The 72089-nt window shown below is 37.7% G+C and overlaps 4 protein-coding genes across 4 annotated transcripts; 2 read left to right on the forward strand and 2 right to left on the reverse strand.

Moving 5' to 3' along the window:
• Positions 1-5082: 5082 nt before the first annotated feature.
• Positions 5083-7922, reverse strand: LOC146451100 (uncharacterized). The gene is made up of 2 exons (XM_085099581.1): positions 7318-7922; positions 5083-6923 (listed from the first exon to the last, which is right to left on the reverse strand). The coding sequence occupies exons 1-2, from the start codon at positions 7722-7724 to the stop codon at positions 5957-5959; spliced, it is 1374 nt and encodes a 457-aa protein (XP_084955707.1). The 5' UTR covers positions 7725-7922; the 3' UTR covers positions 5083-5956.
• Positions 7923-19662: 11740 nt separating this feature from the next.
• LOC146451101 (uncharacterized) lies at positions 19663-20514 on the forward strand. The gene has a single exon (XM_085099572.1). The coding sequence runs from the start codon at positions 19663-19665 to the stop codon at positions 20512-20514; it is 852 nt and encodes a 283-aa protein (XP_084955698.1).
• A 1036-nt stretch (positions 20515-21550) lies between these two features.
• Positions 21551-55245, forward strand: LOC146451102 (uncharacterized). The gene is made up of 24 exons (XM_085099579.1): positions 21551-21684; positions 25489-25906; positions 26534-26647; positions 31053-31186; positions 33142-33258; positions 38400-38516; positions 38720-38833; positions 39078-39191; positions 39701-39814; positions 40129-40242; positions 40484-40597; positions 41407-41520; positions 41959-42072; positions 42620-42733; positions 43982-44095; positions 44748-44861; positions 47861-47968; positions 48363-48478; positions 49339-49394; positions 50933-51084; positions 51805-51846; positions 52171-52271; positions 52757-52797; positions 53222-55245. Exons 4-22 carry the CDS (start codon positions 31111-31113, stop codon positions 52269-52271), a joined length of 2025 nt encoding a protein of 674 aa, XP_084955705.1. The 5' UTR covers positions 21551-21684; positions 25489-25906; positions 26534-26647; positions 31053-31110; the 3' UTR covers positions 52757-52797; positions 53222-55245.
• A 6909-nt stretch (positions 55246-62154) lies between these two features.
• LOC146451103 (uncharacterized) lies at positions 62155-63051 on the reverse strand. The gene has a single exon (XM_085099585.1). It carries the CDS (start codon positions 62925-62927, stop codon positions 62250-62252), a length of 678 nt encoding a protein of 225 aa, XP_084955711.1. The 5' UTR covers positions 62928-63051; the 3' UTR covers positions 62155-62249.
• Between the last annotated feature and the right edge of the window lie 9038 nt (positions 63052-72089).

Raw genomic sequence — 72089 nt, forward strand, 5'->3', positions numbered from 1 at the left:
CGTTTGATCTCTCGTTTGATTGTTAGGTTCACAAATTTCCACAGGTCATGGAAGATTGACCGGCAAGAATGATGCCATATAGCTAACCACAGAGACGAAAATATATTATTTAGCGCTAAAAAATGCAAATCATGCTGATTCATTGTTTTCTTTGTTCAGTGAGGAGTGAGAAATACAAAAGCTATGGTAATTTTATTCGAAAACTACAGATAGCATTCATTTGGTAACACACGCTCTGTGTTCCAGCATGACTTCTGTTTTCTTGCTTTTGATATCAGCAGTTGCTTTGGTTGGAATTTTCTCTAACATACGAATGCTGATTTTTGGCTGCCTTAACATAAAGGCGAATCACACAACCCTTCGAAAACTCAGACCGTTCGTTGTTTGCCAATTTATTTATCAAGTCACAGTTCTTGTAATTACCACCATTCAGGCCGCGTGGAGAGTATTGGGCTATGTTGAACTCGAAGAATCGTACATGTATGTCTTCAATACGCTGGTGATGTCTTTGTTGATACTTCTTGGTTGCAACGTGATGGTAATTTATGTGATCATCTTATCACCTGACCAGCCAGAGGCGAGTAATCACCGACAGTTCCTTTCGAGGCTGTTATTACTAGCAGCACTATTGTTAGGATTCACTGCATCAGTTGTTTTAATATGGCACGGTCACGAATTTCGACTTCAGGAAATCATCATCGCCATTTTGGTAGTACTACTTTTGATAACATTGTTTGCACAGTTTTCTGATTCAAGTATTCGTGCCCGGCTGGAGGAAATCAAAGGACCACTGGAATCAACTTCGCCTTGCAACGAGATAAAAGAAAATAAGGAAATAATTTTGATTGCATCTTTGGCAATGTTGAGTTGTGGAGGGATGATAGCTCTCGTTTCTCTACCTAGTATATTTAATGAAATATTGGGCAAAGAAAATGTCTTTTACCTCTATGTTTTAGTAATTAACTCATTCAATGGGTGGATTATGCCTCTTGGATTAATGTACTTCTCGAAATCAAGGTTAGAGGAAAGAAGTATAATGAAAGAGGCAGGCATAAGAGTTTGAGTTGCTTGATTTTTGGAAAATAGCTTCATTGTTAGCGAAACGTTTGGTTGAATACAACAGACCCATTCGGCTAACGCAATGTTGTACCCAATTCAGATCCCCCGGGGTAAAGATTCTTTGTTTATTGCATTTGCATTATAATGTAGCATTCACATTTAAATGATATGGAAATACTTAGAACAAAACATTTCATGCCCAAAGGAACTCGTCACCACGAAACGACATCGCCACCAACAAACTCGCCACTTAAACTAGAGTAAATTAGAATTTAGGCCCGTTTTAACGGTTTCAACATTTGCTTCAAGATGCTTTTAATATTTTGTTGAACCAAATGTCGGGGGCAGTTGAACAGCAGGGGCACCCAATGGGAGTTTTCTCTCAGATCCTTTGAAACGCTATTTTAGGCTATCTGGAGTGCCTTTAAAGCTCTGTAGATTCATTTAAAGCTGCGCTATAATATTTTTATCTGTTCGGTCATTCTAGGGGAACTTGAGTCTTTTCGAAATTACTAGGGCATTTTTGTCCATTTCCCAAAAAACTTAGGTCTTATTTCCTTTCCGAAAATCTTAGCTGACCTTTTTTCGGAACCCGAAACGACATTTTTATCAATCCGAAAACACCAGGCCTTAAATTTCCCACATCACGAAAGTTGGAGGCGAAAATTATTTTTAGAAAATTGTAGGGGATTAAGGGCCTTCCGAAGAGACAATTTACCGAAACGATCCGTTGGGTGCCCCTGGAACAGGTCGTTCGATTTTGAAAGTGTAAAAAATGTTGAAAGCGTGTTGAATCAAATTGAAATTGGTTTAAACTTTTATCCAACATCCATACAACTTTGTTCTCGAAAATGTTGAATGGTGTTGAAGCCGTTTGAAAATTTGTGGTTGCCGAAATGTAGCAAAATTCGATAAAATATATTTTGGTTTAATAAAATATATTTTCATTCGATAAAAAAATATATAGTTACGCAGTAACTTTAGGCCTGGCATTGCGACAGATGAAGTTGCCTAGATTGACGCCAAGTGGAGTCTCCACGTGCTATAAAGGCGTCTGATGTTCACCTGTATATTACCAGATATACTTCAAATTGTAATTTCCACCTACCAAATGTGAGAGCAAATTATGGAAAACATACAATTAAGTTTGCAATTGCCAAACTTTTGGAGGAGATTGCTACTGACTTCAAACCTATCAGCTATTTCCAATTGAATAAACAATACAAAAACTTGTTGTAAGCTCTCAGAAGTAGGGCACATACATCAAATATTTCCGCATATCTAGTACTTAATTCTTTTTAATCTTTAAGGCCCGGTTCATACGTCGAACTTTACATGAGCCGAACCTAATACCTATTAAGGTCGACCCAAATAATTAAGATCGGCAGTTGATTCAGACGTCGAACCTAACCAAGTCGAACCTAATTGAAGCTCAAGTGAGAAAGTAGATTTTCGTGGTCAGCGTTTGTTGTTTTTATGAAATCCCTGCTGATCAAGATTCAAAATGGCGGGAAATATGAATTCTCACATGGAAGAGCTTGGTTTACTGGCGAATGCGATCAGAGAGACTAGAAGAAGGCGTCTCAACATGCAGCTATTGTTGGGAAACCTTGTTGCACGGAGAAGGCAAGTTTTGAATGTTGTTTGGCTTCTACTCCTTTTAATTTCTCAACGAAACAACATCACAGTTCCTCGATCGATTCGTTCTTGTCGTCGGTTGAACAGAAATACTGGCTGGTGGGACAAGGCATGGAATACGTATTCAGAGGCAAGGTTTAAGAAAACCTTTCGAGTCTCCCGGTCGACTTTCAATTTTATATTGAATCGTATTGAGCCCTTCATCACCAAAAAAACTGTAACTGAAGAGCCTATCTCGGCAGAACTGAGGCTTGCTCTTTGTTTGTATAGATTAGGCAGAGGCGATTATCTATACACCATTGCAGAAATGTCAGGGCTGGGTGTCTCAACTGTTTGCTCCATCGTACACGAAGTTTGTCAAGTCCTTGTGAACCATTTGTGGGATGAAATTGTCTCAAGTCACATGCCCAAAACACAAGAGGATTTTAAGAAAAAAAATTCTCGATATGGAGGAGTTTTGGCAATTTCCCTGCTGCTGGGCAGCAATAGATGGGTGTCACATTCCACTGAAATGCCCTCCAGGCGGTCTTGAGGCGTGCAAGGAGTACCACAATTTCAAGAATTTTTATTCCATTGTATTAATGGGAATGGTAGACTCCCATTACAAATTTGTATGGGGCAGCTGTGGGTACCCCGGAAATTCTCACGACGCGGTAATCTTTAGATCCACTGACCTCTGGAGCTCCATTCAAGATGGTTTCATTCCATTAATTGGAAAAACTGTGGGAGACGCTACCGTCCCACCCCTTATAGTGGGAGACTCTGCATTCCCCCTACGAACATGGCTTATGAAACCATTCACAAATACTGTTTTAACACCCCAGCAGCACTACTTCAATTACCGTCTGAGCAGAGCTCGCATGGTTACAGAGGGTACCTATGTCCAACTAAAGAGTAGGTGGAGGTTGCTCCTCCGGAAGAGTGAAAGTGACCGAGACCATGTCCGCACCGCTACACTGGCATGCATGGTGCTCCATAATTTATGCATTATACAAGGTGACACAATTTCCAAGAAACTAGACATGAGCATAGATTCAAATGGCCAGAAGAGAAACCGAGACGAAATAAGAAAGCTGCTAGAGATGAGGGATTGTGCAAGCATTAGGGAGGTATCACTAGAGGCAAAGAAAGTGAGAAATGCACTCTGTGAAAAACTATGGCTAGAGAAGGAAACCGGGATAGTCTGTTAAGTACCATACATCTTCAGGGCTGTCATTTAGTTGCTTTGTGAAAAACTTATAATGGTCAACAAGAGGCCAAATTCAGTGGTAAAATCCAAGTCCCACAAAGCAAACTCACCCATAACAGGTGACAGCCCTAATGTTGGTGACTTTAAGCGTCAGTGGATAATTTACAATAATTTGTAATCATCTCCCAGGTCTGTCTTCCTCCTTCCTTTTGACCAGGGATTAAGTAAGGAAACAAACTATAAATTTGAGGTTAAGTTGTTGTGTTTGTACAAAATTTGCTATCTTCGATGACACATTTTTTCCAGGAAGCTGTTGGTCATTCATGTATTGTATTTGGACAAGATATGACATCACAATGCACTATGGTAAAGATCAATTAAAAGGTTTAATCATCTTCATGAATACAGTAAATCAAAAGATAATGAAAAAGAAGTGTATTTAAAGTCAAAATAAATAAATTGAAACTAATCCAAAATAAAACAACAGATAATATAAGGGATTGCTGAATTTCGTTATTGTTTACATATGAATATCTTTTTTTTATTTTCCATTACTCTGCCATGATTTATCTCAAACCAAGGATCACTAATATCTTGTTCTGCTAGGGAGCATTCATGTTTTAGAAAGGGGGTAGGCCGGAGGAATATAGGGAAGGGTTATTAAGGTTTTAGCCAACCAAAAAGGAAGGCTCACCATAATTTTGACACAGCATAGATTTACCTACTCCACTGGGGAGAATCACATCTTTTAACAAAACATAAAGGGAGGGCCAGGATATTTTACATTCATGCTCATAGGGATTTCTCTGGTGCACTCCCTCCCCCCTTCTAAAAAAGAAATGCTCCTTTAGTAATTTGTAATAATTACTGACATGAATAAAATTTTAAATATCTCTGTTTTCATTTCTTTATAGGTCATAATTTTTTCAATCTTGTATTTTAGACATGTTCTCCACATGTAAACTGTAACAAATAAAATAATTGAAATACTTTAGAATCACTCAAATATAGATATGTATATTTTATATATTACTAGTCAAATGTTCCCCAAAATCAAATTATATCATAGGTGTTACTTTGACAATACTTAGTTTGCAACAAAACAAAATTTCCATTTTGGTACTATGGAAATGTTCTAATAATAATAAGCCTTTGCTTTCATTTCTTTATAGGTCATAATTTTTTTCAATCTTGTATTTTAGACATGTTCTCTACATGTAAACTGTAACAAATAAAATAATTGAAATACTTTAGAGTCACTCTAATACAGATCTGTACAATTTATATATTACTAGTCAAATGTTCCCCAAAATCAAATTATATCATAGGTGTTACTTTGACAATACATGTAGTTTGTAACAAAACAAAATTTCCATTTTGGTACTATGGTAAGATGTCCCAATAATAAAGCCTTTTGTTTTGTTTTCACTTGTCTTTATGACTGATTTTGGCATAATATAATGCTCCAGAAATAGATAATGACGTGTGTTTACATAACCTCATGAGATCACTTGAAGGAGTTTCAAAATAATTTAACTACTTCTGTTTACCCTCACCAATAATTGTAGCCTGTGAGCTTCCAAAATACTATTGTATGTCTGTATGAGGTTACAGTAAACACAAGCCATTTTCTAAAGATGATGGTAGGTACCCAAATAATAAGCACCTCAGTGTTAGGCCTAAGGATACTGGACCCTGGACTGATGTGTGGTGTTTGATTGACTTATTATTGTGACCAGAGGTCACTACTAGCAGTCAAATTTAAAAACAATTTGCAGTGATCAGAGGTAAATTAATAATTTGAGGGGGTTGACATTATATATCTTTTTTAAGGAGAGGGTTATACCTGAAACATTCTCTGAAAAGTCACAGGTACAAGATTGGCCTTTCCAGGCTGTCTTAACACTTGTTAAGTGCAATGCTCATTCTTCTTATCAAGAAAATCAACAATGTTATTAATTTTTTATGATGATGGCATACAAGAAAAGTTTCACTTAACCAAAAAAAAAACGGGTTGATGCATGATCCAGAATGCAAACTCTTACACAAATAATAAGTTATATTGATGTCTTACAGTGGTCTGTATTTCCCGGAATCATATCGGAAAGGGGTCCCATAAGAACCCTCTGGCATACTTGGCTGATTTGTTTGGGTTGGTGCAAATCCCCCAATCCATGTTGGGTACAATCCTGTGTCATTATATGCCAAGTTGTGAGATGAAGCCATACCTTGGAGGGAGTGATCATAACCTGTATTGGCTCTGTGACTAAACATGAGTTGAAATAATTTCATCTCGTGTTGGCGGGACTTCTCCATCTCCTCCCTCATAAAGGCAATGAGGTCTTTGGTTGGGTCAGTACTCACAGCCTCTTTGACCATTTCCATGACCTCAAATGTAGCACTGTCAAGTTTTTCCTTGCCAGATTGCCTTTTCTTGACATTCTTTTTGGGCACAAATAGTTCTCCATGTTCTGGGCTGTCATCTGCACCATCAATTGATTTGTCTAAGTTAGAACCCGAAGATGACGGTTCCAATGCCTGATCCGGCTGGCAGGAATCTCTAGTCTTGACCACCTCAAACAACACACTAAACCATTTACCAAAACCAAGATCTTCCTGAAATCTCTTTATTCCTGTCGCAGTTTTTTGGGTTAGGGCTGCCTGTTTACAGTGACCGACACACTTCTTGAACTTTGACCGTAACTGGGTAACTGTCAGTGTGCAGTCATCCCCCCTAGCACTTGCTCTGGTCTTCAACTGGTCTAAGATTTTTTCATAAATTGGGCCATTTCTCTGATTTTTAGTATTAGTGAAAATCAATTTCATCTTGTAAGTGTCATTAGTAACTACAATGTCAATAAAATCTTCCAAAGCTTTTGAACACCACTGAGGCTTTCGTCCAGGTTTCTTGCATTTCTTTCCCTTTCCTTTCTTCACAAAATACTGTACAGCTTCCTGCTCCTCTGAGTCTTCATCATTGTCGTCATCATCTTCATTTAGCTCATCCAAGTTGGTCTGCAGATCATCAACCCTTTTTCTGTATGAAATAAACATGTCCATGGTAAGTGCTGAGTGAACAGTGATCTTATAATATTGTTGACTAAACACTAGCAGCTACATGTATTTGCTAGCAAAAATGTTATCCTGCCATTGGTACTGATACAGGTCTGACTAGATGGCCAGGCTTACTGGTTGTTATGACTAGTGTTATGAAAGGTAAAATGAAAATTTTCAGGTGACATGAATAGGGTGAAATGTACATTTGAACTAAATTAAAATTATGGAAGTGACTAGGCAATACAAAACCAGGACTACACTCAGCTAACCCTCAAAAATTGCCGTTATAAGTACGGGGAGTGTAAAATAGAAGCTTCATGGGGAAGGCTATTTATATGGTTTGGAACAAATTCACTACAGTTATGAATGCATACCTTTTCACAGTATCACGGCTATTCAATTGATTTCTCTGCTCCCGGTTTTCCCGGTCATTTTTCTGCTTTGGAGAAAAAGAGACATTTGCTTCGATGCGCCCGGTTTTATCGTCGTTCATTTCTCTTTCCATCTTTTCTCGAAAGCACGGTTCGCAGTACGCCACTGTACTCCCAACTTTCCAACCCGCCACCGTTTCATCCTCTTCGAATACCGAGCACCGCATACAAAAGTACTCGCGGCATCTCAGACAAGTATATTTCGTTCTTTGCAAACAAGAGGAACAAGAATTTTCTTCTTTTTCCGCCATCTTGTTCAGAATGAAGTCCTTTTGCGCATGCCAAGTCGATGGAACGCGCGGACCTCTGGGATAGATATAATTTATATAATTTATACGTAACGTATGCATTTGGTTCGGCACATGTAAAGTTCGACGTCTGAATCGAAGTCGATCTTTTGCCGTTCTATTCGACTGGCGCAGTCGAACAGAACGGCGGGTCGACCCAAATACAAATCTGTCGATCCTAACTGATTCATACGTCGATCTTTACATGCGCCGAACCTAATGATTAGGTTCGGCTCATGTAAAGTTCGACGTATGAACCGGGCCTAAATCCATGTATTTGGTGGTTAGCTTGAAAGCTATGTTTCTCTAACTACAGCACACTTCCCCCCCAAAGCCATTTATTTCCGTCTGTCTTCTCTCTTGTTTTACTAGTGAAGAATGTACTTTTTAAATTTAACAAAGTATCGAGATGTGAATCAAATGAACTGAACTGAACTGTTAAGTCGGCGATGCGTTTACAATGACTTTATTCGTCATCCGTTTAACGTCCTTCTCTCGGCCTCAACCCACACCTCAACCCAAGCCACTTCTACAAAGCATTTATTTTGGGATTTTCAAGTGCCTGAACGTACTGAATGGACCTCATCCTCCAAGCTCTTGAGCAAGTCGACCCAGGTGCGACTTTAACGATTCAAATTATCATCTACGTCCGTTAGTACAATTAGTGACACAAGTGGTTATGATCAAATTTGGAGTTCCGGAGCGATCAAGTTTTATTGCATTCGATCATTATTTGACAGAATTCAAGAACGTCTGCTTGCCTCTAGTCCTGAAAACAAACGAGCTGTCTTTTATTATGTTATTTATGCTCAATTTTATTTTTATTTTTTTTGTTCATTGTCTCTTATGGCAGCTTGTAGTGCTCAGTGAAACCATGAATTTCCCACTAAGCGTCAGCCCAGGTAAGGAAATGGGAGATAGCACGAGGCAAAGAAAAAAATCTCCGACCTTGGCGGTAATCCCCCGCGGGGGGGGGGGGGGGGGGTTACTCCCATAAATTTGGGATAGGTGTGTGCCGCCCAGGTTCTTAAGCCCTGACCCTGTTTAAGGATGAGACAAACGAAAATTGATACCCTACATAAGGCCCAAACTCGAACAATGACACCATATTCAAGGGAAAAACAAAAACTACGAATTTAATTTTGTGAACGCCTTTATTTCGTTCCTGTAACATTGGAAGTTAAGCATTAAGCATGGAATACTAGAGTAAGCCTAGTTTAATAACATGCCGTCATAACCATGGAACATCTTTCGGAGAAGTTTGTTCATTACTGACAGTGTCATGCTGATACAACTTAGATACCCTATCTAAGGATCACACCGGGAACACAATGCGAAAACGTGCAAAAATGATACCCTACTTAAGGATCGACACTCTCTAAAACCATACCCTATCGGAAGGCACATACCTATCTAGCCCATAAATGGAAGTACCCCCACCCCCCTGTAGGTGATTATGGTGGTAACTGCGGGCAATGTGAATGTTGGGTCGGTAGCACTACACAAATGATGGCTCAGAAAATTAACTCGGCAGTGTTAGTAGTGAACACAGTCTACCGTTTCCTTACCAGTGCCAATGCTCAGCAGTTATAAGGAAGCGAAAACAATTGAAGAAAGAATTGGCCAGGGGTACTCCATAAAAACTTTTAAACAACAAAAATAAACTGATTCTTCCAGTATTCCCAGACCGTTTTATGGCTTTTTTTGAACACAAATTTGTTTGAAATAATCCACTTGGATATATTCGAATTGTTAGCTGAAAACTAAAATCGCAGAAAGAAATAGGAAGGGAATCTTATTCCACGAATTTTCGAGCTCAAACGAGGTATGTTCAGATGCTCTATCAGTAACAAACTCTCCATCTTTAATGAACTGTGCTCCCGAGAACCGATAAACAACTGAATGATTGCTGTAAATCAGTTGGTCGTCGTGATGTCCTTGGTGTCCATGTTGATTTTACTTTCATTGTTGCAGGAATTAGCAAAGGCGAGTAATGTGACACCGTGGACGTCAAAGGACTTAACATGCCTAGCGCTATACGCCTGAAGAGAATACACTTAGAAAAATTGAACTCGTTGTAAGATAAATGGAAGTTTCATTGTTTATTGTAATGGTTGTGCTTCACGTAGTTATTCTTCGTTGTGCTTCACTGGCTGCCCCTCCATTTGCAGATGACTGAATTCAAACGGGTGGAATATCTTCAAAGTTAATTAGTTAGTACGCTTCAATGAAATCCAATCAGTAACTTTAACGTAGTCGCTTTCACCTTTAACTTAATTCCGTCAATGAAACCCCATGAGCGGCTGTGCGCTATGAAGGCGCTGGCCGCCCTAAATTGTCTTCTCGCAAAGAATAACAGGGTCCTTAATTGAAAACGAAACTGGGCAATGCGAAGGGTATATCATTCCGCTTTCTTTCCTGGTGCCCCCAACCTTTGCCAGCCTTTTCCATTAAGTGGGCACAATTCGTGTTGCCTGCAAGGTTACCTGGATTCCCTTTTGACCATGTAGTATACCCCCTCGTCTACTGGAGTGCCGTCAATCTAGTACAGCTTATCATCTGCCTGACGCAGATTCCAATCCACGCACCACCCCATGTGATTATGTCCTGTTGGCACCATGCTGGCGATGAATTCGTTTTGCTCTGCTGATATGATTGTTGGAAGGTCTACACCCCGACTTTTGCAAGCTTCTCGAGCATAACTCCAACCTTTAGTTGGAGTATCATCGATGTAATGACATGATTTACAATGTATATCCCAGCCAACTGGACCACCTGAACAAGTGAAAAATGAAAACAAATACAGTCGAACCATTCCCTGTGCGACCACGTCTCGTAAGCGACCATGTTTCCAGCATACCAATTTTTTTTTTCAGTCAAATTACAATACCTGGAACCTCTCGTAAGTGACCACCTCTTGTAAGTCTTGTAAGCGACCATTTTGGGTGGTCGCTTACGAGATGTGCTTGTGCTTGTGTTTTGTTTTTAGTCAAGATATGCCTGTCTACATAGTCCGAAAATACCTAAGTTATGAATTTTCATAGATTGATATGTTAATACGTAAATCTTGCATAATTTAAGCTAAAGTTAAACCTCCCTGTGCGACCATCTCTCGTAAAAGGCTACCTCTCGTAAGCGACCACTTAAGCTTGACATTTTGGGTGGTCGATTACGAGAGGTTTTGGAAACGATCCGTAAAAGTTCAAAATTAACTAAGCAATTGGGCTTTATCTCCACTTTAGACGACATATACGACGTTTAATGCTCTTGCCCGGCAATACCAATTGGCCCTTTTCAGGTTTTCCTGTTTTTTAGATCCAAACCGCATATCGAACTTAGCTTCCAAGTAATTTGATTTGCACCCCTTATATGAAAGGAAAAAACGGTAAAAGAATAATTAAAGAATGCGTGACGTTTATAACTTTTTTGGTGTTGGTGAAGCAACCCTTAAACTTCGTGATAGTCGTGTAAGCCAGTGGAGTGGAAAAGGGACTCTGTCCACGCCGACCTTATAACGTTTATATCTTTTATATCAAACGCGACCAAACAATTAATAAAGAAATTTATCTGAAGACAATTTGGTGTAACAGATCAGTGCTATCCGGCTTTGACGTTACCATGGTAATCAACTTTGGACATGAATTTTAAAGAAAAAACTTTCTGATAGGAAAGATCATTTTATTCATATTCTGTTGGTTTTGATTACTTTATTTATTTTATTAATTTTTTTTTTTTTTTAATACTTAGCTTATTTTATTAATTTATTTTATTGATTACTTTATTTTTGTATCAACATTGGTAGTTCCGTTACGTTTTGGGGATATCAGGGAGTCTGAGATAACCGAGCAAAGATGGCCAACAATTTCCCTGTGCTTCAAAACCCCCGCCTCTTTACATAATTAAGACAGTTTGTTTGTAGAACTGACACAAATACTGGGCACTTCTCGGATGAGTGGGGGTGACCATGTTCTAAATATTAAAAAATATATATCAGCATTTTTGAAACACGACTATTAAAACTTTGTTGCTCCGGAAACGTCACATGTCATAAGGAAACTTATAACGATGGAAGTCAAATATATGAAATGGATATATTTCAACTGCTCATAAAAGAATAAATCAATTCACCTAGAGCCACTGGTATAGTCGAAAAAAGTAGCAAATGGATCGCGATTTTTAAAAAGATTACGGTAATTTTTAAGTTGCAAAACCGAAACATGTTTTGCAAATTAAAAAGTATCGTGTTTGGATTCAATTGATAGCTCAGCCAAATGAAAGTTCTTTGGGTTTACCTTGTTAACATGTATGGAGCATTCCCTTCTATTTCGAAGAAGACAAAAATAAAACCCCAATTACCTTTGCTGCTGTTGTGTCTTTCTCTCGAGTTGAAGACACTTCTGAATAAATTAGGCGCGGTTGACTAACGCGGTTGACTAACGGTTGAGAACGCGTTTCATCAAAAACCATGTAATAAATGTAATAAATTACCCTCGGCGTCTTAAAATAAAAACTCCCATTGACGACTGTACATGAATCATTCAAAGTGGCGAGCGCTAAAAAAATTATTTGAGTAAAAATCAAATGCAACTGTTTTTTTTTGTGTGTGGTTTACTCCTAAAAAGATGTGAGGGTTTCATGTGTTCAAGCAACAGTCAAAAATAAAAAGTGTCAAAAACCTGTTTTAACAACAGAGATTTCTAATTTTTATTGCCCACTTGGCTGGCACTCAATGGCCAAGAAATCAATAGTAAACAAACCTCTGTATAGCTGACAAACACCACTACAGTCAAAACAAGAACAATGGAAATATTCATTTTTTCTTTCTTTTCAAAGCAACAATCTAGCACAAATGATACAAAACTCTTGAGCAACAGAATTATTTACTGTTTATTGCCGTTTCGGTTCGTATGGTCCAGAGAATCAACTTCTGACAGGACTTGACTTATGCCTTAAGAGCAGCTGCCTGTAAGAATCGAGAACTGCATTTCAGCGACCACTTGGTAGAATTTCTGATATTTCGTCTGAAAATACACTTGGATTAACTATTTTCGAAAATCATATTTTAAAGTTCCAAGGTATTTTATTTTTTGACAAAATTGCAAGAGTTTGAAATGCGGCCTAGGTGCGGTCACGGGCCGATGAAAACCGCGAAAATTTAGGTCAAAGGACGAAGCCCCGTTCATGGTGTAAAACAACCCAATGAACTTGAAACTTTACACAAACCTAGACCAACCATCTCACAAGAGAATTAATACAACAAACATTCCAAACTCGCTGGCTGCTTTCTAAAGCATGCAGATTTGTGTACGCTACTCAAAATGGCCGTGAAACCAATGCCTATTTTCATTGAAATAAAAGTGTTTCTGGAATGTAATTTTCTCTAAATTAAATCTCATAGCTCGAAAGACGAAGGAAAGAACTTTATTTGTGCCAAGTTTCAAGCTCTGATTCAAACCCTTTCCCACTCAAGGAAGATCGAATATGCGTGTAATACTTGCGGCTCGCAATTCACGTCACGAATTATGAGATCAGAACCGATTAACAAACACTTGACATCTGGTGCCCGTGAATGTTTCCAAACATCACATATTGGGCTCTAAAACTAATCAGACGGACTCAAGACAGCCATTCAATGTTTTTCGATCCCAGATTTCTTTCCTACTCTGCAATAAAATAATATAGTTATTCCGGTCAATTAGCCTACGAAACATTTCTTTAAAACCATTTCGATGTCGAAGGAAAAAAATAGTGCAAATCATACTTTACAGCTCCTTTATCTTCTTAAATGAAGTAGTCGATCAGTAAAATGGAGAAAAACGTGTGACTTTGTTCCTGTCGTGTTGTTTTGAGTGTTTGTGTTTGGCAGCGACGGCTCAAATCAATAAGCCAATGTGGCACTGAACAACTGTAACTCGATATTCACTTCGCTGATGTGGGTAACACACACGTGATCCTGGCCAGGCACTTGCGCGTTCAGGGCGCTTTTAGAAAAGTACTGCTTGTGGGCCAAGCTGCGACTACCCTGGTGGTGATAATGACCTTGTCACTGTTCAAGGGATCTGAGAGCCCACCTTTCCAGCCTTTGTTTTTTCCGAGAAAAAAATCGACGTTCAAGTATTAGTGTCAGTTTTTGGTTTTTTGACTTACAGTAATGCTGATCCTGGAACGTGGACTTTTTGCGAAAAAAAGCTATCAATAACCACCATCCCCTTAATTAAAAATATAAAATTTGTAACTTTGAGGGTATCAGAGTAGTGAATTCCCCACGGACCAACCCAGCCTCCCCCACCTCCATCCCCCCTTGCGTTAAATGTCAATTGTGATTATTGTTTACTTTCCTAAACCGGTTTTCTCGTTGTTCCTGCCAGTTTCTTTCATTTTTCGAGTAGGTAGGAATCTTGCCAAACCTGGTCTGTCTGATGATGGCCACGAAAACTAACTTATTGCTAGTGCGAGCAGGTGAGGGCCGTAACTACCTTATTACTAGAACGTTTGGGTGAGGGCCGTATTTCGCCTATTCATTTTCCAAATTTAGATTTCATGTTATTATTTTTTTTTCAAAGTGTTGAAAGAAACTGGTAGGAACAGCGACAGAACAGTCTAGGAAAGTAAACAATAACCAGAATACTATTGAAGCTTATAGCTAGGGGGGGAGGGGGGAAGTCGGGTTGGTGGTCGGTGGGGAACACTACTTTGCGCTCAAATATACCGCTTTCATATTTTTAATGGTGACGATGGCGGTTATGAATGTTTCTTTCTTTCTTTTCTTTTTTTTTTTTTTTTCGCGTTCCAGGGCATGCATCATTGAAGTTAAAAAAACGAAATGACACTAATACTTGAATTTTTTTTCCCGGAAAAAAAATCAAAGCTGGCAAGATGGGCTCGTATCTGTTGTACAGTCTTTTAGCTTGACAAGTTTTTCATCACCAGGATAGTCGTAGCTTGGCCCACAAGTAGTACTTTTCATTATTTACAGTTTCTAAAAGCGCCCTAGCCTGTACGCGCAGGATTCCATACCGAACTACCTGGCCAGGATCACGTGCGCGTTACCCACATCAGCGAAGTGAATATCGAGTTACAGTTGTTCAGTGCCACATTGGCTTATTGATTTGAGCCGTCGCTGCCAAAAACGAACACTCAAAACAACACGACAGGCACAAAGTCACACGTTTTTCTCCATTTTACTGATCAACTACCTCATTTAAGAAGATAAAGGAGCGGTATGGTATGATTTGCACTATTTTTTCCTGCGACATCGAAATGGTATGCAAATTTGTTCCACATGTTTCGTAGGCTAGGCTAATTGACGGGAATAACCATATTATTTTAGAGCAGAGTAGGAAAGAAACCTGGGATCGAAAAACATTGAATGGCTGTCTTGAGTCCGTCTGATTAGTTTTAGAGCCCAATATGTGATGTTTGGAAACATTCACGGGCACCAGATGTCAAGTGTTTGTTAATCGGTTCTGATCTCATAATTCGTGACGTGAATTGCGAGCCGCAAGTATTACACGCACATTCGATCTTCCTTGAGTGGGAAAGAGTTTGAATCAGAGCTTGAAACTTGGCACAAATAAAGTTCTTTCCTTCGTCTTTCGAGCTATGAGATTTAATTTAGAGAAAATTACATACCAGAAACACTTTTATTTCAATGAAAATAGGCATTGGTTTCACGGCCATTTTGAGTAGCGTACACAAATCTGCATGCTTTAGAAAGCAGCCAGCGAGCTTGGAATGTTTGTTGTATTAATTCTCTTGTGAGATGGTTGGTCTAGGTTTGTGTAAAGTTTCAAGTTCAGTGGGTTGTTTTACACCGTGAACAGGGCTTCGTCCTTTGACCTAAATTTTCGCGGTTTTCATCGGCCCGTGACCGCACTTAGGCCTCATTTCAAACTCTTGCAATTTTGTCAAAAAATAAAATACCTTGGAACTTTAAAATATGATTTTCGAAAATAGTTAATCCAAGTGTATTTTCAGACGAAATATCAGAAATTCGACCAAGTGGTCGCTGAAATGCAGTTCTTGATTCTTACAGGCAGCCGCTCTTTATCAATGAGTTATTGTAGTATTTAGGGCGTGCGCAAATATATTCCAATAATGAAGAGTTTGAATGTTTTCATGACCATGAAATACAAGCTTACAATATTGAAAATGCCGTGTTTTAATAGAGCTTATTTCAAACTAGCTACCATTTTAAAATTATTTTGTTCTTATTCAAGTTGGCATTTCTTACCTCGTTCTAAAGTCAAACAATCATAACAATATTGGGTCTTTCTGCAGATACCGGAGAGTAATGTATTTCAAAACGCTCTTAATTCATGCCCAGTTCAACTAAGATCTGGGAATAATATTGCTCTGCTGTCTATGCCAAGATGAAAAAGCTTGGCTTAGAGTAGCACTATTGCATCAACCACGCGATTTTATTATTATTATTAATATCATTATTATTATTATTATTATTATTATTATTATTATTATTATTATTATTATTATTATTATAATCATTATAATTATTATAATTATTATAATTATTATTATTATTATTATTATTATTATTATTATTATTATTATTATTATTATTATTATTATTATTATTTTCTTAACAGGGTGGGTGGGCAGTTCCCTGTTCACTGCTCCGCTGGCTGAAACTAAGCAAGAAAGAAGTGTACTAAACCAACTTGGTATTTATAGCGGCCTGCTATACCCTCGTGCCTGCGTGCTGAGTCATCAAGAATATATTATTTTTGCGAGTTTTACTTTCGCATATCATAACGAGTGTTATGAATAATATTATAATGGAAGCCATTTTGGAAAAAGGTTTATGGTTTTCGTTATAGCAAGCTTCTATCTTGCTAAAGTACAAATGATGCTGTATTGACTGGCTTCTAGGTTAACTCTGTCAAAGTTGTTTACATATAGCAAGGTAATTTCTGACTACTCAGAGTGATTGATCGGTTACCATATTTACTTACCCATGGTGTTCCCTCGGTGCCCGGGGCTCCGCTAGTATACCAAGGGAGTCCAAAAAGGTCACACGCAGCCCGCAAATACCAACAAGAACAGTAAACTTCTCACGATCTCAGTACTTATTTAAGAGATGGTTGTCTTCTTTGAGGCACAAAGTTTAAAAATAAACAAGCTTACAATTGTATTACAATTGCACTCAAATGTTTTGCAGATGCTCGCCTAGCAAGCTGCATCAAGTGAACTGATTTGCATCCTTTCGCACCCTATAATGTAAGCAAGTTAATGCGTAATTAATCTCCAGAAACAAAATAAGATATTTAAAAGATGAACCGTCGCAGCTTACAAAACCATGCGGTCTGCAAAACCAAGTGAAAGAAGTCGAGAAGTTCATAAACTCAGTCCACGGAAAGGATTAACAGAATTGTAAGTAAGATTACAATCAACGATTTGTAAAACCAGTAACGGACCTTCGTGCTAATTATAGTATTTTTTCCCCAGTTTGACTATAGTAGAACTTTCAAAGAAAAGTTGAGTACCGGAATTAAAATCCGTAGATTTCCGTTGAGTTGAGGGCTCTGAGGTGAACCTCATTCAAGTCCAAAACAGCCAAAAATTCGACGAGCAACCTTGGCTTGGCGGTTCGTGAGCCGTGGACGTCAGCCGATTCAACAGATTCGCAATGCTGTGGCATCGCTGGCAACGCTGTCCTCAGCGTGTAGGAGTCTTCTCGTCTCAGAAAGAAGCTCAAAGAAAATACAGAAGCCGAGAAAGCTGATTGCAGTCGACTACCAACCAACCTAAAGGTAAAATAATTCCACTATACTGCGCTAATACAGCCGTTCAGTTACATTCAAGTTCAAGTTCAAGATTTAATTTTAAAGAATTCAGCTATCTCAAAGGAGCTGACTCCGGCATGGATGACAAGAGTATTTTACCTAGGACTTTGTTTCTGTAATCCACGGAACATTAGAACAGTCAATTAAATTTATAAGGCGAATCAAGCAAGATAACAGACATTGTAATTGATTGATAAGAAATCCGCCGAACCTTAAACTTGGGAAGTGAGAAATCAGAGACCAGTAACTTTAATTTAAATAGTTATACATTTTAAAAAGTGCGCAGTGAAGAATGCCTCCTAAGGTTGAGACTATTGCAACGCTAATTGCAAAGAGAGACAATACAATAGCTTCATTGGATGAGCCATTCCAAGAATTTGACGTGATTTACCAAGCCTAATCAGAATTTTAAAATTTTTACATTTAAAAATTGCGCTGGAGAACATGCGTGCAGAAATCGCGGTTAAATTCAAAAGTGTTAAATAGCAGCACGTGACAATAGCGGACAGATTAGTTGAAGCCGGACTGTCGTCAGGTGATGAAAAGAGTGCAAACAAACAAATTGGACACCGAGTCAAGTCTGATTATATAAAGTGCACCGAATAATTCGTAGTTTATCAAAAGAAATGTAAGGCTAATAAGAAACCGTTTTCTGATCTGCTCTTGGGATCTCAAAAGAATGCAAATCATGGTCTCGAGAAATTATCCGTACTGACATAGGATGGCAGTAGAAAGTTCTTCAAAACCTGGAAGAATGAGCGAGTTTGACTATTGGATGAAAGAGTGCAAACAGAACAAAGACGAACAATTGCAAAGACTCCGAAATGCGGTACCAAAAAATTCGTTTCGGGCAGATCAAGTCCGATCCAGCTCAACTATCGACCAGGCATAAAAAAATTCTTGATAACCAATTCGGACATCAAAGAAAATTAAAGGATGAGCAGTTGAAAGAAATTACCAATCTCAAACCAGTAAAGAGCGATTCAACATCACTTTCTCATTACGTGGCGACAATTCTAGGATTTGTGAATGAACTGGAGCAAAACAGTTGCGCAGTCACAAATGCCTCAGAAGAGCTCTTGGTCATCCCAGCTACTATCAAAATTAGAAGCAAAGATAATGTAGAATTCGGCCGTGAAATGCATCGCATTAAAAAGGAAGAAAGCGTTTGAATTTGATAGACTGGTTATACAAAGAAGCAAGTTTACACTCTGGGGTAAAAGAAGATGCCAACTATCACAAGAACACTGGCGATCGCCGATTACATTTTTCGCGAAAATCATACAATCATGCCGAAAACAGCGAAAAGTCCAACCATGAATTGTGCCTGCTAGGCTACAAAGCGAAGCACCTTCTTTCGAATTGCCCAATCAGTTCTAAAATCAAGAGTTGATCAGAGGTGGGATATAGTGAAGCAAATGAATCGATGTCGGAAGTGTTTGAGGAACCACCACACTAACTTCTGTAAGAAAGAAGACAGCACCACCACTTTCTACATAATGAACCATTCTCACCGGTGAATTCCAAGTTAAGTCCCCAAGCTACACCATTTGCAAGTAAAAGACAAGGATCCAGCACTAACCATAGCGCGCAGGAAATGACGAACGTCCCCTGGCTTTGTCCAGTACAGAAAGTCAAAATGAAGGACAAAGATGAAAATCACGTCGAAGTCCTCGCTATGTTAGATAGTGGTTCTAACTCGAGTTTTATTTCGAAGAATGTTACAAGGAAACTCGGTTTAAGTGGACCTAATAAAAGTACACTTAACCATGAATTTGGTTGGAGGACAGAAGAAGTCCGAAGAATCAGAGCTTATTATTTTAACAGTAGTGTCAACTTCTGAAGAAGCCATTCAGAAGTCTATGAAGTTTATGCAGTTAATAAACCGTGCAGTCCAGCTAAAACAGTGTCTAGAACGACTGTAAATAGCTACCAACATTTAGAAGCAATCTCAAATAACCAGAATTTATCTGGTTGAATTTTTTAATTATTTTGATCGGGACAGTCATCTTGCTAATGCCTTTGTCGTTATCCATTTTATCTCCGGTAGCGTTGGAGAACCAAGAGCAAAGAGAAGTTACTTCGGATGGTACGTCATAGGCCATTTTTTTTTGACCGAGAGGAACAATCTTCTGCAATCAATTCGGTTGATGTTGGAACTGTCAGTGCATTGGAAGACATGAAGAAACTCCTTCTTCATGTTAGGAGTCAAGCCGACTAATAGTTGTGCGTGCAGAGACAACGACTTAAAAGAGAACAAGTTCATCAAGTCAATTGCAGACTCCACTCAAATCCTTGCAGATGTGAGGAATCTGACGAAAAGAGATAGTCTCGCCTGTGTCCCTCAGCTGTGGGATCTTATAGGTCTCGTAACTCCAGCGACGATCGAATTGAGGATCAATCTAGAGGAATTGTGGAGAGCAGGATATTCATTGGACGAAATCCCACCCGAACAGATTCAAACGAAGTGGAGGAAGAAAGTTCAAACCCACAGTCAACATCTCGCGCACGAGTTTAACAGAAAGCTGAAACCAGATACCGCCGCTGGTTTAGCTGGAATCCACGGGTTTTTCGACAGCGGAGAGAAAGCCTATGAATCAACCATATTCGTCAGATGGAAGCTCGCTGATGGCAGTTATCGCTCTATACCGCTAATGATAACAGCGTTAGATGCGCCCTTGAAGAAGATATCAGTTCCAAGTTTAGAATTGATGGGATGTCTTTCGCTCGCCAGATTGTACAGTACATACCAAGATGCTCTAGAATTCGCCGTGATAACAAGGTGCAATTCAATGTCTTGGATGGATTATCATACGGTGTTAACCTGGATTAGATCGTATTCAAGGAAATTCAAGCCGGTCGTCTCTGTGAGGGTCGCTGATATACAGGAAGCACTGGAAACTGAAGTGTTTCGGTATGTCAGATCTGCCTGTAATCCGGTTGACTCACTGACAAGAGGAGCTCTACCGGAAGAGTTAAAGAGCTGGATGGAAGGCCCTCCATTTCTGTGGTTCCTGAAGAAGAGTGGTAAAAGTTTGAAGAAAATTTAATACAAGACGATTAAGAATCATCAAATAAAATGAAGCCCAACAAAGTAAAAGCTACAAAGCCTGAGAAACCAACAGTTTGCGCAGCTTCACCAGAAGAATCAACACACATCAGACAGCCAACCGAAAATCCGATCATGGAACAGTTAATAAAGAATTGTTCAACGTACACCAAAGCAAGGAAAGCCTTGGCCTACGTCTTGAGATTTATCAAAAACACGAGAACGCAAAAAATAAATAAATAAAAAACAGCACAAGCCCAATTTCACAACAAGAATTGAGAGAATCTGAACTAAAGATGTTGGCAAGGTGTCAACAGACGATCAACATAGCTACCGTGGATTAAAGAAGCTAATTCCAACAGCAGATGAACAAGGATTGTTATTAGCACGTGACTCGTAAACATCACATCACTACCAAAAGAGATCCGCAAACCCATCATTTTGCCAAGAGGTTATCAAATGGTAAATCTACTCCTAAAACATCTTTACAAAAAGCGAGCGCATTGTGGATACAAAAGTCTCGTTTATCAATCAAGAAAACGGTTCTGGAAAGATGGCTCAGCAAGTAACTAGTAAATAAGTGACGTGCAAGACGTTACGAAGGAAGACACTGGAACAGCTAATGAATCAAATTCCCGAACTACGAGTCGCAGCAGTTTTCTCAGGAGCAGATGGTTTTGTGAGGAAGGCAAGAATAAAGACTGCAACATCAGTCTATGATGGACCTATCCACAAGCTCTGTTTAATTGCCACGAAGCATGAACTAAACAATGAACAATGAAATGTAGTGAAACAACCAGACGAATGTTGCGAAACTGGAAAATTGTTGCTCTATCTAAACGTAAATAGATTTCCGCAAGTGGAGGGGTGGTGGTATTTCGCACCCATACTGTAAACCAGTTAAGGTGTTAGTTAATCTCTAGATACAACATAAGATATTTAAAAGGTAAAAGCAACGCGGTCTGCAAAACGAAGTGAAAGAAGTCAAGAAGTTCATAAACTCAATCAACGGAAAGGATTAACAAAATTTTAAATAAGATTACAATCAACGATTTGTAAAACCAGTAACAGACCTTCGCGCTAATTATTGTATTTTTTCCCCAGTTTGACTATTGTAGAACTTTCAAAGAAAAGTTGAGTACAAGAATTAAAATCCTCAGATTTCGGTTAAGTTGAGTGCTCTGTGGTGAATCTCATACAAGCTCAAAACGTGCATTGTTGGATTTCTTCCTTAATTACTTGTAAGATAAGATAAGAAACCTTTATTTCAGTAGGGGTAACTCCTACGGTTTTTTTGTCCAAGATAAAAACTGCTATTCATAGAAGCCCTATACAATAAACTAAATTGAGTAGAAAAAATAATGATAATTAAGTACAAATAAAAATAGCTATAAAATGTCATATAAAGCAAAAACCTAATAATCTAAATCAGATTAAAAATTCTGATTAAAAATTACACAGCCATGATAAAAAAAGGCTTTTTTCTTACATTCTAATTTTACAGTCAGGAGTCTAAGTTCATAACTGCTCCTTGTCCTTCTGGGCAATACATCCCCTGTTATAATTAAAAATAGTGCATATATAACTGTGGACAGCGGTTGCTTAAACATTTCTTAACTAGATTCCGTACATGTCTCACGTCTTTTCTCCAGAGCTACGTAACCTAAAAAAATTAGCGCTTTCTCGCTGCTCCCCAGACGTATAACGATACGTGCTGCAGGCCTCTGCAACTTCTCCAACTTCTCAGTGTTAACACTCCTGCAGCAGCTCCACACAGTATCAAAGTAATCAAGAATTGGGAGAATAAAGGACGCATAAGCGGTACCTGCCGTGTACATATTTATGTTTTTTTTCTAACTCGGCCTAACATCGCTAACGCTTCCAAACCTTACCGATCAAGTAATCAACGTCCGCATTCCACGTAAGCGAGGCATTGAGAACAACCCCAAGATATTTATACTCAGAAACGCGATTAAGTGCTTTTCCATCAATAGCTATAGAAAAAGAAGAAGAAAGTGTTGGCCTGGGCCAGTGCCAAATAACATACACTCAGTGTTGCTCTCATGCATAAACAAGTTATTATCTATTTGTTTACCAGTACCAATTCGCTTGTCTAGGTGTCCTCTATTACTTGAGAATCGGTAGCGCTAAAATACATAACCGTGTCGTAAGCATGCATCACAATTTGAAATTTAGTTAAAACCTTCGGGAGATTATTTATGAACAAAACAAACAATAAGGGACCTATGATTGATACTTGGGGAACCCCAGACGTAATTGGGCAATAATTATAGGTCTCTTTCCCAATACAAACAACTTGCTTGTGATTAGATAAATAGCTTTTGAACCAATTCATTTCAGTGTTCTTAAGTCCATACGATTCTAGCTTGTTTATCAATAAATCGTGGTCGACAGAATCAAACGCTTTGCGCATATCGATAAAAACAGCGCCAGTAAGTAAACGTTGATCCATACCACGTCGAACGAAATCAGAGAAGGCAGCGGAAGAAAATTCAGTGAAGTGATTTGATCTATATCCCCATTGAAAAAGGACTAAGTAACTTGTGTTCATTGCAGAAACTGTACAACTTATGGGAAACAACCCGCCCAGTAATTTTGACGCCACGGGTAGGGCAGATATAGGGCGATAATATTCCATTTCAGTAGACACTCTTTTTTTAAACAAATTAAAACAGATTAGCTCAATCTTCTTTCTTTTAACTAAGTGAAGCCGAAACCCACAATAATTGCTTAAATTACCTGCATGGTACATTGATAATTGTGCTGAATAGAGCGATAACGAATTTATAAATACCTTTTCAAAGTACAGCAATAACAATGTCGATAGCGGTATTTTTCAGTCAGTGACACAAGCATACACGGAAAAAGGAAAAAGCTGAAAAATAATAGTAAATAAGGCAAACGGACTTAAAAAAGGCGTTCGGCTAGCCGTAGCTAGGTACTCTTAAACTATGTTTGGCTACCTTGATTACATCACGGGAAACTTCACGTCTTAACATTAGACGAAATTGCCTTAGGAGGTAAGGCAGCAAAAAGAGATGTTTTAAATACTTATCACTTAGCAACCACGTTGGACCATAGTTAATAAAAGGGAATGGTTTTGAAGCCTAACACACTCCTTTGTTATATATGTTTTTGTTAGCATTTTTGGCCTTGACCGTGCAAAAAACCACAAAATATTTTAAAAGTGTTGGAGCAACCAAAAGAAACGTTCCTGTTAAGATATTCAGCTGTAGTGTGTTCATTAAACAAAGGATTATGAACGGTTCCGGCCTAGCATAAATTGTAGCACTATTGTTTTCATGGCAAGGTTTTATAACCAGCACCTCAATTAACGAAGAAGAATTGCTCAGTTGGGCAATGTTGTTCTGTTTCAGTCTTCATGGAGCAGTCGATAAACGAAACCTAACCAGAAAGGAAACCATCGTCGTCATTGATAGTTCTATTATGAATATATTTCCCTCTATTGATGACATTATCACCAGTGAGCCATGCATGGCATATAAAGTACTTGACCAATTCTCTTCAAGTTAAAACATGGCCTTGTGGTTAACTAAAATATCTCTGAAAAGATACAAGATATAAATCCCTTTCACTGTTACAGAGTGTCAACTGAGTATGAGTGGTCAGTTGTCCTACTATTATGTCAGTAATATTTTAAAGCTCGTTCACTTGGTATTTAACTAAGAAGTGAACAACAGGAAACGTTCCTGTGTTTTTTAGCTTCACAGACTAAACAAATATTCTAGTCATGCTAATTATCAAACCGCCCTTTTTAACGTATATTGATTAGTTCACGAAATCTAACATAGCGGTCCAGTTTTCTTGCCTCCAGAGCTACAGCTGCAAACGCATCAATTAACAGGTGAGTCCAATGAATATTTCAGGCAAGTGAAGTAAGAAATGCAGGGTTTAAAACTTTTTTTCTAGGAATATAACAGCAACATTTTTATTCATATTTATTCCTTTAACTAATACATTGGCTAAATTTATTTCGTGATCATCGTTGTAAATATGATAGGAAGAGTTCCCTATGGTTCTATTTTGCGTTGGCCCTCTACTTTCTGCTAAAGTGGACTATGAGAGCAAAGGCTTGCCAGCTTTTTTGTCACAGTGCATATACTTTAAGCAACACCATTAGTGGTAAATCTGGTGACCATTTTGAAACAAAACGGAAAGTCATTAAATGATCATCTCGAGAAAGGACCGAATTATGTTAACAGTTTGCCTAACGTGCTTATGGCTTGGCGCTTTGACAACGTTGCGTGATCAGGCGACATGCGCAAGATGTTTAATCAAGTAATGATTCACCCAGATAATCAGGTTTCTGTAGAGAACAAATGAGAGTGAATAGCCCCGAGTATCAGTGAACGAGTTAAACGTTGAAGATAAACCGCACCAGATACTGCAGTTGAAGCGATCTAGACCCTGGCGAAACCCTCAGAAACCAAGTACCCAGAAGCAGCCAAAGAACTCTGTACACATGTCTATGTTGACCACATTAGAGGCCCCCGTGAGAACGAAGCTAGATGCCAGCGAATTACGGATGAGATCGACGCCATATTCGCCACGGCCAATTCCAAGTCAAAGCATGGCACCTTAACAACAGGAACATTGATCAGACAGATAAATAATTTACAGATTTCCTTGGTCATAAATGGAACAGAACCCATGCCAAGTTATCCTTTAACAAAAACGAAATCGTTGCAGATGTCTTAATTAAACTCTAGAGACAAAATAAGATATTTAAAAGGTAAAACCCACGCGGTCGGCAAAATCAAGTGAAAGAAATCGAGAAGTTTATCAACTTAGTTCACGGAAAGAATTAATAGAATTGTAAGTAAGATTACAATCAACGATCTCCAAAACCAGTAACTGACCTTCGCGCTAATTATTGTAGAAGTTTCAAAGAAAAGTTGAGTACAAGAATTAAAATCCTCAGATTTCCGTTCAGTTGAGTGCTCTGTGGTGAACCTCATACAAGTCCAAAACATGCATTGTTGCATTTCTTTGTTAATTACTTTTAAAACAGATTAGCTCAATGTTCTTTCTTCTAACTAAGTGCAGCTGAAAACCGCAACTTATGCTTAAATTACCTGAATGGTGCATTGGTAATTGGGATGAATAGAGCGAAACCAAATTTAAAAATAACTTTTCAAAGCCATCAATAACAATGTTGATAGCGGTATTTTTCAGTCAGTGACACAAGTATACACGGAAAAAGGAAATAGTTGAAAAATAATGGTAAATAAAGCGAAAGGACTTGCAAAAGGCGTTCGGTTAGCCATAGGTACTCTTTAACTATGTTTGGTTACCTTGATTACATCAAGGAAAGCTTGATGTCTTAACATCGGACGAAATTGCTTTAGGAGGTAGGTCAGCAAAAATGGATGTTTTAAATACTTATCAATTAGCAACCACGTTGGTCCAAAGTTAGTAATAGGCAATGGTTATGAAGCCTGACAGACTCCTTTGTTATATGTTTTTGTTAGAATTTTTGTCCTTGACCGTGCAGAAACCACAATATATTTTAAAAGTGTTGAAGCAACCAACAGAACTGTTTCTGTTAAGATATTCAACTGTAAAACAAAAGATTATGAACGGTTGCGGCCTAACATAAATTGCATCACTTTAGTATGTTTTCACGGCAAAGTTTTAGCAAACAGTCTCTCAATTAACGCTTTATTTTTAGACGCATTGCTCAGTTGGGCTTTGTTGTTCTGATTCAGTCTTCATGGAGAAGGCGATAAACGAAATCTAACCAGAAAGGAAACCATGGTCGTCATTGATAGTTCTATTGTAAATATATTTTTCTCTATTGATGACAATCACCAGTGAGCCATGCAAAGAATAGTGATGCTAATTATCATACCGCCCTTTTTAACGTATATTGAATAGATCACGAAATCTAACATAGCGGGCCAGTTGCCTTGCCTCCAGAGCTACAGCTGCAAACGCATCTATTAAGTGAACAGCAGGAAACTTTCCTTTTCTTTTAGCTTAACAGGCGAAAGATATAAACAAGTGTGTATATCGAATAGCTCACGAAATCTAACATAGCGGGCCAGTTTTCTTGCCTCCAGAGCTACAGCTGCAAACGCATCTATTAACAGGTGAGTCCAATGAATATTTCAGCCAAGTGAAGTAAGACATGCAGAGTTTTACACTTCTTTTTCTAGGAGTATAATAGCAACATTTTTATTTAAATTTGTTCCCTTTCACTAATACATAAGCTAAATTTATTTCCGGTGATCATTGTGAATAAAATAGGAAGAGCCCTTTATGGTTCTATTTTGCCTTGGGCCTCTACTTTCTGCTAAAATGGACTATGAAAACTAAGACTTGTGAGCTTTCTTGTTACAATGCGTTAACTTTAAGCAACACGTTTAGTTGTAAATCTGTTTGATGACCATTTTGAAACAAAATCGTTATTCCGGATTCGACCATACAGCATAAAATTTAACTAAGGCCCGGTTCATACGTCGAATTTCTGCCGTGTGGAATTCAATTCAATTAAGTGCGGCAGAAATGCGACTGTTGATTCAGACGTCCGACTTGTGCCGCACTTAATTCAGAGTCGATATTGCAGTGTCTGTCGGTCATCAGAAAATATGATAAAACTAGAGTATCCAACATGGCGGACGAATATACGCGTGACCAAAATATTCTCCTTAATGTGCACTTCTTCATCAATGTCATCATCAGAGTTACAATAGCTCTCCTGCAGTACTTCCATGTAGTTTTCTATGAAAAATTTCTCCACTTCAGTTGAGCTTTCTTCTTCGATGGAATCCCGCGGGTGCCATGACGCCATTTTGGACGGTCAGCCTTGATTTACGCATGCTCAATACATTAACATAATGTATTTAAATGTATGAATTCGATTCAACACGGCAGAAATGCGACGTTTGAATCGGTGCCGCATTTCTGCCGGATAATGCGACAAGACCAATCGAACGTGCGGCAGAAATTCGGCAGCTGATTATTACGTCGAATTTCTGTCGAATTTAATTAGTTTAATTGAATTCGACACGGCAGAAATTCGACGTATGAACCGGGCCTAAGTTTTTAATGTCCTCATCTCATGATATTATTTTTACATTCTTCAAAATGTATAACAGTGTCGCTCGTACCTTAAAGAAAAATTTAGTGTTCAAGTTTTCACTCCAGCTCAAAGTAAAGTGCATCGCACAGCAGATATACTTTGCGCACAGAACTTAATGTGAGTGATGTCAACGAATGTATGCTACAATATTCTGCCGAAGAAAGCTTTTAAAAGTCGGATTGAAAACACTGATAGTTGCATCAGTTTAGACATTAAGTTCCGGTATAAAAGACGCCTGGCCAGGCCATTCTGACTGTTTAGTTGTCAATCAAATATCAGAGCGTAAATAACGGACAAGCAACATTTGTTTTTTTCTTCGGTTTTACCGACAAAATTGGCTTAGTTTTTAGAATAACCCGTGTTAAACAAATAAGAACTTGATATCTTATACTGCTGTGGTGATATTATAACATTTTGAGGCATATTTTTCAGAGGACGATTGAGTCTACAACTTGCCACGACTGAACAGCGCCTAAATTTGTATCTCACGCCAACAAAGGTGTGAATGAAGGATGGGCTTGCCCTTTTATAGCGGAGCTTCTTGTTTAATGTGTTTTTAAAATAGTTTTATCTCATAGTTGCCAAACCTTGCATACAAATTTAATATGCAACGAAATGTAGGTCACATAAATTGATGGAAATTTAAAAACTGTTCGAGCTCCAATATAGATTCCAATATGGAAAACAAATAGACCTGATCAAACATCGAGTGATTATGTCATGGAGTCTTTGATAAATTTTATAATATAACACGACTTTTAAATACGCGTGCCTCATATATTTCTAGTGGATTTGACCTTGAATCCCTTGTTAAGAGCTCCGAGGAATATTGGCAGCAAAACACCATAACACACGTTTTGTAGCTGTCAAACTGTGGTTTTTAATTAATCCTGTGATCATTAACAAAATGCGACCATAGCTAAATTTAACTCTTTTTTCAAATACCAAACAAATCAAAGAAACGATAGTGGCGATTGCGTTTGCGCTGTATGTATTGTCGTCGCAAACGCATTAACTCATACTCCATTCGTACAAACATTTGTTGACGAAGGTAAGTAAGGTAACAGAAAATAACAAAATAACAGAGATAAGTAAATTAACAATGAAAATGACCAAGCCAATAGAAAACGATATAAACGAAGAATACTTACAAGACGAATGTGACGAGAAGACTTAGTGAAAAGTGTTAAGAACTTGGAACTTGAATTGAAGCTTGACTTAAAAATTTAACCGAGCAAAACTTGAACTTGAACTTTCAACTACTAACGCAATATAGGCACAAAAAACAAAACTAACAAGTAACCTATACATATATAGCATCATGCAAAATAAAACTAGAAAGTACGAAAACAACCCAAGAAAACAAAGAAGACTAATGAACGAGAAACAGAGAACAAAGGGCAATGGAGTGAAATAATTAAAAGACAGTCTATGACTGCATGTGGCTACTGCTTTATTTTTGTACAATATTGCAGTAAAAAAAAACAATGTTGTATAAAATGCAGAGGGATAAATGATCAGCTCTAGTCAGTGCCGAAATTGTGAATAAAAGAGGACTTTGTTAGAACTGAGTTTTTTGGTTAATGCCGGCGCTGGAGGGTTTGGGTTTGTTTACACAGAGACATTAATAGATAGATATGGTTTAATTCTCGTATGGTTTACATAAGATCGCGTGGTGAGGAAATTTTGTGAATCAAGACACACAGATAAACAGAGAATAAGCTTTCTTAATTGAAAAATTTAATCAGACAGACCTGTGTTCAAGCCGGAAAAGCCAAGTCGTTCAATCTTCGCCTCGAATGAAGTTACGTGGAGGCTACCGATGCAAGCGAACTGTGAGTCACTTTAAAGCTATTTGAAATATGACAATTTGTTTATAAGTTAAACCTAAAGCACGGTAAAATTCACATTCAAACCTGTAATGTTTTCTAAATTGCATTCCCAGGAGCACATGAAAATTTCCAGGAAAGTCTAGAGCAAGTGTGATGATTTGCAGATCTTGGTTGCGATGATCTGCGATCACACGTTTTCAGTGCTGCAGACACAATCTCGAACAGGAATTTCATCGCTTTTAACTCACTGATGTCCTTTGTTTAAGAAGCCGAGTATTCATTAAAAAGTTTTTCTTTTCATTTTACAGTTTTGAAATTCTGTTTTCCTTCCACGAACCACAAACTGCCTCCTTGAAAATAAACGCATGAGAGACGCGCCAGCCATTTTGAATTACCGATAGGACCTTCCATGCGAATAAAGCTGACTGAAATCTCGTCAATTTGTCGTGGTAAACTCGACCCAACTTCGTGTAAATTCTACTATTCCAAAAGTTTCCTATTTACGAACTAACTCACAGCAAGATAGCATAGTGGCTACGCATTCCCAGAAAGGAATAGCTGAAAAATAATGCGAAAATCAGACGTTGGGACTTGAAAAGAGCGTTCGGTTAGCCGTAAGTACTCGGAAACTGCGTTCGGTCCCCTTGATTACATCAAGTAAAACTTGACGTCTGAACATCAGACGAAATACCTTCAGAACGTAGGACAGCAACAAGAGATGTTTTCAATACTTATCAATAAGCAGCCACGTCGGACCATAGTTAATAAAAGGCAATGGTTATGAAGCCTGACAAACACCTTTGTTGTATGGTTTTTTTTTTTTTAGCATTTTTGGCCTTGACCGTGCACAAAAACCACAATATATTTTAAAAGTGACCAATAGAAATGTTCGTTTAAGATATTCATCTGTGGTGTGAACATTAGACAAAGGATTATGAACAGTTGAGACCCAACATAAATTGCAGCACTATTGTCTCCTCAGTGGCAAGGTTTTATAACCAGTCCATCCATTATATAAAGGCGCACTGCTCAGTTGGGCTATGTTGTTATGGTTCAGTCTTCATAGAGCAGTCGATAAACGAAACCTAAACAGAAAGGAAAGCATCGTCGTCATTGATAGTTCTATTATAAATGTATTTTACTTTATTGTTGACAATCACCAGTGAGCCATGCAACACATGAATTTTTTTCAGGCTTTCTTTTCGCAACTGCGTTCTAACTGCGAGGATCTTTCCTCTATTTACTCTTTCATCCACAATTTAATATATGATGTTTCATATATTCATATTCATTTATTCATCCTTCGCGGGTATATTACGGACTCACAATATGACCAGTTCCCAGTTTGCTTGATAGCTCAGTTGGTAGAGCACTGCAGCGGCATCGCAGAGGTCATGGGTTCGAATCCCGTTCAAGCCTGAAATTTTTTTCAGGCTTTCTTCTCGCAACTGCTTTAGTTGCGTTCTAACTGCGAGGATCTTCCTTCTATTCAATCTTTCATCCGCAGTTCAGTATATGATGTTTCATATAAATAAAGTCGTATGTATATGTACAACCGTCACCGATTTCTTTTTTCTCTAGACCTTGGGAACAAGTGGAGTGCTAATTGCAACCACCTAAGCATTTCTGACGGAAAGAAATGGTTATGACTTTAAAGCTGGTATATTGGCTCTCGGGACTTTATCTCCTTTTCCATATACCAAGAAGTCAAGAGTGTAAGTTCCTTGATAACCTTTTATTGTTATTATTTTTATTATTCTTATTTATTTCTATATTTGGTTGTTTTGTTTCTTTAGATGCGTACTTGGTCATCGATTTCACTAAGATGAACGTCAAAGAAAATTATTCCTGCGTCTAAGTTCTCAGTCAGGAACCCGTCCTAAAAAGAAAAAAGTAACAAATAAAAAAAAAGGGTCTAGCTTACAAAAAATTTTATTGCAGGTTCACTTTTATTCCAAAGAAAGTATGTCTATTTCCCAGTCTTGAATATATTAAGGACTTAAAGATAGGACGACTACGGTAGGACGCGCCAGGCCATTAAAATCGTGGACCGGCGCGAGTATAGCCTGTAATGCAGGCGTATTTTTGGAGCGGGAGCGCTGAATAATCCTTCGTTGCTGTCATCTTGGGCGAGGAAGCGCGAGAGGGCTGGAGCGAGTCAAAAGTGACCCTAAGGGAGAGGACGACTGGCTGAGAATTAAAGGAGGGGGGAGGGGGAGAGGAGGGAAAAATACGCCTGCCCGCACTCATTGTTTGTTTGCAGAACCCGTGCACTGGAGAGACGGGGGCTCTGATTGGTGCGGTAGGTCACATATTGATTGATGCCTGACAATCCACGGCAGATCGGCCCGCTTGTCATTTCATTCCAGCTTCACTAACACTGTGCTCAATGAAACCGTGTCTTTCAGAAATTGGAATATCACTTGAATTGAGCTCCGAACAAAAAGAAATAATTAATTCACTGTTGTCGAGACAAGATGTATTGGCAGATTTCCCTACCGCCTTTGGAAAAAGCCTTACCTTTCCGTTGTTGGTTCGACTGAAGGGCATTTAAATTGATTTTATCGAGCAAAAGTGCTGATGTGATCCTTGTCTGTCCGCTGAAAAGTGCTGTGAAGAAGCAACTTCAATGGGACTAACAAAATACGGATACCGACTAAAAAGATATTGAGGATGCAAAAAACCGTTTATCATAGCTTCAGCGGAGGAGTACTGTCCGTTTTTTCGATCGCTGAAAAAGATTGATACACCAGTTGACCAGCAGCTTTGTGTGATAACTGGGGACGACTCGCATACTGTTCAGTTGAACCGGGTAAAGGTTTGTATTCGCATAGCCCCGAATAAAACTTTGAACTGATCTGTGCTTGATATTCTGTATTTGACCTTTGCGGCGCACAGCGTGACACTTATAAATCTTCTGAAAGCGAACACAGAAAATAAGCTTTACTAAATTTACTAATTTGACCGTCACACAGTAGCTTTATTTTTTCATGATTCTTTTTTATTTTGAGACAGAGACAACTTTCACTTTATTATGCTTGATTTCAAAGTAGAAACTTAGATCACGCGAAGTACGTGACATGACTGCACCAGCTGTGATGAATAAAGCCGGAAATGCACTGATCAAGCGCAGCTATAAATAGTTAGGGGCGTTTGGCGATTACACAGGGTTTGCGGGCAGGCGTTTTTTTCGCTCTCATTTCCTTAAATGCATCTCCTACTTATGACGTTTACTCTTCGAAGATGCTGATTTCTCGATTACAAGCTGCAGAAAATAAAAGAATTTTTATAACTTCCTTGTATAAGAAACTGCAAAATTGTTCGCTTACAGTTTCTGAAATTTTCGAAAGAATGTCAACTTTTTTCGTTTAAATGTAGGCTCAATTATCAAGGAGAAAAATGAAACTCTGATTACCTGGAAAAGTCTTCTAAAGTAACAGAAATCTAGACCACGAAGTGGTTGGTTGGGAAATAGGGTCAGGAGAGAGGAGCAGATTCTGTCAACGCGGACCTCACACGTTTAAACCTGTTTTACCATAACCGATAAAATTTATTGAAATCTGATAGTAGCAAGTCAATCAGTTTTTGTATAGGTTTTTAAGGCTGAAAGAATCTAATTCCTTCAGATAACAGAGTTGTTTTATGGAAATACATCTTTGCTTGTTGTCAGATGTTAATTACTGTGCCGTTCAACCGTGCCAGAATGGAGGAAATTGCATTCCCGAAGAAAATGGTTATGTTTGTCTCTGTACTCCTGAGTATAGTGGAACGAATTGTAGCTTCGACAGTGAGTATAAATTTTACTTCTTGAATTATTTTATATGATTGATCCATTACTTAAGAGTACAACTTTTGTACAGGAGACTGTAATACAAAATGCCAGTTTACGAAAGTAAAACTCTTGAAGAAGTTTATTTTTATCTTTTTGATTTATGGCTTATTTCAAACATCATTGTAAAAATTTAAAGACAACTTCGGGCGAAGAAAACTATATACAATAAAAAATCTAAAAAGGTAAAAAAATTAATAAAAAAGACCGGCGTTTCGTTCGTAGACCTTCATCAGTTGCAGTGCAAGTGATCAATAAATTACAATTCCCTTGAATAAGATTACAGTATAAAAGATGATATAACATTACAAAGATGATTACATAACAGGGCGTAATAACACATGTAGCAAAAAATTAACAAGTGATGAACAATCGGTAATTACTAAGTGGAAAACTATAACAATGCGGTACCAAAATACGAAAAAACAATAAAATTAATGAGCAAATACAATACAAATAAGATAAGAAAAAAGAAAAAGTTTCGTAATTCGTCGAGTCAGCTGGAAATGTCAAGAAACCAGGGTAAAAAGTTACCGAAAGTTACAACAAAATCCCCAAACAAAGCCCCTGAAACCATGCCGCGGCAAGGCACAACAGGCGCCCCGAACCCGGGCCCTTAAACAACAACATCGTAATAAAATCCCAGATAGGGCCCCTTGAGATTACCTTACGCTAACAAAGCTAACAAGATCCGTGGCCGGGGCCTTTGAACAACTAAATTTTAATGACCGCCAAACTTGCTAGTTATTTTCGCGCTAATTATAGTTTATCCTTTTTTTCGAGTGAAATTCATGACGTTTATTCAACCCAAAAGGTGCCAGAGAGAACAACTGTGCACTCCAATATGCCTCTTTAGTGATTAAAAATTTTTCAATGTTAGTTGAATTGTCTGCAGTCACCTGCACTTGATCAATACATTGAAATGAAAAGTCGCTTAAATCGTGCGGTGTTTTGTTAAAATGCACCGCTACCTCACAAGTTTTTTTCTTGGTGATCATAGCAGACTTGTGGTTGCGAAATCTCACTCTAAAGTCGGTTGTTGTAGAACTAATGTATTGCAGGCGACATTTCTTACACGAGGCCAAATAAATAACATTTTTGGAATCACAAGAAAGTTTTGATCGTATTTTGTAACTCTTGCCTGTTTAAAAACTTTGGAAAGAATTTGATTCAACAAAGAAATTGCGACAGAGATCGCATCTTGTTCTTTTACATTTAAAACAACCCTGAACCTCAACAGCCCTTTCATGCTCGGTGTTAGGGCCATAACGAGATGGCGCCAACAGTTCCTTAAGGTTTTTAGATCTGCCAAAAGAGGCTATGATGGAATTTGGAGGAAAAAGTTCTTTTAATTTGGGGTTGGATTCCAAAATATCTACGTGTTTTCTAATGATATGCGACCTACATTAGGTAAATTTGGATTAAATGTGGTCACAAATGGAAATAATTTCTTTTTAGATTTAGCACGAGTTCTAAGTGAATCATTTCTAGATGTAGTTGAGGCTTTGAGAAATTGATCGTCTACTAATTTAGAGGAATAACCCTGATTGACTAGATAACCCTTGTATTCAATCGTTCTCTCAGAAAGAAAAACTAGTAGTTGTAGAATAAAGAAATAGCGACAGCGAACTACTAACTGATCCTTTTTGAATGATGTATGTCCTGTTCCTGAATGTTTAAACGCCGGGGAACCCCGTGGCAAACCAGTTACCTCACTAATTGCTCTGTTGCCAGCAGGTTGTCGTGATGGTGCAGTGGTTAGCACACCCGACTAGTATCCAGGGGGACGCGGATTCGATTCTCACTCACGGCATATGTTTTCCATTCAAAAAGGATCAGTTAGTAGTTCGCTGTTGCTATTTGTTTATTCTACTATTAAATATTTGTGACCACACACGGGAAAACGTACACTAACGCTTATCCGTTAAACGGCCGAAAGCGTTAGTCGTCCGTTAGTCATCCGTTAGTCATCCGTTAGTTAACCGTTAGTAACCCGTTAAACGTTTAAGGAAAACCGTTAGTACTGCGAGTAAAAGCGTTAGTCGTTAGTCTCGAACCGTTAGAACAGTTCATGTATCCGTTAGCAAAAATTTGCATCCGTTAGAACAACCAGCTTAGGCGTTAGCATCCATTAGCTGAAGTTTGAACTCCGTTAGCCGTTAGCCAAGAGCAACACTGTCTTAAGGCGTTTAACCTGGCTCTGTAGCTGTTTACAGCTATGCACGTTACCAGTACGTTACCTGTGACTGTTCCCGCTATGAGCACCATTCGTTAGCTTCGTTTCTCGAACGCAAACACCCACAGACATTGTGTATCCTTTGGATCCTACTAACTTGTGACTACATTGTTGGATTTGCAGCTTCTTTATTCACAGTACTATTATATACCTGAATTTTTTAAGACATAGCCCCCAGAAATTGGTGCATTTTGAGACCTTCTAGGCTGAAGGAATATGCTAGTCCTTAACAAGACTTCAATTAGGGTTTATCACAAGATTTTAAGCAAGGTCAAAGAATAGTATGGAAGAGAAAAACGAAAGAGGCTTTTCTTTGGAATTAGACATGACACTAAGTAAAAACATTTGTATGAAATGAAACATGACCTGTGAACTTCCTACAAAATGTGTCACAATTTAGCAATGATTAACCGCGCCTACGCATCTAAAATCTCGCCCAAAACCCGGTCTTTTAGTGCTAAAGTCTAGCTTTCTTCAACAGGATCGGCTTCTTGAGAGAAAATTGACAATTGATTTTTTTATGTTTGTACTAGATTCATGCTGCACGCGAACTAGAATCACGGCGACCGAACATCTGCAGGAAACTATTTATGAAACTCGAGAGCGGAAATACCACCCAAAATCGCACTTCTCGACTAATCGATCACTAACCTAACGACGCTACAGTTATAAGGGTGAAAAGTAATCGAATAGCTTTTCAAACTCACGCTTTTTTTAATCACAATTCTTGGCCATCGTTGCTAGTGTTTTCCATACTAACTGAAGTCCCGGATGTTGAAATCAACATTTGAAAAGGGAAGGGTTAGCGCCCTTTTCTACCACAAAAATATACTAAGTCTTTGGCTGGGTAACAAATTCGCGGAAATTCCACGTTGGCCGAAAACAAATCATCCCTAAGACCTACTTTTTAAAGCCAAAGACTGTCACCTCCTCAAGCAAAGCACACAACATACTATCCTTAATAGTTCACGCCCGAGTAACTGAAAGTTACCCGTTTAGCTGAAAAGAACTAAATAGGGAGCATATTAGACGAGGCAGGACGCTGCACTCGTAAGACTTTTTCCCTCATTAGACTTAATGATGTCTTTAGGAAAACTTTGCTTCAGGAAGCCAATCGAAACGCTAGGTCTAATGACTTAGTTCTGATCTCAGAGCGCGCGCCGAATTCAAAGCCAAATCGTTGCGCGGTTAAAAGACGTTTGAGAGAGAGTGGGGCTAGGTTAGCAAAACAGGGAGGGAGGGAGGGAGGGGGGGGGGGGAGAAAAATATTTTGATTTTATAAATATCTGCTAATGACCCTTTATATTTTTTTCTTGTTAACTTAGAATAAAAAAAAAACAATGCAAAAAAAAAAATAATAAATAAGTGAAATCTCACAAGAGAAACTAACATAAGGCAATATTTCTGGAGCCATGTTTTCAAAAATGCAGGTATACATTACAAGGGTATAATCCAACTGAGCTCAAAGAAGTTGAAAACATTAATGGAGAAAAGGGAAGCAAGCTAGATCTATTCAAATGTCAACAAAAAATGTAATCTTTGTTTATGGGAGAAATATTTCATAATTTGCAGACCGGAAATGTCAACACTCAATCATAGAAATGAACTGACATCGATTTGCAGGCATTCTAAGAGGTTTCTGTTAATTTCGCGTTTACTTAGTTTACCCGATCGTTCTAAATTGCGCTCAGTTTTGCTGCCCAATAGAATCTTGACACATCACGCAAGCAATCATTGTTCCCTATTTTCAAATTTGTATATCTTTTCATGTAACCGTTATTGTTGTCAGTTGCCTGATGATTGCTTCGCTAGAAGCATGAAACTCCGAGTAGCAATTAAATGTGTTTGAACTAGTCCGACTCCAAAAGTTCATCTTTTATATATAGGAAGACTGTGTTTTGATTTTTTCGTATTACAGTGCTCGATACATAAAAGTAGAGCGTAGTAGAGTCGAACCTCTATTAAACGCCACCCGGGGGACTTTGAAAACTGGCCGCTTAATAGAGGTTGGCTGTTGAATAGAGGTATCGAATACAGCATTTTACTGACAAAATAATAATTCGGGACTTTGAAAAGTGGTTGCTTAATGGAGGGTGGCCGCTTAATAGAGGTCCGACTGTATATAGTAAATAAAAAAAATAAAAAAAAAAACACTTTCATCCCGACAAGCCTGTTTCGTGATCTCTCACTTTTCAGGGGGTTTTAATGACAATAAAATACATAAACATCGTTTATATACTAAAAAATTTACATAATTACCGTTGCGGAAAATTTAAAATTTAACATTTAAAGTTGCAATGTTTAGTTGTTACGTAGTAACGCTTTATTTCTGTGTCTGCAAGAAGATGCTAGTTCGTTACGTTTGTTCAGTGATGACAGATCCGGTCGACAGATGATTAAAACTTTCTCTTTGAGGCTGAGATTACATCTTTTACTTGAGCTGTTTTAAGGTGAGCTAGATGAAATGATACGCCATGAGATAGAGTGGTCAATGTCACTGTCTTTAAGAGTCCAGATATGTTTACTGAGTTCAGTGGAGTTCCTGTGTTTTGCGTGACGGAATGATGGAGAGTGATTTCTGTATCTTCTCTTGAAATCGTTTTCTGTGGGTTCGATGTATGTTTCAGAAGTGTTGTTGTCTTTGCATGTGACGGTTGCTTGATGATAACTGATGATTGGAGTTTTCGTTAAGTGGACTGTTGACAGCAAATCATGCGATTGCCGGCAAGCCTATCTATCTAGGCTTGTAGTAGGAAACACTAACTTACCACTTACATTCGTGTCGTGGCTTTCGGATTATAGAATTTTGTTATGCGATCACAGTAGTAAATTCGTTTTATGACTATGACTTCTTTGTTGTCAGTTATTGACGACTGTGCTGATCAACCGTGCCAAAATGGAGGAAACTGCACTGACGCTGGAATTGCTGATTATACTTGCAACTGTGTTGCTGGTTACAGTGGAAAGAATTGTAGCGACGGTGAGAACAAATTTTACTTTTTGAATAATTGATGCATTACTTAAGTGTACAGCTTTTGTACCCGGAAATGCAATTAAAATGCCAGTTTACGGAAGTACAAATCTTGAGGAAGTGTATTTTTATCTTTTTGATTTATGCCTTATTTCAAACAATAGTGTGAAAATATAGTCGTTTTATGACTTTGAGTACTTCTTTGCTGTCAGATATTGATGACTGTGCCGTTCAACCGTGCCAAAATGGAGGAAATTGCACCGACGCTGTAAATAATTATACTTGTAACTGTGTTGCTGGTTATAACGGAAAAAATTGTAGCGTCGGTGAGTTTAAATTGTACTTTTTTAATTATTTTGTATGATTGATGCATTACTTTGTTGCACAATTTTTTTTACAGAAACTGTAAAATGCCAGTTTACGGAAGTAAATTTTGGGGGTAGCTTATTTTTCATTTATTTATGCACGGCTTATTTAAAACATTAGTGTATAAATGAAAATGGTAGGATTTTCGTCAACCATTGTAGCAGAAAAATCGTTTTATGAATGTGTGTACTTCTTTGTTTTCAGATATTGATGACTGTGCCGTTCAACCTTGCCAGAATGGAGGAAACTGCACTGACGCGCTAAATGGTTATACTTGCAACTGTGTTGCTGGTTATAGTGGAAAGAATTGTAGCGTCGGTGAGTATAAATTTTACTTTTTGAATTATTTTGTATGATTTATGCATTACTTTTATGCACAGTTTTTGTATACGAAACTCTAAAATGCCAGAAGTAAATATTAAAGGTAGCTTATTTTTCATTATCTTTTTATGCACAGCTTATTTAAAACATCAGCGTAGAAATAAAAATAGTAGGATTTTGTTTAACCGTCATGGCAGAAAAAATTGTTTTATGACTATAGGTACTTCTTTGCATTACTTTAGTCTACAATTTTGTAGAAGAAACTGTAAAATGCCGGTTTACGGAAGCACAACTCTTGGGGAAGAGTTGTTTTAATTATCGTTTTGATTAAAATGACTTATTTCAAACAACAGTGCAAAAGTATAAATAAATATATATCTAGGTGTGTAGTAGGAAAGACTGACTTGCCACGTACATTCATGTCGCGGCTTTCGGGTTTTAGGATTTTGTTATAACATCATTGTAGTGAAGTCGTTTAATGATTATGCATACTTCTTTGTTGTCAGATATTAATGACTGTGCCGTTCAACCGTGCCTCAATGAAGGAAATTGCACTGACGCTGTAAATGGCTATACCTGCAACTGTGTTGCTGGTTATAGTGGAAAGAATTGTAGCGTCGGTGAGTTTTACTTCTTGAATTATTTTGTATGATTGATGCATTACTTAAGTGTTCAACTTTTGTACAGGAAACTGTAATTAAAAATGCCAGTTTACGGAAGTACAACTCTTGAGGAAGAGTAATTTTTATCTTTTTGATTTATGGCTTAATTCAAACATTATTGTAAAAATATAAAGGAATATATATCTAGGCGTGCAGTAGAAAAGGCTAACTTACCACTTACATTCATGTCGCGGCTTTTGGGTTATAGGATTTTGTTTTACCATCATAGTAGTAAAGCGGTCTTATGACAATACGTACTTCTTTATTGTCAGATATTGATGACTGTGCTAATCAGCCGTGCCAAAATGGAGGAAATTGTACAGACCTTGTAAATGGTTATACTTGCAACTGTGTTGCTAGTTATAGTGGAAAGAATTGTAGCGTCGGTGAGTATGAATTTTACTTTTTGAATTATTTTGTATGATTTATGCATTACTTTTATGCACAGTTTTTTGTATACGAAACTCTAAAATGCCAGAAGTAAATATTAAAGGTAGCTTATTTTTCATTATTTTTTTATGCACAGCTTATTTAAAACATCAGCGTAGAAATAAAAATGTTAGGATTTTGTTTAGCCATCAAAGTAGAAAAATCGTTTTATGACTATATGTACTAATCTGTTTTCAGATATTGATGACTGTGCTGATCAGCCGTGCCAAAATGGAGGAAACTGCACTGACGCTCTAAATGATTATACTTGCAACTGTGTTGCTGGTTATAGCGGAAAGAATTGTAGCGTCGGTGGGTATAAATTTTACTTTTTGAATTATTTTGTATGATTAATGCATTACTTATTATCCAACTTTTGTACAGAAAACTTTAAAATGTCGGTTTACGGAAGCACAATTCTTGAGGAAGTTTTTTTTATCTTTTTGATTTATGGCTTATTTCAAAAAAAGCGCAAAGAAATATAATATATATAGAAAGTTAAAAGAAGAGCGAGGACGGACAACTTTCTGACGTAAAAAAGGGTGAAAAAATTAATAAAACGTTTCAGTCAAAGACCTTTTTCAGTTACTAAAACTTTCGGATAAAAACGAACCTTAAATGAGATTAAGGTGCTAGTAATTACTTCATTAAAACTAAATACCATCAAAAGGTACAAGATACCAGAAAAGAACAAAAAGTGGTGCTAATTAGTGTGTTAATTAGATTACTGAATGGGCAATGCTGCAGGCATCAGACACAAATGTCTGAAGAAAGGAAATCAATCCTCACATAAAAATATTGCGTAACAAAATCCCAGAACAAGGCCTTTGGAGCCCGAAAGGGCCAATAAACAACAAAATCCCTAGAGGGGCCCTTAAACAAACCTAATCATAATAAGTTCCCCGGGCAGGGCCTTTGAGTCCACCTAACACCTAAATGGCTGACAAAATCCAAGAAAAGGGCCTTTCAACGATTAATCATGCAGGAACGTAACCTAATTATAACAGATTCTGTTTTTTTGAATGAAATTCCTTCCTTTTATTCAAGCCGTGGGCTGCCAAAGAGAACAGCTGAGTACTCCAATAAGCCTCTTTTGACTATGCGTACTTCTTTATTGTCAGATATTGACGATTGTGCCGTTCAACCGTGCCTGAATGAAGGAAACTGCACTGACGCTGTAAATGGTTATACTTGCGTCTGTGTTGTTGGTTATAGTGGAAGGAATTGTAGCGTCGGTGAGTATAAATTTTACTCCTTAAATTATTTTGTATGATTGATGCATTACTTTGTTGCACATTTTTTGTACAGGAAACTGTAAAATGCCAGTTTACGAAAGTACAATTTTGGAGGTAGCGTACGTTTTTTTTATTCTCGGCTTATTTAAAAAATCAGTGTAGTACTAAAAAGGTAGAATTTTTTTAACCATAATAGTAGAGAAAAACCGTTTTATGACTATGTGTACTTCTTTGTTGTCGGATATTGATGACTGTGCTGATCAGCTGTGACCAAAATTTACTGCTAAATTTAAACAAAGGATTGAAACAAAGAAATAAAAGTCAATTCATATGGGAAGTTCAAGCAAATTTGCCGGTATAATTTAAAGTGCACCTTTGCTTTTTCTAAGTTTTGTTACCCCTGATTCTAACAAATTCATTTTGTGGTAATATTGTCAGATATTGATGAGTGTGCTGTTCAGCCTTGCCAAAATAGAGGGAATTGCACCGATGCTGAAAATGATTATACTTGCAACTGTGTTGCTGGTTACAGTGGAAAGAATTGTAGCGTCGGTGAGGATAAAATTCCTTTTGATTTATTTTATATGCTTAATAACTACGTATTTTTTTTCTTTTACATTCCTTTAGTTCGCAATTGTTATATCTGACACAACAACAACAACAACAAGCTTTATTACCAAATTGAAATGTTAAACTTAATTTACAACATAAACATATTAATACAAAAGAGGTAAAATTTACTCATAATAATTGGAAAGCTATTCAAGCTGAGTAAAACTAAATAATGTTTAAATATAAAAGGTAGGTTGTCACTGAAGCTTGAGCAAAGCAATTGATTGATCATTAAAAAAAGGAGAGGAGAAGAATAAATAAATAAATAAATAAATACCAGTTAACAACTCATGATTAGTAAAACTGTAAGATGCTTAACTTGACTTTTAAACGTGGAAACAACACAAAGAAAAATTTAAACTTATGTGGGAAATAAGAGCAAAATTTGCCAGTTAAAGTTCTGGTAAAATGTTTGGTTTTACAGAGTTTTGTGATCCCTAATGGTAAATACTCCCGTTTCTTATAATGCATGTTTTTTTTTCTTCAGATGTTGACGACTGTGCTGTTAAACCGTGCCAAAATGGAGGAAATTGCAGAGACGCTGTAAACGATTTTATTTGCAACTGTACTGCTGGTTATAGCGGAAAGATTTGTAGTATTGGTAGGGATATTGTCCATGTCTAAGAAAATTCACGGTGGGCCCAAACCACCCCCCAAATGTGTCATTTAAACTAATTTTGCTTCGTTTTCATATTTTTTTCCAAACTTGGCAAAAATCCTTGGTGGGCGCCCAATTTATTTTAAGTTTGAGAATTAATAAAAAGGTCAAATTGTGACGTCATGATGGAAGACGTCACAAAAAGGGTTAACTAAAAATTTCAAATTTGATAAAAAATGTTATGCCATCTGAAAGAACTTGGCAAGAGGAGTAAAATGCTGAAAACCGTACTTCGCTACGACAAACGTAATTTGATTTATGGCAATTTAAAGATACTTAAAGTCCTCCCCCTCCCCCCCCCCCCCCCCCTTCCGAAACCATACTTTTCTTCTAAAAACAACCATGTTGATTTTTTTTTTGGTAAAGTTTTTTTTTTCATGCATGTTAATAATCTGGTAAAATAGACTTCTTGTGTTCCAAAAAATCGTATCATTTTAGAATTTAAGTTTTTGGCTTGAAAACGATAATATTAGGAAGTGCATAATTGATCACGTGACACTTAATTGCGTCACAAAACTGGTTTGGGGGCTCTAGCTCTGGCAGTAAAATCCTTTTCCCAGTTTATTTTTTTTATTTAGCTTTTGTCATTAAAGACATCTTATCTGCAACTTAAATGGTGGCGTTGACGCAACAAAACAACACTCAATTTCAAACGTATTACACAAGGGGGAACCGTATTTTGAGACTGTGAAATTTTTAAAATCCAAAATGCCATATCTCATCCATTATCTGCTTCATCGACAAACTGTTTACAGCATTCAACACCTCTTTACGTGTTCTTTATAACACGCTAGAAAAAAATTAAAATTTCTAAAATGTTATTTTAAAGAATAATATGACGTCACCAATTATGACGTCATAATTTGACATCTGGCATTACCATTTATGTCAAATTGTTTGGCACAAAGTCCCATTTTAAATTACCAAGTTTGGTAAAGAAATGATGAAGAGTAACAAAATTATCGACAATTAACCAAAAACCCCACTTTTTCATGCAACATTTAGGGGGTGGCCCCACTGTGAAATTTTTAGAAAATGTTATATCACGGAGTAGGTGGTGAACAAAGAGGGGAGGGGGAGGGCGGGAGGGGTGTGTATTCTGCCAGCGCGGAGTTTGTACGTTTATAACTGTTTTACTACGCTCAAGGTGGCAGACTCGTTTTATGACTTTGCATACTTCTTTGTTGTCAGATATTGATGACTGTGCTCGTCAACCGTGCCAAAATGGAGGAAATTGCTCTGACGCGGTAAACGATTTTACTTGCAACTGTGCTGCTGGTTACAGTGGAAAGAATTGCAGCTTTGGTAAGAAATTTACTTCAAGGTTTAACTATTTTGCATGATTGCTAAGTCAGTAAAATTTAATGCTAGAATTAGTTTTTACTCAAAGTTACAAAACCAGTGTCCCATAATCATTACTAAACAGGTGTATGATAACAGATCCGGTGACACCCTTCATAATCTAAAGTAGTCAGCACTTGGTGATAGATGGCACTCGTGATATACATAAGTCAGAATAATAATGCGCCTTCCTGTCTGCAAAAGCTCTTCAAACCCGCAGAGAATGCGAAATATAATATCGAAATAAGGGTGTTCGTTTGAAACCTCAGACCGAACATATGGAAAGCTCTTACAACGTCGCAGAGCTATGGAATAGCCCCCATGTTCTCTGTAACTGCAGGCGGTAAATATGTCGTCGGTAAAACGAGAGTTATCATCTGTCATGCTCTAATTGGTATCTATAGTCTACTTTTTTCATGTCCAGTTCATATAATGTTTAATAACTGGTATTATTTTTAATGCTTGCTTTCCAAGTAAGACAGTTTCATAGAGTTACTAATTGGAACCCCGAGAATAAATAAAGTGTCAATCAATCAATCAATGTGTCTGTCTGCCTCTCTTTAAACCATGTCATCTGAACTTCATAGCCACGTGCAAGATTTCCTTTGTATTTCAGACATCGACGACTGTGCCGAGAATCCTTGTCGAAATGGCGGCCGTTGTACGGATGCGGTGAATGATTTCAACTGCACTTGTCCTCAAGGCTTCTCGGGGAAAAATTGTAGCATTGGTAGGCATAACCCATAATTGTTAATATTCCTTGACCTCAGGTTATCACAATTTGTTCCTTACAGCTTAACCGGACTCTGTTTCGCCATTTGTCCATTTCTTCTTATTATATACCAAGCCAGTGGATAGTTATTCCTGGTTTTCGCTTGCGATCCCTTATTTCGACCAGTTTACAAGTGCGATTTTTATACAACTCTTGTCGCAGCCTCACCGCATGTTTCTCACGCAAGGCTGTGATTACAAATCGCATATGATAACCAGCCTCGATTTCAATGCGATTTCAGCAGGATATCCTGTACGTTGTCTACAATAGGCCATTTTACAGTTGCGTGTTTAGTGACCTCGCCTTGGATTGCAAGCGAGGCTGGGGATGACCTTGTAATATAAAGAAAAACCTCACTATTTTTCATATGTAAATACAAACTAGTTAGATAAAAAAAAACCAGTATGATCTGCAAATGAAAAGCAGTGAGGCTTGTACAAAAGCAAGGTCATCCCCAGCCTCGCTTACAATCCAAGGCCAGGTCACTAAGCACACAACTGTAAATGGGCTATTCTGCACCACATTTCAATCAAAGGCTTCTGTGAGCCAGCTCATGGATAAATTTGATTAGTGTGGGAAAGATAGTTGAATACAAAGGAAAATAGAAATTGGTGGGTACGTAATATTGAAATTTCTTAGGCGGGCGGTATTGACGTAGTGTTGAAAATACAGTCAAAGATGGGCGAGTTAGTAACGCTGAACACTGAATTTCATAAAAAGGTGAGAAAAAAGTTGGTGTCGTCTCGTTGGTACTTCCATGATTCACGTAAAACTACCCTTTTCACCAAAAATGTAAAGACTAAACCACGAGATTCGAGACCGGCAGTTACGCCTTGTCAGTAACTTTTGTTTCTGCAGCTGATTTACGGGCTGTCTTAAGATTCCTTCGTTACCAAGTTTAATCAACTGATAAAAATCGACAGAAAAAATAAAGGCAAAAATCTTTCTTAAATGAAAAATGTATTCAGATTAGCTTTTATTTAAATCTAAAAAGGGAACGCAGACAATTCTCGCTTAAATGCGAACAACACTCAAAGTGCTACTATGAAATTCGTGTCTTTCTAATCTGAGCCATTTTAAAACAAAAAAGTAGTCTCTACGTGAAGAAGAATGCTGTTTACTATTTTCAAATATCTCTTTTTGTTCCAGGGATATTCAAGTTTTTAAAATATGCAAATTAGCCAAGTGACGTCACAAACTCAACAGAATTTTTGGTTAAATATTATGAAAAGAGATATCTCAGCCAATTTGTGTCAGAAATGCTTGATTCTTTGCAGTGACATTTTTCTAGGTGCGCTCCATGACATAAGCTTATCACTTTTGTTACCATGACAACATACTGGGTTGCAGTCCTCCCTGATACTTAAGGCTTTGTTGGCCCTCTTTGGCATTCTATTTTGATATTTGCCAATGGTGCCTTATCTGCATGATCCAGCAAGCGTATAAATATGTTAGGTCGAGTTCGTGGCCTTGTTAAATGTTTTTCAAGCTGAAAATCACTAAAATATTGAAATCAGGTTGGAGGGGACTGGAAAAGAGTGAGTTGCCATGGAAACCGAATTTTTATAGCCGTAGGTGTATTGCCTTTAGAACTATTAGCCTGCCAGGTTTCAATGGTCTCTGTTGTAAATTGACTGAGATAGCTCTATTTATAGTATTTGACCAAAATTCGGTTGAGTTTGTGACGTCATCAGTCACCTCATTTACATATTTTACACATTTTTCAAACGTGAATATCTCCGGAACCAATGCAGATATTAAGAAACGGTAAACGGCGTTTTTTATCTTTCCTAGAATTCTATGCGCTAAACCTTAAAATTCAAGGGGTAAAATTTTGATCATAGTAGTACTTCAAGCGATTTGACAGAATTGCGAGTCACATTTTGCAAAAACTTTTAGGAATACGACGAATCGGTCAATCAAAATAGCATTTCAGTAAAATATTGAGAATCAAATCTGTAATTTTTTGTGAAGTGGACTTTTAGAAACGCTCAAAATATTATCGACTATTATCCGCGACGCCTTAAAGTGATAATTTGTGGTCGACGGCAGATTTTTTTCTTCCCTTTAAAAGGACCACAATCTGCCCTCGAAGTGTAATTTCTTCGCCGTGATACTCTCAAATTCCTACTGTTCAAACTGTGTGGTATTTCTTAGGAGTTATTCTTTCGATTTACCGTTACATTACAAAAAGGTTTTTTTTTTCCTTTTTTCCTGGCCTTGCTGGTCTGAAACATGTGACACCTTTCGTCCCAAAAGAAATGCTAATCGTGATAGATAAGTTATTAACTCATTAATATGTCATTAAAGGACAAAAAATATCCCTTCACGGTGTAATGAGGAATGGACGCAAAACTGCTCCAAATCGCGTTTAAGGAATAAATTAATGAGAATGGAGTGACTGAGTAAGTACCACTCAACTGCCTTCGTCATCCAATTGAGCTGGAAATTTTTGAGGCCCCTACAACATCGTGCCGATAAATCGCGCTCGAATTGCCTTAAGTTTACACACGCGATTTGAAACTGCGGCTTCAGCGCGACAAAAGTTACACTAAAAAAGTGCGACACAAAAATGGCACGTGTAAACGGCCCTTTAGTTCACTATTCATTATATTTCATATCAACCGCGGAGACTCAGCGGTAGATATTTAGGTCAGGAGGAAGTCAAAACAGGTTTCTTTACTCGTTCTTTCTTGTAAACATACCCGTTTTGGCTTCCTCCTGACCCAACTATCCGACCCTGGGTTTCCGAGGTTGAGTCCGCATATGATAGCAGGTCCAAGCTTCTCAGTCCAGAATGCGTTTAATATGCTAGCACTTATCGGAAGATTGGTTCGTTACAATAACAAGAGCAGTAGCAGTAATTAGTAATGATCATCATTATAAAGAGCAATTAAAAACATCAAAATATAAAAGTATAAAGTCTGTTTTTAAAGTCGTGTTTTGTTCTTCGATAGATGAAAGATGTGGGAAGACTTGCACTGATGGAAAAACGTGCCGATATTTTGGACAATTTATGTGTCTTTGCAACAAAGGGAGAAAAGGAGGAAATTGCCAAGAGGATGGTATGTAGTGTGTTGCTTCCGGAAATCATGTATTGAGGCAACTTTTTACTTTATAAATATGCAACGATTTAATATGTCAGAGCACTGCACTGGCATCGCAGAGGTCATAGGTTGGAATCCCGTTAAAGCCTTCCTTTTCGCAACTGCTTAAGTTGCGTAAAAACCTGCGAGAATCTTTTTTCTTTTCTTTTTCTATTTAAAATGATTATATTAGTTGATCACGAATGTTTGCGTTTTATTTTGTTTGTATGTTTGTTTAATTTGTACATTTAGATTTTATTACGATTTTTACAATTATGGACTTAATTGACTAAAAGCCAGAAGTTAAATTTTAAATTGTTTTCATTAGCATGCATTCTTTTCAAATGGTGTCTTTACATTGCTTTGCTTACAGAAACTTTGGAAGCGGTTCATATTGCAAGCGTCGAGCTTGACCGTGATTACAAAAACGAGTACATTGACTTGCAAAATCCGTCAACCCAGGGTTTGGTTAAAACCATCAAGGAACAGGTTAGGGTAACTTTAAACCTATGAAATCGCTTTCGTTCTCGTCATTTTTAGTATACCAAAAATATTATAAGTACACAGTGCCAGAATTGAGTGGTTAACGATTAGTTATCAGATAGATGGGGAACCGAACTACGAGTTTTTTTTTTTTTTTTTGGGGGGGGGGGGGGTGATGTGAGGCTGTTTTACCCCATGGACATTTCTGACTCGTGCTTTCTCAAACTTGTTAATAATTCGAAAGTTTGCTTAACAATGAATAAATGGCTAAATTCGTCACGTGCATGATTTTTGATACCCAGTGACAACCCAGATAAAAATCACACGTGTTTTGGATCAGATATCGAAACCACGCGTGGTTTCTCGTTTTCTGGATACCCCTATGAAGCAGTCGAAATAGCTTTTGATATATTACATGAAAACAAAATCTACCAAGCCAAGAGAAGATAAAGAGACAGAGAGGGAGATCCCCAGTATAACCCTTGGCATATGTGAATTTCACTTATGTTTTTTTTTTGACGTCGTAAAAGCAGAAGTCTGTTTCCCGGGACGTCCGCAAACGTATCTAGGCGCCTGTAAATGCCACCTAGGCAAGTCATACTGAATGTTCATCAGCCGCCATTACACAATGCGACGTTGGCACGTTCCGATGACTTCCTGTGACGTCCCACTAACCGTTTGCGGATGTCTCGGAAAACCGACTTTCGTTTAGACGATAAATGTCTAAAAGTAGATTAAGTGAAATTCCTATATCCCAGTGATCGTCCCTAGTTTGTCTCTTGAGCAAACCAGCTCCATATCCTTGTTATTGTTCATAATTCTTTTCTTTCTGTGCAAACTAAATGCACTTGAACTTCTGTCTTCAGGTTTTTGAAGAAATGAAAGGAACTGGTTTAGTGAAGGTAGACGTGATTAAGCTAAGGTAAGGTAAAACCACTCCACTTTGCTGCGAAACGCGATTATTTAAAACTGTTGAACATCAGCAACTTAGCGATAAAGTCGATCAGAGTTTGGTATTCCAAGCCGATTTCAAGCCGACTCCATCGTTTGTTTAATTTATTATCTGATGAATTGTATAGGTGAGATAGATATTGAATGATTATCATTTTGTTATTTTGTTAAATCATAATGAACATTTCGTGGTCGTAGCTGTTTTCGCTTACAAAATCCTCTTAAACTCTTTTTTGGTAAACATGTGTCATCTACAATATATATTCAACCCAACAGTCGAAAGAAAACCAGTTTTTGACGCGGTGTACATAAAACAATACATGTAACTAATACAACAGGATTGTTTACGTGATAACTTACCAAATCTAGCTCCGGCAACTTAAAGCTTCCAATCAATCAGTCCTCTTTTCCTGCTGGTTTGAGCCGAACCACAAATGTAGCTATAGTCTTCTTTACTGTCGAATAAGCTGTTCACAACTTTTCACAAGGGACGAATGAAAAACTTAGCGACTGGCTAAACAATTTTGCAAACCGCTTTTCTCCAAGAGAATAAGTGAGATGAGGCAACCACCACTGCATGTACGCTAGCCGAATGATAGCCGCCAAAAAGAAGCCAAAATATAAGCCTCCGGTTCCAGGCTCTCGTGAACTTTCCTCGCTTGTTTCCAGGCTACCACAAACGGAAAAGTTACGTCTGTTCTACCTATGAAGGAGTTAGAATGAAAGGAAACCGTCGATACCATTAACAAGAGCATACATTGAAAACTAATATACAAGTTTGCGTTTAGTTTTTACTTGATAAGGAGCTGAACAGGAGACTTTCAACAAATTTTTATGTGTAGATTTTCTGCTAATTTCTAAATAAAAAAAAAATAATGCCTCTTTTAAATGTTTTTACTAAAATATCTACAACCTGCGACCTACCAGTCACTCTTTCATTGCGCTTAACCCTCAAAAAATTCCGAGTGTCTTAGCCACGTGGCCAATGACGTCACCACGGCAACAATGATATGAAAGATACTCCAAATAAACATCTATACATAAGCAATTTTATGTTGCTATACTCCTTAAACTCACGAAGATATGCCTCTCGTCGTTTTTTCGTGTCTTTCCTGTATCAGGCCCCTTATAAATACAAAACTGTTTATGACCATTTCTATAAACTTCACAACAATCTCTTTCTGACTAAAGTGATTATTGCGAATTGATAGAGGTCCATTTTTGCAATGAGTTTAAACGTGTTTTGGGTGTAATGACGTGACTGTTGACGTCATGACACTAAATTTGATATGAGTGATAATTATATTATATTTCTGTTATATTTATATATTTATAGCAAGTGATATTCCCATGTTGTGTGGCATGTTTCTTGGCCTCAAATTGACAAAGCTTTTTGAAATTTGCGATTTTTCAGGTGCAAAGGATTCTTGGAAGGTTCTCATAATAATTATTTATTACTTTTATAATTATAGTTTCACTTTTGTTTAAAGAGTTCCATCCCTTTTGTAGGCGCGGAAGTGTTATTGCAGACATGGAGCTGACATTCAACCGAACAGTTGGAGAACACGAGGTGGATGCTCTAATATCAGAGGCAATTAAATCAGATGGAAAGCTTGGGAATATTGATGCCGTTAGATGGGTAGTTGGATCAACTCTTGAAGGTGAGATCATATTGCTAGAGAGTTAAAAGCCTGTCTCGAACTTGTGAGAGAAGTATCATTAGTACCAGAAAGTAAAGTAGAAAGACCTTTCACTATGCAGTTAGCACATGGCAACTCCTGAAGCTAGTATTTACATGTTACAATCATGAAACGTTTGGATGCACGGGACCACACGACGCAAAATAAACTGTTCTTAACGCGTTCCGTTGCCGTATCTCTTGTAGTAGAAATGCACGTGCCAGACGTCACGTTAGGTGTAAATAAACCAAACTGATTGCAGAGCTGATACTGCGGAAAAGGGTTAATTTATATGGGCCAATATTTCAACTAGTAAAACTGGTCTTCTTCAGGGCCAGAGTTACAATGAGAAAAGCTAACGGCTATAAAAAGTTTAACTTTGAACGTAAACAAAAATGGTAAACGGTAGTACTGTACTAGTTGAAATATTGGCCCAAATAAACAATCCCTTTGCCGTAGTGTCAGCCTTGCAATCATGGATAGTTCCATTGGATTATTAAAAGGGAGGACAACAAAATACTGCTTTTTGGTAGTTTTACGATCACTTTGAAATCGTCATTATTGGTACCATCTTCAAGGGTTTTTATTGGCCCAGAGTGAGCATTACAGACGTTTTATTTGGATTTTGAGCTTACCGTATCAATTTTCATCTTGCAGTATAACTATCCACCTTATTTATTTATTTTTTTTTTTCTAATATAGTGAAAGAAGAGACACTTAGCGAAGAAAGCGACAAGAACAAAGGTACTTTCTAGGAAACTGCCCTGTTTACTAGTTTCCGGCAGTAGGCAATAAATCAATAGCCCTCGTTATCTCAACATATTTACAAGTATTTTGATTCTTGTAACGAGGTAGGCTTCACATGTCCCTAACATGAAAATTTATGGACTATTCCCTTAAAAGATGTCCTCTTGGCTTTTTCTGTCCGAATAAAATAAGTGAAGGTCTACTAAGTGTCTCACCGGTGCCTCAATGTCGACACCCACCGCCCCCACCCGCCAACCTTCAGCTTTACAAATAATTACAGTTGTTAGTGAAGATAACATGAATATTTTGGTTTTCTCTCAGTTAAGAATACTATCATTGGTCTATTGGCGGCTGGCATTGCCTTGATTGCCTTAACTATCATTGTACTGGTCGCCCTCTTGGTATTCGTCTGTCGCAAATAGGTAAGGAAAATAGGGAGAATATTATAATTCTACTCTACGACCGCTTTGGGGGGGGGGGGGGGGGGGGGCTCAAATCCATAAAGTAGCCTGCATTTGAAGGATTGGTTCGAAAAGGCTGTCTTGTACCTAGAAGTAGGTCAAAGGGTAGCGCAATTTCAATTTTTAGCTATTTTGCGATATAAACTGCGCTGTTAACCGAAAGGGGAGAAATAAATTCCAAATATTACAAATGTAAGTATAAATTGCCGTAGAAATTCCAGGCAGAAAAATGAACGCGACGTTTAGTATCAATAGCCCCAGTGAATGAACAATATAGGGAATATTAGTAATAGGTGTGTATATTATTCATAAGAAAGAGGCGTGTGTATTTGATTTTTTTTTACTTGCTCTACGATGTCAATAAACTTAGCTAGGACTTTTGCAATGTTTTAAACAAAAGAAATATAACGCAATTCTGAAATTTACTCTCCCATCTTAACCCCCAGACCTTTTCCACAATCATTATGTTGAACGTCAAACGAAGCAAGTAAGTCGATACGTTTAGTGATATCTCCGAAGATCAGTAAGTCTATTTGGACGCAAATGCAAGTACAGAGGATGCCAAGCGCGCATGCGCATTTTGTTAAGATGACAGAGACGTCAATCTTTACTTATTGCCCGTGTATTAATACAACTGTTTGAACAATTTAAACGTAGAGAGGATTAATATATCATAATATATAATTTTGTACCTTTCCTTTACCCCTCAATGAATTTTCACCACCTAAAAATATCGGAAGTCGGATGAACCCAATATTGGGTTAGGTAATCTTGTCTATGTTTCATTCCGCGCACATCAGAGATGGGTGCTGAAATTTTGCCTCAGAGTTAAATAGTTTTCTACGATCGAAACTAGATTGATTTAATCATGGGTTGTTCTTTACTTTTCTTTTTTTTTTCTTTTTTCGCAGGTGCGCCTAAAGAAACATCACAAGCTGGATATTTTGATCTCCATTATTTTAGCGATATCCAGATTTACAGCTCTAGTGAGACGCATGCTTCTTATAATAGTCAGATCTCACAGTGTCCTTTAACCGTAATCCTCACATAAGCACGAAAAATAGAGATGGAAATATTTTTCACTGATCCGCAATACTCAATTGCGGAGTTGCGGCATTTCTGGATAACGTTGTCCGAACCATAGTAGTAGCAATTAAGTAAGGCAACATGGTTTTCGTGAGGATAAATCAAGTTTTTTCTAGAATCAAATCATATCTTTAGATGTCGTTAGATGTAGTCTATGTTACTCTGTATAATACCTGAAAGAAACACCATTTCTAAATGGGTGTGCCTTCTCATTCAGCAGTAGACAAAGCGGGCAAAGCAAATTTTAGCATGCGGTTAATGGAACAGAAAATTGAGAATGACCGTGCTTTTTTATAGAAAGTTAGGAAACAATAATCTTAAAAGGCTCTAAAATACATTGTGTAGCGTTTTTTTTTTTTCTGATTGAACCTCACTGAAAAACGCATGGCTGACAGGAAGGGAACACTTCCGTGTACGGGTTTTGTGCTCTCACTACTGAGCCAGCATGAGACTTGTGACGAGGTAGATAATTTTCTAGTATTTCATTGCCAGGCCTAAAATCTGCGAATAAGTAAGGTCAGTAAGGTTTTGTTAACACAAATACAAGCAAAAATTAACCATAAAAACCGACGTTTGTCCGTTTTGATAGCAACGTTATCGAGTTGAAATGTAAGTTAAATTTCTTCCGAGTCTAATATTCATTTCAACTTGATAGTGGTGTAATGAAGACGGTGAATTTTTTTATTTATTATTTTTTTATCGTTGATTTTTACTTCTATTAAAAATTTGTGTTTTTTTTTTTTTTGTATTTAACACCACACAGAATGGTTTTGCATTTGGTGATCTCAGAAGGATACTGGGTATGAATCAAGTAAGCAACCGTAAGCCCCGATATAAAAGTTCATTTTCTCCCCACAGTTCATCATATATTTTCTTTTGTACTGGTTGGGAGAATTTTTTTTAATCAACATATTTTACCTTTGGTGATGACCATTTCTGTTATTTTCAAAACGTAAATGTCTGATCAATCAGTAATACTGTGAGAAAAAATTATACTCTGGTCAGTAATTATAATGAGGATTTGACAATTTAAAATAGCATCCGACCGCAATATGAAAAGGCCAATTCAATTTAGCACAATATAAAGTCGATTTATTCGGCATATAACTAATTTTCTGCACCTTAGCGGTGAAGCTGTTCTGCGTCTTCCATTAAGAAGACATTATTTTTATCGCCCTATCAAAGGTTTAGATAACTGTTGCTTAGTCTTTGGTGAAAGGGGAGAGAAATTCCAAAAAAAATGGATCTTAGGTTTTGCGCGCTTCTTCAAACACTTTCCCTATTTCAGACCAAAGAATGTGATATTCCTATTTGATACCCTGTTTCAGACCATACAAATCGTTCAAATAATCATATGTTACCCGCTAAAAATATACAAGAAGCTAAATTGGTGGAAAAACCGTGATGAAAGGTGCCAACATCGGAGTAGGAGTTGTGTAGGCCTTTCAACCCAAATTTGCTCGTGAAAATTCTAAACCATCCTTACCATATTTCAGATCAACGTTTACAAAGATTATATTCTATTTCAGATCAAAAAGGTTTAAAACAATGCCCTTTGGCATCCCATATACCTATATAGCGGACTATCCCTCTCCCCTGGAAGGGGGCTAAGTGCTCGGTGGTCTAAAACACCCAATTCAACAGCTAAACACCATCTAAGAGACATTCCTCATTCCCCGTCCTCGTGGTCCAGTCATGTTTGCATTATTTTTGAACGCGCGAACCTCCTTACATTTGCTGGGAACAGCTTCACTCAGAGTTATTGTACCATCATTTTGTTGTACCGTTGCTTCCAATAAACTGCCACTTTGTGTGGCCAATATATGCCAAATGGTGTCAGACAATATTCATTCCCAGCAAATTAAATGGTGAGCACAACCAAAGCAACGTACGAAAATGATCAGCATCCAAAGCGATGGTGCATACACACTTTTTTCATTGGTCTTTATGAGTACTAGCTTAACTCGAAGGCGCTCTTTTGGCTTGTCACGCAATCTTTGGGAGGATTACGTGACTAGCCAAAAGAACGTCTGCGAGGAAGGTTATATCAGTACATACACATCAAAACATACCAGAACTTCAACTAAAGACTTGTTTTGAAGAAAAAAAATGAAGGAATCGGGCTAAAAGGTTTGTCTACTACTTACTTGTAGTGCAAGAAACAAATCGCTTAGCAAAACGTTTCAGATGCAGTGGCGCGGACCGACGTAGGCATGGATGTTTACCAATGTACACGAAATACCGCCCACAATCCCGACCGAAACTTTGTCCCCGTATGCAGGAAAATGGCGCGCGCTTTATAATTAAGCTTGTTTTATGATCGTCCGCCGTTAAATTAAGTACTTTGTCTTCTAATACAGCTGCATTTTTGCATGTATTATGAGTATACTGGAAAAGTAGATCTTAATAGGGGCAAGAGAGGATAAAATTATCCTCCCTTGGTAGGGGCTATTGGAATCCAAATAGAAAATTTGGGGGTAACCATGCATTATTGTATGATGTTTTCCCCAAATTGAAGCCTAAATATCTCTGAAAAATGAGTGGCTACCCCTAATTTATTTTTAGATTCCAACAACGCTTGCTAATATCTACTTTTCCTGCATTATGAGTCATAAACTGCGCAATCAAATATCGGTTTGTTTTGCACAATCCGGAGAGGCGCAAAACTTTCGTGCAGTGGCAGAAGGAGGCACTATTACTAAATTCCAGCATTTAGGATTTCTTTTTACCGAGATGGCCACGATGGTGTTGGAATGTGCGTCTTTGTAGCGTTTAGGGTTAAAATGCATGCCTGAGAAAAACGGATAAAGCGTGTGCGTCAGCCTCCTTACATGCTGCACAATAACCACCTATCCTGAGTTACTAATGCATTAATAACCGAAATTTTAAGAATACTCGAAGGCAATCTTCAACCTTCGCGGAGGAATCTCGAGCAGCATTAGCTTTTTGGACGTTTTGCTATGAAGTATCGTAGATTCTTTCGAGTTGTGTTGTATTCGCCTTCAGGACGATTCTCCGCGCTGGAATATGCATCTAAACCGAATACGGATATGCAGAGATTTCATGCACCAGAACATCTAAACAGCAATTTCTTTATGACAAAGGAGCAAAGAAAATCTACTAAAAACTGTTCGAATAATGCTTGAAGCGGTTACCAATATACCATGTTATTATTCAACACATTGTAACAATGCCCAAATATGATCATAGTGCGTTGAATATTCGTCGCCTGTGGTCAACAGATGTCCTGTGAAATACGTAATTTCGTGTGTCGGGGAGAAAAATGGAAAAATAAAGATCGTTCCCAGCTTTTCTGTAATAAAACTGTGCTTTTGCGATGTACAATAACACAATTATCGTGCTCAATCTCCCCTGATTTGAGGGCCATATTCCGCGCGATTTCGCAGAATAATTTTTACAGTTGGTTATTTTTTAAAGTTGAAAACCGGCTTTTTGAATATGTGCGATAACAATTAACAGGTACAAGCTTCAGTGACTTTTTATTAGTTGTTTTCTTATCCAATCGTCACCTGCTAATAGAACAACAAATTTCTTTCTTCTCTTTGGTTTTCAAATAGTTCTTATTTTTGCTTTATTTCTCCAAACGTCCCAAATTGTCAACAAAACTTTTGGATTACTTTGCAGGATTGATAATCACCAAATTTGAATTGCAAATGTGAATTATGTTTCATTCACTTGTCACCTTCACGCACATGGTTGCTACGCAAAGCAAGTATTCTTGGCTTCAAAATGCCAGCTTCCGAGTATTTCTGGCGGTTTATCGATATATCCTACTGATGCTTTCCAATTGAAACTGACAGCCAAACGCTGGAGGGCAGCCACAACTTTGAAATGTAAGACCACCGAGGACGACCTGACGACGCAGCGAGAAAGTTTAGACTTCGGTATTCATAACAGTGATATGGCAAGTTTGGAGATTTCAAATTTCAGGGAAACGGTCATTCTACCACAGGTAATTCATAACTAAAAATTTCCCTTTCTTTGAATGACAGCTACTAATCAAGTCCAAAAGTCCATTTTTTAAACCGGTTATTTCACCATAAAATAATTTTATATAACTTCGGACCATATCTGATTTCACAACCACTGCACAAAGTTAATTCCAGCACACTGGTGAACATCGAATATTTTCTATCAAAACCTCTACTTACTTCAAATGATCTTTTTGACATTTTTTAGCCATTGCCAAACCATATAGTTTTAGACTTCTATTATGAATATTTCTGGCTACAATTTTAATACTTTCCTTTTTCAGTCCTAAACCTCTTGGTGTCTATAATCCATTGATTAGTTGACACGCATCATTTATTCTTGTATTATCAGGATTTTCATGAGAATCCAGTATTCAAATGGAGACATCATTCGCCAGCGCCACTTGCTGCGGACAAAAGTTGTTCTGCGAACATATCTGAAGGTAGATAAATTTCACCTTTCCTTTTAGATTATCTAAATTATGATTGAAGGGGGCATTCTGGTACGTCCTTTAATACTTTACACCACTGTTATTTGTTTTGGTCTGTTTTTATTTGTTACTTAGTTTATTTTTTATTATCTGGACGAGATTTCATGCGATCAAAAATGCCTCCATTAGATTATTGTCCATGGCACAATATATGTTTAAAAAAAGGACGGGGAAGGGGGATTTATATGCGGAAAAGTGAAAATTTAAGATTTGAAGGTGGTTCCAATACCAGACACACTACCAACCCAAGGCGCTCCATAACGTCATTTAATACGTTTTTTAACTCACTTCAAACTACACTCTCTTCCCAATTTCAACCGTATCTCCCCCTTAATTTTTGCTTTAGGGCAGTTTGCAATTTCTCATTTACGAACAGATCAATACCATCTATGTAAGGAGTTGCGTCCTTCAGATTAGAGGCGTAATTTCATTTTGCACATTTTGAATTTTATGTTCGATAATTAAACCATTAGGGAGCCGGTTAAACGGTTGGTTATGGCTCCTGATTTGAAAACCTGGGCTCGACGTGTTAGGTTAAATTCCTGCCTTTAGTGAGTTTATTCCCGGTGCAGCCGAGTTAAACTCATTACCTGGCTTCTGTCAACTTGGGCTTTTTTGGCCAATTGGGCAAAATCCATAGTATATCGCCATTTTCGCGCGTGTTAGAACAGCGAACTATTTTGATCGATCTCGTCACCTGTACTCCTATAATGAGTATGGGAGACCTGGTGAATGCTCTCAGAAGCAATGGGGAAGGGGGGGGGGGGGTATTAAAAGGCGGGAAAGTGGGAAAAACCACTGAGAGAGACCATAAGGAAGTTGAGTAAAAACGACAGCAGGTGAGATGAGACAATAATGTCACCAACTGCCATGACACCAAACCTCGGCTGTGAGAGAGAATGTAGAATGGATACGCTTCGTTGAGACCGCTGAGGAAACAAAAAAGCAAGGTCAAGGAATAGTAGGGAACTTTGCTTCGGAATTTATACATGGCTTATGCTCTCGCAAAACAAGTGGGAGATGAAGTCGCCAACTTACTTAAAATCTCTCTCAAAACCGGGTTTAGAGCTCAATCATCCTAATCAGGGCAAACAGCAGCCTCCCACATAGCCGTTTTTAGGGGAGTCGTATTACCTGCTAATACGAGTACCCTAAAAACGACTGCGTGGGAGGCTAGGGAAAAAACGTCTTAAATGGATTATTTATCTTTATAGATCGCTTTCACGTGACGTCACGCACTGGCCCGCCGCCATATTGGTGTACCACTTTTGATTGCGTAATACGGCATTGGTAGGTCACAACTGCAATTCCCACTAGTAAAAATGGATTTAAACAAAAGCGAATCAAGCTCCGAGGATAATTCGAAGGTTGCCTATTCTTTTCCGATTTCTGAAAATGCAAAGAAGCTGGATTTGCCGGTCAGGGATCGATATTTGCAGAAAATATCCAAAATCCAGTGTTGATCGAAGGGAAGCACTTTCAGCCTGACTGTTTACCTCCGGTCGAATCCACAGATATCTTGTGTTATCTCGTTTTGGAGACAAGCTTCTACACTCATTATTTGACATCTGCTGCTACTTTTTTTTAAATCCACAGTTTATTTTTTTTTCCGAATTCAGCGATCGTTTAATCTTTTCCATACGATTTATATTTTTTGAGTTTTGACGTTGCGCGCAGTGTAATTTAACGAAAATTCAGTTACGCGTTCGCAAGCTGTTGCATTCATTTGCCTCTATCTCTCTTATTATTTGTGCTATGGTGCAATTTTTTTTAATGGATAGTGTATTCTATTCCGAATTCAGTGAAAGTTTAAACTTCTTCATGCGATTTATAGTTTTTGAGTTTTGAGTTAGCGCGCACAAGTCATTGAATTTTTCCGGTGTGTAATTTAACGAAAATTAGGTTACGCGTTCACAAGCGAAACTTTCCTGTGTCCCAAATGTAATGTTGGAACCCAGTCAATATTAAATTTATCCCAGCTTTAAGCCGCTCTTCCTGAAATGAAGTGCTTTTCGCAAACACGATCGTGCTCTAAGATCTCTTCGGTGAGGTCGTCACGACCTATCGCTGAAATCCAGCGCGATCTTCTCTCCTCTGACAATTCTTGAGCTTTTTCACCTTAATTTGCAACGATGGATGGCACCCTTGCAAAGTATATCCCTTTATCTCGTCCACTTTTCTTGCCACAGCCAACAATCAGACACAAAATCATGTTCTTCGCAAGCGCCGCTTCTAGTTTGTTTGCAATTTTGGTACACCAATATGGCGGCGTAGCAACGGTAGTCAAGGATTTGGTCACGTGAGTGAAAACGATCTATACTAGATTTGTAGTACACGCCAATCATTACGATCGAACATCTGGCTAATGTTAAGACACTCTCGAATGGAATCCGACACAAAATTACCGTTCTTCACTATCCGATCGTTAGCCTAACATTGCTACAGTTATAACTACAGCTTTTTAAACTCACGCTTTAGAAGAGAAAATTCTTTCCATGCAAGCTGACTGTTTGTGGGACAAAAATTTGTGGTAATTACAGTAAAAACGACGTTCTCATGAGTATGATTAGCGCCAGTCACGTGTTAACTTGACGACGGACATAAAATAGACTACAGCAGAAAATACCAAAGAAAATTAGCGAAAGAACAACAAAAAATTAGACAAAAGCAAAAACAATTTTATGTGGGGATTAGGCAATGAACGCGAGTGTTCTATGGGGTATAATGCCTCGAGCGAAAGGCGAGAGGCGCTATATCCCATAGGACACGAGCGCTCATTGTCTAACCGTCTTAGAACATGGTCAGATCCGCGAAGACACCATATTTTATGCAGATTCTATTAATGAGCGTATTTGAATTGTGTCATTCATACTTGGGAATCACGTTGTTATTTTGTTTTGGATGTCGCCGTAATTTTGGTAGAATTTTATGAATAATAATGCTTTTCTTTTTTTGGAGTTTTGGTTTATTCTTTGTTGTCCGACTATGAGCCAGTATACAGAGCTCGAGGAGCTTGAGGCCCTCCTTGCCACTCAAGAGTTACTTGCTTTTGAGAGCGCGGTTGACTATCATGAAGAACGCAACGTAACTATGATCAACAAACTGCATGGTAAACAAACCTCCGTATAGCTGACAAACAAACAAAAACATAAAGAGCCACTACAGACAAAACACGAACAATCAAAACATTCAGTTTCTCTTTCTTTTCAACGCAACAATCCAGCACGAATGGTACAAAACTCTTGAGCACCAGAATTATTTACTATTCATTGCCGTTTTGGTTCGTTTGGTCCAGAGAATACGCCTTAATTAACGAATTAACGTAGTATTTAGGGCGTGCGCAAATATATTCCAATAATTAAGAGTTTGAATGTTTTCATGACCATGAAATACAAGATTACAATAATGGAAATGCAGTGTTTCAATAGAGCTTATTCCAAACTGGCTACCATTTTAATATTATTTTGTTCTTATTCAAGTTAGCATTTCTTACCTCGTTCTAAAGTCAAAAAATCAAAACACTCTTATTCATGCCCAGTTCAACTAAGATCTGGGAATAATATTGCTCTTCGGTCTATGCCAAGATGGAACAGCTTGGCTTAGGGTAGCACTATTCCATTAACCACGCGATTTTGTTATTGTTGTTATTATTATTATTATTATTATTATTATTATTATTATTATTATTATTATTATTATTATTATTATCGTTATCGTTATCGTTATCGTTATCGTTATCGTTATCGTTATCGTTATCGTTATCGTTATAGTTATCGTTATCATTATCATTATCATTATCATTATCATTATCATTATAACGAACTATCGGAAGGATACACAGTTTAACTTATAAAGTCGATACTGAAAATCTCATTTAGTTTAGTTTCAAGAAAAAATTAGTCTAGTTTTACAATGAGTTTAGTATAATTTATAATTTACTTATTAAAAGTAGTTGATTTTGTAAATATTATGTATTTACGTTTGTATATGTAATTTATTTACGTAATTTATGACTGACTGCTGTCCCCCTTTCTCTCCGCCCGCCTCGACTAGCACCTGCTATTTGCGGGCGGAAATGTTTATTGTTTATTAAGGATTATGAAATAAATGTGAATGTGAAATGTGAAATGAATATCATTATCATTATCATTATCATTATCATTATTAATATTATTATTATTATTATTAATATTATTATTATTATTGTTATTATTATTATTATTATTATTATTATTATTATTATTATTATTATTATTATTATTCAGGCAAGTAAAAACTAACGATATAAGGTTCCGACGTTTCGGCGACGTCATGACGCTATTCTCAAGGAATGAATAATATAAGCGAGTTCAACAGAGTAAGATCTTAGATTAACATAATTGAGTAATTGAAATAAATACTTTGGCGCGGATCGAATCTGTTTGTGCATTCAAGCGTGGTCTTAATTGTTTGATGTACAGCATTTCGTGAATTAAACAATCAAATTTGTTCCTGCATTTTTTCAGTACTTTGAAACAGCTAAGGAGGTCTCCAGGGACTGCGCTCGCGTGATCGTTATCATAATGTTTCTGCACAGAGGATGAAGTGCTGTTGTGGCCAACAACGCGCGCGTGCAGATGACCACGAGTATAACCAACATAGCTACCTGTATCGCACAGGTTACATTGAAAACGATAAACTACACATTGTTGGTTAACTAGCTGTGGTTTGGGCTCCAATTCTTGGAGGTCTTGGCCAATTTTCCGACTGACAAATACGGGTTGGATTGTGGTTTGGAGCTTAAGACTAAGGTCTTTCAACTGAGTCTTAACAATGTCAGCGAAAACTAGATCCTTAAAAGGAATGATCACTCGGGTCACGTCATTTTCCATAACTGGCGAGGCCTGCGGTTTCTGCTGGTCAGCAACTCTCGAGTTGATAAAGGTGTTAATGGTGGAGTTGATGAGGTGTAGAGGGTACTTTAGGCGCGAAAACACAGACTTCAAGCGCTCACACTCGTCCGAAAAATAACTCCATGACGAGGACAACCGGTGAGCACGATCCAGCATAGTTGTTAATAAGCTTCGTTTGTACCGGTTGTCTACGTGACTCTGGTAATGAAGAAGTAAGCCGGTATTAGTAGGTTTCACGTAAACCCTGGTCTCAATTTGGGGCGCTCGATTTAAGAGCTGGGTTTCGAGAAATGTTCCGTTAGTTTTTACTTGCCTGTGTATTTCTAAAGCACTATTATTAATTATTATTATTATTAATATTATTATTATTATTATTATTATTATTATTATTATTATTGTTATTATTATTATTATTATTATTATTATTGTTGTTGTTATTATTATTTCAGAATAAAAAGTAGCGATATTAAAACATGACGTTTCGGCGACGACATGTCACCATTATCAAATGTAAATTATAATAAGATCGGTAACGTTATATAAAGAAAGGAAGCTACTTTTTATTCTGAAATGTTTTTCCAAATCCTTAATTATTATTATTATTATTATACGCAGTAAAACTATCTGTATGCACAGTTATTATTATTATTATTATTATTATTATTATTATTATTATTATTATTATTATTGTTATTATTATTATTATTATTATTATTATTATTATTATTATTATTATTATTATTATTATCTTAACAGGGTGGGTGAACGGTTCCTTGGTCACTGCTCTGCTGACTGAAACTAAGCAAGAAAGGAGTGTGCTGCACCAACTTGGTATTTATAGCGGCCTGCTATACCCTCGTGCCTGCGTGCTGAGGCATCAATAATATCTTATTTTCGCGAGTTTACTTTCGCATATCATAAAGAGTGTTATGAATAATATTAAAATGGAAGCCATTTTGGCATAAGGTTTATGGGTTTTGTTTAACCAGGCTTCTAGCTTGCTAAAGTACAAATGATGCTGCATAGAGTGGCTTCTAAGTTAACTCTGTCAAAGTAACTCCTGACTGCTCAGAGTGATCAATATTCACGACAGCTTGTGCTTATTTCATGTTGCTGAATTTAGTTCTATCTCGTTGCGCGTGAATTCACCAAAAAAGTAGGAATTATCTCTTGTGAAGGCCTTAAGCACTTCATATAGTCTTATTTCTTAGTGAACTTTCAGTGTTTATGATGCGCCATCTACTGATGAGTAAACCGTTTTCAAGCGAAGCTTATGAATCTGACATGGAATTGTGTTATTTTAGCAGGCACCGGAGAGCGTAAATTTCCACAAATACCAAAAAGTACTATCTGTTTCGAAGAGATGCACAGAGACGATTTTGTTCTCTCTCTCTCTCTCTCTCTCTCTCTCTCTCTCTCTCTCTCTCTCTCTCTCTCTCTCTCTCTCTCTCTCTCTCTCTCTCTCTCGTGAACACGTGTTTTCAAACGCTCTTACATATTTGATTGAAATTCGTTTTATTTAGCCACTGTTATATAATGGCTTGTAAAGATTTCTTATCGTATTCCGAGGAAGATAACAAAATCAGATGGTCAGGCACTGAAACTGAATTGAAAATTTTTATCAAGACGTTCATCAGCGTTGTCGACGGTTGGAACGACGGCAAGTGGGAAGACGATCCAAAGCACAACATGCTGTCTTACAAAACATCTAAAATTGTTCTGAAATGGTATAGTACGACAAAAACAATTTTAGTGCAAGGCAAAGAACATGCCGAACTAAAATTGCTGCTTTGTAATCTAGCAAAGGAAGACAGCGACGCTATTCCTGAAGACATTCGGAAAGAAGGTGACGAACAAGATGGCGACGCATACTCCGAAGGACGGGACGGAGAAGAAAACGTCATGATACACAGTAATGAAGAAGACAATGGCAGTGTTACCAGTGAAAATGTCCAGCTTAGCGATTCTTTTCAACCAGAGAATGAATTAACGTGCAAGTGCAAATGCAAATGCTCAGAAACAACACGAAGAATTGACATTTTGGATAAACAACTCGAAGAACTGAAAGGTCTCCTACAAAACTCGTCGCTCCTCTCTGATCCAAATTCAGTTGCAGCTCTTCTCAGTGAAAACGAGCGTTTAAAATCCGAAATTTTACAACTGCGAAACGAGAATGCCAGCTTACTAACAGTCATCAAGTTAATTAATAAGCCAGACTGTCACCCAGCGAGGGAACCGCATAATTCTGAAGGCCAAAATGAAGTTACCAACCCAAACAGCACAACTGGTACAATAAAAGACCAGTCGACGACCGGTAACAACAAACCGGGAAGTTCTAGGAACAAAGCAAATACGAAAAAAACGAAGATGACACCACAACCGAATTCTCAGAGAACTCCAGCGCAAACCGAGGCCGACGAACAACCAAGAAAGAAAAATGTTGTTGTCTTGGGTGATTCTATTGTGAAAGGCATACACGGATGGAGGCTCTCTAGGACAAGAAATGCACCATTGGTGACAGTAAAATCGTTCCCTGCTTCGACAACAGAGGACATGGAGAGCTACTGCATACCAACGATAAGAGCAGAGCCCGATGAACTTATCTTGCATGTTGGAACAAACGATTTGCAAATGAACACGTCCCGCCAAGTTATTGACAATATTGTCAACCTTGCCGATAATATTTCTCAAAACTGCACAAGTGAACTGACGATCTCTTCGCTTTTAAAGCGTCTCGACAAGCCGAATCTTGATAGTAAAGTGACGGAAATCAATAACGGTTTGCGTAAATTCGCGGCCAACGGAGGTTGGAAGTTTATTTCGCACAACAACATTAATCGAAAGAATCATTTTAACTCTAGTGGCCTACACCTTTCACACGAAGGTAATTCCCTATTTGCTTCTAATTTAATTAAGCATTTTAATTCTAGTAATAATCATTGAGGTGACAGCGAGAGTTCTATTCCTACTGACGTGCGTAAATGCCTATCCCTGGTACCGCAAACTAGGGGTTTTAAAATTGCGTCTTTGAATATTGCTAGTCTCCCTGCTCACATCGATGAGTTGAGACTTTTTATGGCTGATAAAAATCTGGATGTTTTAGCGATTAACGAAACAAGACTAAGTGATTCAATTGACAACTCTTGCATTCACATCCAAGGATATGACATAGTCAGAAGGGATAGAAATCGTAACGGTGGAGGAGTATGTCTATATATTCGCTCTTCAATAAATTTCAAAACACGATCAAGCCTCATGAGCGACATCTACGAGGCAATTGTTGTTGAAATATTTAAACCAAATTCTCAGCCTTTTTGTATTGTTGCTGTTTATAGGCCCCCGGGAACCGAAGACGAATTCTTTTGCTATTTTGAAGATGTAATTAAATCTCTCGACTTTGAAAACAAAGAGATTATTGTCATTGGTGACATTTGGCTGAAAGTAGAAATTCTGAACTGATCAATTTAACTGAAATCAGTGAAGTCTACCAGCTCACACAAATTATAAACAAACCAACTAGAATAACGGTTACTTCAAAATCGTTAATGGATATAATTTTTACAAACCAAGAATCAAGAGTTGTGTCTCATGGAGTGATTGACTGCGGAATCAGCGACCACTGCCTTGTATATGCTGTTCGGAAAATTGCAGTTCCTACCAACAATAGACATAAATATATTACCACAAGGTCTTTCAAGAATTTCAACTCAAGTTTCTTTATTCAAGAACTGCAGTCATTACCCTGGGGAGATATTGAGTTTTTGGATTCGCCAGATGAAATGTGGGATGTTTGGAAACAACTTTTCACTAGTGTTGCTAGCAAACATGCCCCACTAAAAACAAAACGAGTGCGACATAAAGTGTCGCCTTGGCTCACGCCTGATTTGAAAGGAATGATTATAAAACGTAATCATCTCAAAAAGAAGGCAGTGCGTTCGGGGGACTTAAACGATTGGAATGAGTATGGACGCGTTAGAAATAAAACAAACAATAAATTACGGGACACTAAAGCTGCTTATTATCATAAAGAAATCGAAAATAATTCCGGTAACGTGCGAGAGATATGGAAAACTATTAATGATCTAATGTCGCGAAAAATTAAAAGTGACACAATCAACGAATTGAAAGTGAACAATTTATCATTCACTGAGCCCTGTAAAATTGCTGATGAGCTGAACAAACATTTTACTGAGGTAGGATCGACACTCGCCTCTACTTTACCGCAGAACAACTGCGATTTTAAACAATATTTGTTAAAACCAAAGACAAACTTTCGATTAGAAAAGATTTCCTTAACATCAGTTCTTGAAACCCTAAACTCCCTCGTAACAAAGAAAGCTGTCGGGCTCGACTATATTTCCTCAAAACTTTTGAAAGTTGCAGCGCCTGTCCTCGCGGAATCTCTCTGCAAAATTTTCAACAAATCTGTTGAAACTGGTACTTTTCCATCGGAGTGGAAAAGTGCCAAAGTTTTCCCTGTACATAAGAAGGATGACAAGTCTGATCCGAATAACTACCGACCGATTTCTGTTTTACCTGCTGTTGGAAAAGTTTTTGAAAGAATTATATATGACCAACTGTATTCTTATCCTTCAAGAAACAAACTTTTAACTAAACATCAGTCTGGTTTTCGTTCTCTGCATTCCACAGTAACAGCACTGTTGGATGCAACGAATGAATGGTATTTCAACATTGACCAAGGTAACACAAACGTGGTGGTTTTTCTGGATTTGGCCAAAGCCTTCGATACTGTATCGCATGAGATTCTCTTGAATAAACTTGAACTGTACGGGATTAGCGGACCGACTCTGGATTGGTTTAAATCCTATCTTTCTAACAGAGACCAAGTTTGTGTGGTCCAGGGATACACATCTGATCCTCGAATAATCAGTTGTGGTGTTCCACAAGGATCCATCCTTGGACCACTGTTATTTCTTATTTACATAAATGATCTTCCTGCGTGTTTAAAATATGCGACAGCTCGTATGTTTGCAGACGACACTACCATCACAAATTCTCATAAATCTACGGCACGCCTTCACCGGGAAGTTAATCATGATCTGAATAATTTACAAAATTGGCTACTAGCTAATCAGCTTAGCTTAAATGTTCTTAAAACAGAGTACATGTATTTTGCCTCTGATTATAACCTATCTAATCTTGGAATCTTCGCGATAGATCCCTTGAAAATTGGTGAGCAACCTATAACCAGAGTTCAGTCCACTAAGTCCCTTGGAGTTGTATTTGATCAACGTCTAGTATGGGAGGAGCATGTTGACAGCCTTTGCAAACGTGTCTCTTCAGGACTATCTGCGTTAAAACAGGCTCGTCAGTATGTTCCCCAAGACACACTTCTAACGATATACAACGCGGTTATTAAACCCCTCTTTGATTACTGTGACGTAGTATGGGGTAATTTAAATAAAAATCTAACGGCGAGACTCCAAACTGAACTCCAAAATCGAGCGGCCAGAATTATAACCCGAAAGGGTTACGATGTAAGGGCTGCTGATTTTAGAAAAGATTTAACATGGGAAGACCTGGAAACTATCAGGAAAAAACATTTAGCAATCGTTATGTACAAAGTTGTAAACAACAAAGCTCCAGGTTATCTCATCAATCTTTTTGAAAAAAGCAACACTGGTTATGCGCTACGTGAGAGTGAAAGTAGACTTCTCCTCCCCAAATATAACACTGAATTTGCTAAAGGCAGCAGTTTTTCTTTTATTGGGGCAAAGATATGGAACAACATCCCATAATATATTAGAACTGCTCCCACTGTCTCTGCTTTTAAAAAACAAATAAATAGCCCCGCTGTCATTTAAGTTGTGTATATATATATATATATATATATATATATATATATATATCTGAGCTGATTTTCCAGAAGGTGGCTACAGAAATTGACGTTTTTGTTACCTTTTCTTAAGATATTTCTTTATTTATTTATTTATTTATTTTTTTTTTTAGCGTTTCTTATTGAATTTCACATCAGTAACTTAATAGATTACAATGGTCATTAGCAAATATTTATAAAACCAAAATATTTTTCTACTACCCCCCCCCCCCCCCTCCCTGATTTGCTAACCTAGCCCCACTCTCTCTCAAACGTCTTCTAACCCGCGCAACGATTTGGCTTTGAATTCGGCGCGCGCTCTGAGATCAGAACTAAGTCATTAGACCTAGCGTTTCGTTTGGCTTCCTGAAGCAAAGTTTTCCTGAGGACATCATTAAGTCTAGTGAGGGGAGAAGTCTTACGAGCTCAGTTTCTGCCTCGTACTAATATGCTTGCTACCAATAGTCCTCTTTTAAGCTAAACGAGTAATTTTCAGTTACTCGGGCTTGGACTATTAAAGGCTTGTATATTGTGGGCTTTGCTTGAGGAGGTGACAGTCTTTGGCTTTAAAAAGTAGGTCTTAGGGATGAGTTCTTTTCGGGCAACGTGAAATTTTCGCGAATTGTTTACCCAGCCAAAGACTTAATATATTTTTGTGGTGGAAAAGGGCGCTAACCCTTCCCTTTTCAAATGTTGATTTCAACATCCGGGATATAAGCTGATATGGAAAACACTAGCAAGAATGGGCAAGGATTTTCTCTTCAAGAAGCGTGAGTTTGAAAAGCTATTCTATTATTTTTCGCCGTTATAACTGTAGCGTTGTTAGGCTAGTCATCGATTAGTCGAGAAGTGCGATTTTGGTCGGATTTCCGGACTCAATGTCATAAATAATTTGCAGATGTTCGTTCGGCGTGATTCTCATTACGTCTTGAACTTATAATTAACACGGAAAATCAATTTAAAACGCTGGTTTGCCCCGATTAAGCCGATTCTTTTGTGGAAGGCTAGTCTTGAGCGCTTAAAGACCGGGTTTTGGTTGAGATTTAAGATGCGTTGGCGCCGTTAATAATTACCAAGTGTCACACTTGTTTAGTCGGATCACAGGTCATGTCTCATTTCACTCGGGTGTCAATGTCACGTCTAATTCCAAAGAAAAGCCCCTCTTTTCTCTTTCATAGTATTTCCTGACCTTACTTTATTGTGATAAACCGTAACTGGAGTATTGTTAATGACTAGCATATTCCTTCAGCTTAGAAAGTCTCAAAATGTGCTCAATTTCTGTAGCCACCTTTTTGAAAATCAGCTCAGAAAGCTCAATGGTATAAGTCAAATGAGTCCAATGAGCTTGATCAAATGAAAATATGGTGCATATATTATAGCCCTGCTTGTCTAAATCACGTTTCTTTTTTGTCAAGCAATGTAACTGATGTTAACAGAGGCCCTTGAAGCCCGAACTTAGCCTGTCATTTCAGGATATGTTGTATCTAAGAGACCTGTTAGCCTTTGTTCTATGGCAGTCATTAAGGACATGATTTCTAGCCAAAAAATACAACTCTTAAAAGCACCGTTTCTTGTTCATTTCATTTCTACGAATCATTCTGAAGTGATTTATGATGCAAAGCAGAATATCAATCCTTTCTTGCAAATTCAAGGATATACCCTTGTGCTTTCTGAGCTGATTTTCCAGAAGGTGGCTACAGAAATTGACGTTTTTGTTACCTTTTCTTAAGATATTTATTTATTTATTTATTTTTTTTTTTTTTTAGCGTTTCTTATTGAATTTCACATCAGTAACTCAATAGATTACAATGGTCATTAGCAAATATTTATAAAACCAAAATATTTTTCTACTACCCCCCCCCCCCCTCCCTGATTTGCTAACCTAGCCCCACTCTCTCTCAAACGTCTTCTAACCCGCGCAACGATTTGGCTTTGAATTCGGCGCGCGCTCTGAGATCAGAACTAAGTCATTAGACCTAGCGTTTCGTTTGGCTTCCTGAAGCAAAGTTTTCCTGAGGACATCATTAAGTCTAGTGAGGGGAGAAGTCTTACGAGCTCAGTTTCTGCCTCGTACTAATATGCTTGCTACCAATAGTCCTCTTTTAAGCTAAACGAGTAATTTTCAGTTACTCGGGCTTGGACTATTAAAGGCTTGTATATTGTGGGCTTTGCTTGAGGAGGTGACAGTCTTTGGCTTTAAAAAGTAGGTCTTAGGGATGAGTTCTTTTCGGGCAACGTGAAATTTTCGCGAATTGTTTACCCAGCCAAAGACTTAATATATTTTTGTGGTGGAAAAGGGCGCTAACCCTTCCCTTTTCAAATGTTGATTTCAACATCCGGGATATAAGCTGATATGGAAAACACTAGCAAGAATGGGCAAGGATTTTCTCTTCAAGAAGCGTGAGTTTGAAAAGCTATTCTATTATTTTTCGCCGTTATAACTGTAGCGTTGTTAGGCTAGTCATCGATTAGTCGAGAAGTGCGATTTTGGTCGGATTTCCGGACTCAATGTCATAAATAATTTGCAGATGTTCGTTCGGCGTGATTCTCATTACGTCTTGAACTTATAATTAACACGGAAAATCAATTTAAAACGCTGGTTTGCCCCGATTAAGCCGATTCTTTTGTGGAAGGCTAGTCTTGAGCGCTTAAAGACCGGGTTTTGGTTGAGATTTAAGATGCGTTGGCGCCGTTAATAATTACCAAGTGTCACACTTGTTTAGTCGGATCACAGGTCATGTCTCATTTCACTCGGGTGTCAATGTCACGTCTAATTCCAAAGAAAAGCCCCTCTTTTCTCTTTCATAGTATTTCCTGACCTTACTTTATTGTGATAAACCGTAACTGGAGTATTGTTAATGACTAGCATATTCCTTCAGCTTAGAAAGTCTCAAAATGTGCTCAATTTCTGTAGCCACCTTTTTGAAAATCAGCTCAGAAAGCTCAATGGTATAAGTCAAATGAGTCCAATGAGCTTGATCAAATGAAAATATGGTGCATATATTATAGCCCTGCTTGTCTAAATCACGTTTCTTTTTTGTCAAGCAATGTAACTGATGTTAACAGAGGCCCTTGAAGCCCGAACTTAGCCTGTCATTTCAGGATATGTTGTATCTAAGAGACCTGTTAGCCTTTGTTCTATGGCAGTCATTAAGGACATGATTTCTAGCCAAAAAATACAACTCTTAAAAGCACCGTTTCTTGTTCATTTCATTTCTACGAATCATTCTGAAGTGATTTATGATGCAAAGCAGAATATCAATCCTTTCTTGCAAATTCAAGGATATACCCTTGTGCTTTCTGAGCTGATTTTCCAGAAGGTGGCTACAGAAATTGACGTTTTTGTTACCTTTTCTTAAGATATTTATTTATTTATTTATTTTTTTTTTTTTTTAGCGTTTCTTATTGAATTTCACATCAGTAACTCAATAGATTACAATGGTCATTAGCAAATATTTATAAAACCAAAATATTTTTCTACT

Source organism: Pavona decussata, unplaced genomic scaffold, assembly GCF_977016875.1.
Source record: "Pavona decussata unplaced genomic scaffold, jaPavDecu1.1 SCAFFOLD_401, whole genome shotgun sequence".
In the NCBI taxonomy this organism is placed as follows: Eukaryota; Metazoa; Cnidaria; class Anthozoa; order Scleractinia; family Agariciidae; genus Pavona; species Pavona decussata.

Excerpts from the sequence above, each read along its gene's own strand:
- LOC146451101 (XM_085099572.1), top strand. The coding sequence starts at position 19,663 with ATGTTAGGAGTCAAGCCGACTAATAGTTGTGCGTGCAGAGACAACGAC.
- LOC146451100 (XM_085099581.1), bottom strand. The coding sequence starts at position 7,724 with ATGCATACGTTACGTATAAATTATATAAATTATATCTATCCCAGAGGT. Across the intron at positions 6,924-7,317 it reads AGCCGTGATACTGTGAAAAG|AAAAAGGGTTGATGATCTGC; the intron begins GTATGCATTCAT and ends TATTTCATACAG.
- LOC146451102 (XM_085099579.1), top strand. The coding sequence starts at position 31,111 with ATGGTTATGACTTTAAAGCTGGTATATTGGCTCTCGGGACTTTATCTC. Across the intron at positions 39,815-40,128 it reads TGGAAAGAATTGTAGCGTCG|ATATTGATGACTGTGCTAAT; the intron begins GTGAGTTTTACT and ends CTTTATTGTCAG. Across the intron at positions 42,734-43,981 it reads CGGAAAGATTTGTAGTATTG|ATATTGATGACTGTGCTCGT; the intron begins GTAGGGATATTG and ends CTTTGTTGTCAG.
- LOC146451103 (XM_085099585.1), bottom strand. The coding sequence starts at position 62,927 with ATGCTGGATCGTGCTCACCGGTTGTCCTCGTCATGGAGTTATTTTTCG.